This window comes from Schistocerca gregaria, chromosome 8, assembly GCF_023897955.1.
Source record: "Schistocerca gregaria isolate iqSchGreg1 chromosome 8, iqSchGreg1.2, whole genome shotgun sequence".
Taxonomy (NCBI): Eukaryota; Metazoa; Arthropoda; class Insecta; order Orthoptera; family Acrididae; genus Schistocerca; species Schistocerca gregaria.
The window spans coordinates 283,139,091-283,211,179 of record NC_064927.1 but is presented as its reverse complement, the minus strand read 5'-3'; the positions used below and the strand labels follow the sequence as shown (position 1 = coordinate 283,211,179).

Genomic DNA, 72,089 nt, shown 5'->3' with positions numbered 1-72,089 from the left:
TTCTTGCTTACATAAAGACAGCTGAGAAGGTTGGCCACGAGGGCCGACGTGTCGCTCTTTAGGTGGGTACCCCAATGTCGTATTGGGTTCACTCTAGATCGTTTACGAAAACGTAATAAACATTTATCCCTACAAACAGTGTCAAAACAATCCTTAAACTATGGACTTTACTCGTTGTACTTACTTGTTTAGTAACAGCGCTGTCATCGAGTATGCAATAAAATATCTTGAGTGAGCAAAATTAACTTCACTGACAAGAAAACATAAAATGCGATCCATCCCCGCTCAACAGTTTAACTGCACTGACGTATTTGTTGAACGACGACGGTGCTGCTACCAACCTCCTTGTCCGATGATGTATTCTGATAGCAGTTTACAGAAATAATACCAACTGGCAATCCTGTCCTAATGGCCAGTGTGCCTTGGTCTCCCCTTCAGTGTCTGCCACTTACATTACAGTGTCGTCCAGACGTGCTGACGTGTATGCAAACACTGTTTTGTCGATTGCAGCTATTGTAAATACTACGAAATTTCGTGCGTTGCAGTGCACAAGAAAAAAGAAATGGAAATTTCTGCTGTGACTTAAGTCTATTTCCTCCGCAAAAAGTATTCCTACGTTACGTAAGCTCTTTTATGAAAATTTATTTTCGTAAATTGTGTTCCTTAAACTGTTATTGATATTCCTAAACAATTGTTTTAATTTTAGTACATTACAATTTTGCATTCCGTATTTTTTCTAATAAAGCAGTTTCAAGTTTTTTTCATATTAACTTAAGTACTAATTTTTCCCAATAATGGCTAGAACGTCCGCAGCTCGTGGTCGTGCGGTAGCGTTCTCGTTTCCCACGCCCGGGTTCCTGCGTTCGATTCCAGGTGGGGTCAGGGATTTTCTCTGCCTCGTGATGACTGGGTGTTGTGTGCTGTCCTTAGGTTAGTTAGGTTCTAAGTTCTAGAGGACTGATGACCATAGATGTTAAGTCCCATAGTGCTCAGAGCCATTTGAACCATTTTTTGGATACAACGTCACATTGTATTACGGTAAGTAAAATGGGGTGGAAAAGTGGCAGAAGTATTACATGAGGGGACATAACAAAAGCAAAAATGATTGTAGAAAATCAAGAAAAATGACACAACTCAAAGATTTAATTCATAACTTCGTGACAACACCTCACATTCGAAGAGAACAGAGCTACGTATCTACATTATTGCGGAATTGAGTGTAACTTTACTATCCAAAATACTTACTTTAAATTAACGGACATTCATACAGCTTCAATATAGGTTTTAAAGAATTCTTCAAGTCAGTTTTGGAGATCCATGAATGGATTGGTAGTGAGTTAAAAATGCACTATATGATCAAGAATCCGGACACCTGGCTGAAACTGATTTAGAAGTTCGTGACGGCCTGCATCGGTAACGCTGGAATTCAATATGTTGCTGGCACACTCTTACTCTTGATGACAGCTGACGTTCAGTCAGGTGCTGGAAGGTTTTTTGGACAATGGCGGCCCATTCTTCACGAAGTGCTGCGCCGAAGAGAGGTATCGACGTCGGTCGGTGAGGCCTGCCACGAAGTCAGCGACCCAAAACATCCCCAAGGTGTTCTATAGGATTCAGGTAAGGACTCTGTGCACGCTAGTCCATTACAGGGATGTTGTTGTCGTGTAACTACCCCGTCACAGATCGTGCGTAATGAACAGGTGCGCGATCGTGTTGAAAAATTCAATCGCCATCCCCGAATTGCTCTTCAACAGTGGGAAGCAAGAAGTTGCTTAAAACACCAATGTAGGCTTGTACTGTGATAGTGCCTGCAAAACAACAAGGGATACAAGCCCTTCCATCACGACCACACCAGCGCCTCCAAACTTTACTGTTGGCACTATATACGCCGGCAGATCACGTTCACGGGGAATTCGCCATACCCACACCCTGCCATCGTATCGTCACATTATGTACCGTGATTGATCACTCCACACAAAATTTTTCCACTCTTCAATCGTCCAATGTTTACGCTCCTTACACCTAGCGAGGCGTCGTTTGGCATTCACCCTCGTCGTTTGGCATTTGCCGACGTGATGCCTGGCTGGACCATGAAATCAATGTTTCCTCACCTCCCACTTAACTGTCATATTCAGTGGAACCTGATGCAGTTTGGAACTCGATGGATTGCCTACTACATATTACGATCCTCTTCAACTGTCGGCGGTCTGTGTCAGTGAACAGACGACGTCGGCCTGTACGCTTTTGTGCTGTACGTGTCCCTTCACGTTTCCACTTCACTGTCACATCGGAAACAGAGAACCTAGGGATATTTAGGAGTGTGGAAGTCTCGCATACAGACGTATGACACAAGTGACACCCAATCACCCTACCAAGTTCGAAGTCCGTGAGTTCCGCGGAGCGTCCCGTTCTGCTCTCTCACGATGTCAAATGACTACTGAGGTCGCTGATATAGAGTTCCTGGCAGTAGGTGGCAGCACATTGCACCTAATATGAAAAAACGTATGTGTTTGGGGATGACCGGATACTTTTGACCACATAGTGAACGAGAAACAGAAATATTTGAAACTTGGTTGGTCTTTGTCCTCAACTGTCGTCTTTTATTACCGTAAACGGTAATGCTATACATAAATAAATTGTCTCAGAAAATGGAGGCATTCGAATTTATTTACATGATGACGAAAGTGCCAGTGATGCAATTATATATCCCACAGAATACATTGTTAGGAGTATTATAACCTGTCTTTTTTCACTCTCGAGTGTTGAAATTAATGGGCCATGCGTGCTGTGAGAATATACCGAGAGTGACAAGTGACAAATGGTCCTCTGCATATAGAATCTGTATTGGCTCATGAGTAAGAATGGTAATAAATAGTTTAAGAAAGAACGAGGACCAGTGTACGAAATATAATTTCAACTGTTCTTCATTGTTTCTAAGTTTCTCAGTTCCAATTTCCTCATATTCTATGGCTTTTCAATTAGTCCTTCAAGTTTCCGTCTACTGTTCAACACTATGCAACTTCAAGTCCAGTGTTACAGTTTCTCTTCAATAGCTTATCATTTTATCAACTCGGTGGTATCGTAATGCGATCACAGTCTGACGGCCGAAAGTCTAGATAAATAGCCAGAAGTCAACATAATGAAACAAGCCGGCGTGTGTGTTGTATTAATCACTAGAAGCGGTTGCAACCTGAGGATTACAGCAGCCAATAGAACATAACTGGTTTCCTGGAACCCTAGTCGACTGTCATTTAACTTTTATGATTTTCATTATATTTATCTCTGTTTCCACTGGAGATTCCTGAGCTTCACTATTCTGCCGAGTTCAGCCGCTGACGATCCGTACACGCCGCGTGACGTGATGTCTGCCCAGGGGGTCAGTTTCTCGATTATGAAGCCGCTCGCGGCGAGAACGGGTAGACGAACACGCCCAACACGGTGCTCGATCCAACTGATGGCCCTATTCTCGAAGAACTGCGAAAGATTGACTTTCACTGGCTGTGAGAGGATGAGACGTTTGCAGCACATTCAAGACAGTGTACAGCCTGAAGTGTGCATTCCTACCATTGGCTGCGTAATGTACAGTCTGAAAAAGAAGTGCTCTTTTCTTAATTTCGTTTGCAGGTGCCCAGTGTGTGGGGAGAAACATCAGTGACATTGCTATTAGATACATATACAGACAGATACAATTTTGATTGAAATACCCACGCTTGTCCAAGACCTCAATATGGTGTAAAGGCAACGCCTGTTATCACAGTTTAATGCAGTTTTCGTCGACAGTTTTCGGTCGATCCACCTGACAATATCTCCGTTAAGCCTTGGCATAGACATCTCTCGGAGATAGGTTAGGATACCTTGAAAATGATGATATTAGGAACAGTGTAGTTTTCAGTATGAGGTAATCTTCCACATCAGCGACAAACAAATCAAACATAATGTTGAAATCTGGGGTTCAGAACACCCTGGACGAATCATTGAGAATGTCGGGGAGTCTCCAAAGTTGAAGGTTTGCGGTGTCGTGTGTAAACGTAAGCTTCATGGGGCATTTCACTTTGCAGAATGAAAAGTGACGGTTCTTTCGTAATTTGACGTGCTCCAGATATGGCAGACACCCCAACTAGACAATAAGTTCATGTTCCAACAGAATGGAGGTCAACCCCACTTTTGTAATGGCGTGATAGGATGGACATCTACTACAGCACTGGACAGACCACACAGGTCCTGATGACAAAGCGTTGTTGCGATGGGCACCAAGGTCTCCAGACACGACACTGTGCAATTTTTTTTTGTGGAGCTTTGTCAAATGCTGTTCCTTTTATACCACCATTGCCTCGAGATAGGAGGGAGCTCCATTAGCTAATCAAAGAAGCCTTTGCTCTTGTTACAAGACACATGCTAATTCGAAGAAATGGACACTCAACTAGATATCTGGTGTGTCACGAATGGCGCCCGTATTTAACGCCTGTAATGTAGATTAAAAACTCTCGGTAAAAAAAAAGATTCTAATATCAGACCTTCACCTCTAACTTTAACGACAGACAACAAAAAATCATTATTCACAGTGTTGAGAATGGCTGTGATGTGGGGTCTGAGTGGGGCACAGTCAAATGGTGGATGCTCCAGGGATCAGTGTTGGGTCTATTCCTGTTCCTTATTTATATAAATGACATGCCCTCTAGTATTACAGGTGATTCTAAAATACTTCTGTTTTCTGCTGACACATGCTTGGTAGAAAGTATGTTGTGTGTAACATTGTCTCCGTTTCAAATAGTTAAATTCATAAGTCCATTTCTCGTAGAAAATAAACTAACGCTAAATCACAGTAAGATTCAGTTTTTACGATTTATAACACACAATTTAATAAAACTCCATGTTTTAATTTTACAGAATGGGCGTATGATTAGTGAAACCGAACAGTGTTCAGATAGATAGTATACTGTAATGGACAGCCCACATTCAGGATATTGTTCAGTGACGTAATGCTGCCATTTTTACTATTCGAACGGTATCTGAAGTAAGTGATCGTCCGACGCGAAACTTACTCAACTTTGCTTATTTTCATTCGCTTATGTCGTATGGTATGGAGCGTAGCCATGTATGGAAGTGAAACATGGAAGATAAATAGTTTAGACAAAAAGAGAATAGAAGCTTTCAAAATGTGGTGCTACAGAAGAATTCTGAAGATTAGTTGGGTAGATCACATAACAAATGAGGAGGTATTGAATAGAACTGGGGAGAAGAGGAGTTTGTGGCACAACTTGACGAAGGGATCGGTTGGTAGGACATGTTCTGAGGCATCAAGGGATCACCAGTTTAGTATTGGAGGACAGCGTGGAGGGTAAAAATCGTAGAGGGAGACCAAGAGATGAGTACACTAAGCAGATTCAGAAGGATGTAGGCTGCAGTAGGTACTGGGAGATGAAGAAGCTTGTACAGGATAGAGTAGCATGGAGAGCTGCATCAAACCAGTCACAGGACTGAAGACCACAACAACAACATGTCGTATGGTATTATATTTTGGGGTAACTCTTCCCATTCTCTAAGGATATTTTTGGCCCAGAAACGGGCAGTTGGGGCAATCAGTGGTGTAAGTTCGTGAGCCTTTTGTCGACCCCTTATCACTAGTCTGGGTATTTGGCATTGGCCTCTCAATTCGTATATTCCTTACTGTCGTTTCTTGTTAACAGTATGAGCTTATTCCCAAGAGTTAGCAGCTTTCACTCAGTTAATACTAGGCAGAAATCGAGTCTGCATTTGGATCGCACTTCCTTGACTCTTTGCAAAAAGGTGTGCGGTGTATTGTTGCATCCATTTTCAATAAGGTGCCACAAGAATTCAAAAATCTTAGCTGTAATCCACGAGCTTTTAAATCTAAACTAAAGAATTTCCTCATGGGTCACTCCTTCTATTCTGTCTTGGAGTTCCTTAAAAAATTAATCTGAATTCTATATTATATTGTTCCTTGCGTTTAAATGAACTTATGACTTGTCTTTTTTGGGTTCATAAACATTTTATTTTATCTGTTATTATTTTTATGTTGTAATATTATGTATTGTCACATTCCATAACCTTGGAGATTTACTCCTCAATTTGGTCCTATGGAACTAGAGGAATAAAAAAACAAAAACATCAGGCGGACAGAGACTATTTTCTTTTTCGAAGGGAATGTTCTTTTCCGGGCGTAGTCTAGTTTAGAATCTGCGGTCAGCGTAATTTCGGGCTTCAAGGCATGGAACATGTCAGAATTAGGAATCGCTCACAACTCCTTCCATTAAAGATGGGAACAGAAAAAACTAGTCTGGGTATTTGGCATTGACCTCTCAATATATATATTCTTTACTGTCGTTTCTTGTTAACAGTATCAGCCTATTCCCTAGAGTTAGCAGCTTTCGCTCAATTAATACTGTGCAGAAATCCAGTCTGCATTTGGATCGCACTTCCTTGACTCTTTGCAAAAAGGTGTGCGGTATATTGTTGTCTCCATTTTCAATAAGCTACCACAAGAATTCAAAAATCTAAGCAGAAAGCCACGCGCTTTCAAAATCCAAACTTAAGTGTTTCCTCACGGGTCACTCCTTCTATTCTGTTTTGGAGTTCCTTAAAAAATTAATCTGATTTTTATATTAATTGTCGATTGTGTTTACATGAACTTATGACTTGTCTTTTTTGAATTCATTAACATTTTATCTGTTATTACTTTCAGGTTGTAATTTCATGTACTGACACGTTCCATGACCTGGGAGATTTGCTCCTCAAAATGATCCTACGGAACTAGACCTATAAAATAAAATGAAAAGATCAGGCGGGCAGAGACTTTTTTTTTTAAGGGAACGTTCTTTTCCGGGTGCGGTCTAGTTTAGAATCTGCAGTCAGCGTAATTTTGGCCTTCAAGACTTAGAACATGTCAGAATTAGGAATCGCTCACAACTCCTTCGATTAAAGATGGAAACAGAAAGAACCCTTTTAATGAAAAACATTATTTATTGTTCGCAAAGGTTACCAGTAGTTGCTGCTTACGCTAATTAATGTATGAGCATTGTTTCAAGAAGAAGCTCGAGTACATGGCTGCCCAAACTTCGTGGTCAGAGACAGACACTGAGACTCTCCTATGGCCTACGGCAGAGAGAGATCAGTTTGGCTGATGTGGGCTGGGACAGCTGCTGTACTAGTTGCCGAAGAGCACGCCGTTCTGGAAGGCCTGGTTGAAGCCGGCGCCGAGGCCCGCGATGGCTGCAGCGAGGCGGCCCGGCAGGCCCAGGATGCCGTCCAGGATGGAGGTGAAGGATGCCGGCAGGCCCGGGGTCACCGTCACCGGGCCTCCACCGTCGGTGTCCGCGTCGTCACCCAGCTCGCTCTGGCGCGCTACGCGGGCGCCTGCGCTTCCAGCAGCCGCGAAACTGCCAACCACACCCAGCAGCAAGAAGACGGCCAAACTGCTCCAGCCCATCTGGAACGTAGATTGTCAGGTCAGGCCTACTCTCAGGCAATTATGGTAAGTGAATCCCTCGTTGCCGAATTGGGATAACATCCTGGTGGGTTTCTCGCTTCCTTGCTCCGATCTGTTGTTACTGCTTACGTTTTCATTCCAGAGACTGGTTTGATACAGCTCTCCACGCCATACTATCCTTAGCAAGTCTCTTCATCTCTACACAACTACTGAAATCTACATCTACTTGATTATGTAACTGTAGTCCCTACACTACCATTCAACAATCCCTTGACGGATCAGAGTGTGTCCTCAATAATTTTACTCATCTTTGTTACAATTTTTTTTTTTTTACAGATACGATATGAATCACCTGATCGCTGGAGTCATTTTATTTCGTCAACTCTTAAATATATCGCTGGCCGGAGTGGCCGAGCGGTTCTAGGCGCTATAGTCTGGAACCGCGCCATCACTACGGTCGCAGGTTCGAATCCTGCCTCGGGCATGGATGTGTGTGATGTCCTTAGGTTAGTTAGGTTTAAGTAGTTCTAAGTTATAGGGGACTGATGACCACAGCAGTTAAGTCCCATAGTGCTCAGAGCCATTTGAACCATTTTTGTTAAATATATCGAAACAAAATTTTCATTTTTTTGTGTTTTTCAGTGAAACGCCAAACGTCTTTTGAAGGATTCTGAACCTCTGGAAAAGACTAAAAGCATGATACAACGCTCGTTAATGTTGCACTTTTTCTAAAATTACAGCCAGCATAGACGGATAGCTATTTATCGTACGGGTACTCAACGTTATAGACAGTGCGCTGCAAGATCTGTGTTCTTCTACATCTACATCTACATTTATACTCCGCAAGCCACGCAACGGTGTGCCACTGACATTACTTCCCTTCCCTTTTCCAGTCGCGTATGGTTCGCGGGAAGAACGACTGCCGGAAAGCCTCCGTGCGCGCTCGAATCTCTCTAATTTTACATTCGTGATCTCCTCCGGAGGTAGAACTAGGGGGAAGCAATATATTCGATAGCTCATCCAGAAACACACTCTCTAGAAACCTGGACAGCAAGCTACACCGTGATTCAGATCGTCTCTCTTGCAGAGTCTGCCACTTGAGTTTGCTAAACATCTCCGTAACGCCATCATGTTTACCATATAGCCCTGTGACGAAACGCGCCGCTCTTCTTCGGATCTTCTCTATCTCCTCTGTCAACCCGACCTGATGAACAATACTCAAGTATAGCTCGAACGAGTGTTTTGTAAGCCACCTCCTTTGTTGATGGACTACATTTTCTAAGGACTCTCCCAATCAATCTCAACCTGGCACCCGCCTTACCAACAATTAATTTTATATGATCATTCCACTTGAAATCGTTCGGTACGCATACTGCCAGATATTTTACGCAAGTAACTGCTACCAGTGTTTGTTCCGCTATCATATAATCATACAATAAAGGATCCTTCTTTCTATGTATTCGCAATACATTACATTTGTCTATGTTATGGGTCAGATGACACTCACTGCCCTAAGTGCCAAGTTAGTACTGTTAGTGTCATGACTTCCCATTAGGCGCCGGTAGTGATATCAAAACAAGAGCAACAGTACCCCTGCTCTTCGCCAGTGTCGAAGCATTCAAGGAAAATGGAGATGTCCTCTTTCCTCAACGAGGTTGAAGATCATGTTTCGGCAGTTCGAATTAACTGGCGATATGGGAACTACTCCTGGTGAGTTTGGCGGTGCCACAGATTGTTGATCAAGTTACTGTTGCCATGGGCAAGAACGTTGGGCGCAATGTGAGCTCTTCAAGCAGTGCACGGGCGGTGTCAAGAAAGCTGAGCATTCCAAAGCCCACCGTTTGGAAAGTACTGCGCGCAGCTGTCCTGCAATCTCTAATGAGGTTCCAGGCTGTCGTGAATGCAGATGGTCAGCTCACAATCAGAGAGACCGAAAAGCAATCTTCTGTCGAAGGTTCGAATCCTCCCTCGGGCATGGTTGTGTGTGTTGTCCGTAGCGTAAGTTAGATTAAGTAGTGTGTAAGCTTAGGGACCAATGACCTCAGCAGTTTGGTCCCATAAGACCTTAACACAAATTTCCAAATATTCATAGAAAACACTACCAAAACAAGACAAATTGGATTACTGAAACAGAGGAGGACATTAAGGAAGCGGGCATCACACAAGACAACATGAACAATCAGGAACAGCTCAGGAGCATCATAAACATACGCTTCAACAATAACACACCGAGAAAAGAACAGGAAATAAATACTCGTAAGAACGCAACAGAGAACACGGCAAGTGTATGAAAAGAATTTGGGAAAAATTAAGGAAAAAAAAAAAATCGTAGCTACTCATGTCCAATCCCTCTCCTAAAAGGGAATAATCGAAACAAAAAACGGTTACCCTCACATGAGCAAAATAAAATGCGCTTCTTTCAATGGTTTATTCGTTACTTCTCCACGTCCTTACAAATGTTTCCACAATGTTTCATTGCCCTACGATCACTCGTTCTTCATAACGGCCCTCTCAAGTGGCGAAAGTTTAATTGTAACTACCCTGTACAAGAGAAATGGAAGCAAGTTGAAAGACAAGGTGGCCAGAATCAGCTTTTATTGTCTAAACTTCGTGACATGGGGACATAATCTAAAATTTTTCATGACAATTCGTAACCACAAATATACAATTATATTTCAGACTGTTCGTTTGCTGATCCATGTCTATTGAGACGTCTTTGCTCATCTTGTCATATAATTTCACGAACCTGTCTTCGCTAATAGTTACGAAACTTCATCTATTCCTTGCATTCTTCGGAAGATGACGACAGAAATGGTTCCCGGACGTCACCCCTTTAGGCATGTGGATGGTTGAAAGGCAAGGAATACAAAAAAGGGTACAAAAAGGCACGAAATGATCGTTAGGATTATGAACAGTACTGCCCACATAAAAGGTCGCCAAGAGGAATTCAGTAGAGCTACAAGTGGTGTTTTTCAAGGGAATTCCAAATTTATTTGAAGTCGCAGGTGTGATTTATGAAAATCATCTTTCAACTTTATTATTCATCTTTGCTTATCAACTTCTGTGAGTATTTGTTTGGGCTTCATTGTAACAGCTGCATTTCTGCAACCAATAAAAATAGAACGTGCGTTATATGGAATGTTTTTTTTTCCCAATCAGTCTATATAACCACCTCCTAAATCATTTAATACTCTCCTGAAGCTCCCTGGTAGCAGCAGAGGTATCAGTTTGCTGCTGGGTAAGTTATTTGTGGTGCTGAACTTCGCAGTTTGTCATTTTTCACGTGCACGAAGCACTGACAAGCACGAAACTTCCTCATATAAACCACCACAACCCGCTATGGATCGGAAAACCAGCCTGTATATTTACAGTCTGTCGGTAATCCACGGACCCACCAGCTTCAGAATGACAAAAAAAAAAAAAACTCTCAGCGCTGCAGGTACCTATAACAGAAAACACTGATTAGAATCGCATTCAGGGTTTCTGAAAATTGTGTTTCTCGGACCAGCCCTTTCATTCGTGTATTTTCTTTGTAGTCTTCGAAAGTTGAATCAATTTCTAGTTCTGTAGACTTTTGGACATTCACCATTCTCTCATCTGTTGGATGCATTTCCTTCAACTCATTCTCAGATATTAAAGACTTTTTGTTTTACGTTTTATATCCTCTTTCGAACTTGAACGCTTATTAATATGTTTCTCGCATTAAACTAAATTTTGTAGCAAACAATTTCCTGGAGATGTATGTGACAATCAAATACAAAAAGGGCTAATTGTTTAACTACAGAGTGTTTCAAAAATGACCGGTATATTTGAAACGGCAATAAAAACTAAACTAGCAGCGATAGAAATACACCGTTTGTTGTAATATGCTTGGGACAACAGTACATTTTCAGGCGGACAAACTTTCGAAATTACAGTAGTTACAATTTTCAACAACAGATGGCGCTGAAAGTGATGTGAAAGATATAGAAGACAACGCAGTCTGTGGGTGCGCCATTCTGTACGTCGTCTTTCTGCTGTAAGCGTGTGCTGTTCACAATGGGCAAGTGTGCTGTGGACAACATGGTTTACTCCTTAGAACAGAGGATTTTTCTGGTGTTGGAATTCCACCGTCTAGAACACAGTGTTGTTGCAACAAGACGAAGTTTTCAACGGAGGTTTAATGTAACCAAAGGACCGAAAAGTGATACAATAAAGGATCTGTTTGAAAAATTTCAACGGACTGGGAACGTGACGGATGAACGTGCTGGAAAGGTAGGGCGACCGCGTACGGCAACCACAGAGGGCAACGCGCAGCTAGTGGAGCAGGTGATCCAATAGCGGCCTCGGGTTTCCGTTCGCCGTGTTGCAGCTGCGGTCCAAATGACGCCAACATCCACGTATCGTCTCATGCGCCAGAGTTTACACCTCTATCCATACAAAATTCAAACGCGGCAACCCCTCAGCGCCGCTACCATTGCTGCACGAGAGACATTCGCTAACGATAAAGTGCACAGGATTGATGACGGCGATATGCATGTGGGCAGCAATTGGTTTACTGACGAAGCTTATTTTTACCTGGACGGCTTCGTCAATAAACAGAACTGGCGCATATCGGGAACCGAAAAGCCCCATGTTGCAGTCCCATCGTCCCTGCATCCTCAAAAAGTACTGGTCTGGGCCGCCATTTCTTCCAAAGGAATCATTGGCCCATTTTTCAGATCCGAAACGATTACTGCATCACGCTATCTGGACATTCTTCGTGAATTTGTGGCGGTACAAACTGCCTTAGACGACACTGCGAACACCTCGTGGTTTATGCAAGATGGTGACCGGCCACATCGCATGGCCGACGTCTTTAATTTCCTGAATGAATATTTCGATGATCGTGTGATTGCTTTGGGCTATCCGAAACATACAGGAGGCGGCGTGGATTGGCCTTCCTATTCGCCAGACATGAGCCCTTGTGACTTCTTTCTGTGGGGATACTTGAAAGACCAGGTGTACCGCCGGAATCCAGAAACAATTTAACCGCTGAAGCAGTACATCTCATCTGCATGTGAAGCCATTCCGCCAGACACGTTGTCAAAGGTTTCGGGTAATTTCATTCAGAGACTACGCCATATTATTGCTACGCATGGTGGATATGTGGAAAATATCGTACTATAGAGTTTCCCAGACCGCAGCGCCATCTGTTGTTGGCAATTGTAACTACTGTAATTTCCAAAGTTTGTCTGCCTGAAAATGTACTGTTGTCCCAAGCACATTGCAACAAACTGTGTATTTGTATCGCTGTTCGTTTAGTTTGTATTGCCGTTTCAAATATACCAGTCATTTTTGAAACACCCTGTATCATGAAACAGCTTTTTATTACCCATTTCTTAGATACTTGTGATGCAAATCCGTTACATTAGTTACCTCAAGAGAGTTAATTAGTTGCTAACAGAGATCCAGCATCTGTTAGTTATAGTCATACATACGAACTTCCAGCATGCTGGAGTAGCTTGGAGTCAGCAACTTCTGTTAACCAGTAGAACGAAGAACAAGTCCAAGCTGCAGATTTGTTACTTTTTATTCATTCGATGACTATCTGTATGTACTGTAAATGGTCATTGCACATTTTTGACCTCTTCGGAAATGCCATTTTCCACTTTATTATGACGACTTGAAAATGGATCTCGGCGCGACACTAGTCATCGAATGAAAGAAACTAAAAATTTTCTACATGAGCTCATTTTTCGTTCTACTAGTAATACATATTACATCTGGGGTTATAAGCTATTGTTGCTATCTGTGCTCATATAGCCATGTACTGAGGATGGCACAAGCAGAGAGGAAATGAAATACAGACTGGCGACAGGAAGAAAAGTATTTCTGAGAAAGATAAATATGTTAACATCGAATACTTACTTAAGTGCTAGGCATTCCTTTCTGTAGGTATTTGAGCGAAGTGTAGCCTTTTACGGTAATTAACAGTGGACAGTAAAAATTTTAGGTACGAAGAGAATAGCAGCTTTTGAAATGTGATGCTACCAAAGAAAGTCGAATAGCAAACGGGTACGTCGAATAACTAATGAGATAGAAGTGATTGTAGTTGGTGCACAACTTGACTAAAAGGAGGGGTCAGTTGATAGGACATAACTTGAGGAATCAAGGAATCGTGAGTTTGATAACTGAGGTGAAGACTGTGGGGGGTTACCAAGTCTTGAAAACAGTAAGCAGGTACAAATGGACATAGACTTTAACAGTTATGCAGTGTTGGAGTGGTTTGCAGGAAACAGGATGGCGTGTAGAGCTGCATCTTTGGATTTAAGACCACAACAACAGTAACAAAAGAGATTATATTTACATTTTATCTGACGTCATTTTAGTGCCTAACTGTTCTAACCAACGTAACATACTAGGTTAAATTAAACGGTCAAAGTACGAACGTATGTTTTACTCGAAGGTACTTCCAGATCTTAAATAGTGAAATTAGTCTCCACATAGAGTGTACCATGATGTTTACAGTTTATAATCTTATTGAAGACTTTGCAGAATTAGTCTTATTCGTGTATACTGCAGTCGAATCTAAGCATCCAGTTTCTCGTAGTTTTGTTCTAGATTTCTTGTAGCAGTGAGATATTGAGTCTAGACTGGACGACTCGCACAAACTTACCTTTGCAGTGCGGCAGCAGCACAGCAACTGGTTGACTTCTCTCTGAACAGATCGCTATTTATAGCATATCGCAACTGGGGCACGAACAACCCATAGCCTCAATGACCACGTAACACGCGCCTTTCCAGACATACGTCTTTTTGTATCCCACAGGTACACCAGTTCTGCACACTCTGATTTACTCATTCTTTGATTTATTTCTACGTTCTCCTGTAAGTCACAAGATAGATCATCTTCAGCCTAATGACGCCTTCATTACTTGTAATGGAGGGGAAGGAGGGCACAGTGACGTGTCATGTTAAAACTGAAACTCATTTTTTGCTGTTCACTCTTTCTGTTGAGAGGGACTCGATAACCTGCTTAAAACCAATGCCAGGCACCAACTATACGTTACTTTATAGAACCTGAGCTCCCAGTAAAAAGTTACTCTATTCTGTTAACGTTTTGTACTTCGCGAAAGAGAGGCACTCCTGACGTTAAACTTGGCAATGAAAGCAAGTTTTTTTTAAAAAAAGTAGACATATCTCCACAGTATTTGTCGATATAGAACAATAGAGACAATTTAAATGGAACAAGATTGCAATTAACAGAAGGCATAGCCTTTAGGGGAAGACGGGTATTACACAATACCTACAAGAAATAAGAGGTAAAAATAGAAACGAAGCATCAAGAGAGAAGTTCAAGAATGAGAAAAACGTAAGACAGAGTGCAGTCTCTTTCCATTCCTCTTCGACATTGTCACAATGGATCGATGGAAATAAACGAAAGATCCGGAAGTAGAATTGATATTTAAGGTGAAAGAATATCAGTAATAAGTAACGCAAGGAGAGTTACTGGACCTACTGAATGCAATGTCAATTGAACGTAGACTATGAAATTAGATTAAACCATAGAAAAACTAAAATAGTGAGCAAAAATTACACTAGCGACGTACTTCACAAACGGACGTGGGGACCATATAGCAGAAAAGTTGAAGGAATGCTGCTACTTCAGAAGCAAAATAACACTGAATGGACGAAGCGAGATGCTTACAACACATTAGTACAAGCAAGAGAGAATTCCTCAAGAAGATACGCCAACTAGTATCGAAAGTAGGCCTTAGCTTGATAATGAAGTTTCTGAGAATGTACCTTCGGAATACACCATTTTGTGTGAGTAAATATCGAGCGTAATAATACAGGAAAAAAAGAGAACAGAAGGGTGTGAAATGTGGTGTTACGAAAGGATGCTGAAACTTGATTGGGCTGATTAGATAACAATCGAAGAGGTTCCCCATGGAAGCAACGTGGACAGGAATATGTGGAAAATGTTAATTAGAAGACTGGAGAAAATTATGGGGCACGTGTTCCGTAACAGGTACGGATGAATGAATTCATGGTATACTCACGGTCGCATGTTTTTGGCGCGACCTTTCTAGGCGGTGTCTACAGAGTGATTCCGTGATGATGTTACAAACTTTCAGGGACGACGGGAAAGGGTAACACTCTTAGCAAACGGACCCAGGTCCGGAAACGCCAGAGTTGAAAGTTTATGAGAGAAAATCGTTCTGATACATCTGATAGTAAACCTCTTCTACTGCATGCTCTTTGCTTTAGACAATTTGTGAGGAGGTTGTATGGACCAAAATAGGAACAAAATTGTCCAGTAAACGTGGGCTCTAAAAGGCATTCACTTGCTGTGAGCACTTTTTCAGTTGAAGAGATGCGTTTCACACTACCGAAAACGAACGAGTGCTCATAGCTCTTAAGGTATGCGCTTTTAGGGCCCTCGTTTACGGTACTTTTTTCCTTGTTTTAGCCCTATCTCTTCCCAAAACAGTGATAGCAAAGATATTGCAATAGACGAGATTCGTTACCAGAGGTACCAGAAAGATTTTCGCGTAAATTTCGACTCGCTCGTTTCTGAACCAGGGTACCTTATCTCAGATTGATACATTACCGTTTTCCATTATCCGGGTATACATGCTATAGTTAAAGTTCGTCTCTCTATGAAATAGAATGATTCACGAGAAGGGTTTATCTGCACAGTTCATTACCGCTTCTCTAAACAAATCATCCGGCTGTAGATACTTAATGCTACTCGTGCGAAGCCGTGGTAAGTCACTAGTTCTTTCTAAACGTAATACTGTACATGCTATCGGAACGTGATTTTACTCATGTCTATCAAACGACGATCGTTTTTATGCAGGACACGCCTAACTAAATACGTGTGCTTCTCAGACTGAGTAACTTGGTATCAAAGGCGATTTGTGTGAAACGTGATAAGTAGGAAGACTGTTCTTCTGTTTTTTCCATCGAACAATAATATCACCAAATGAAATCCATCGCATGTCTACGAATATGTGTGGAGATTGTCACTGCAAGTACAGCTACACATTTCACCAAGACTGATTTATCATCTGAGCTGTTTTATAGCTGAATATATGATGTAACACATGGGTGACACAGAGGTTGTTAGGTCCGGAAAATGTCTGCAACAAGTGCCGGTAAAGCCGGTCGAAAGTAGCGACTGATATCTCTACGTGAAGACTGGGTTACCAGGTACAGTGCGCTCGGCACTATTGCAGTAACACGTTCGGTTTCGTTCTTCGTAAAGAGCGATGTTAACTGAGCTTCCCGCAATCCGAATCAAGCATTTTGGTTTTGGTGTAGTTTTTCGTGAACAGCTTTATTTTTTCATGTTTTATCAAATTAGCTTTTCATTGTAACAGAACACGTTGCTACTTTTCCTTTCTGACAAGTAATCTCCTGTATCTCAGATATATCAAATAGCAGACCCAGTTTACGCTGCCACAATCCAAAAGCTCAGTCGCGATTAGTATGCTTAAAATATCAGTTCCTTTATGTGCAGCTGAAAATTCGAAAATTCCGTATTCTTCTCCGTGACCTTCATTTACAGTTCGTAAGAAGACAGTACTGCTCTCTACTTCATAGTATTTACTTAAAATAAACTGGCATTTGAACTGACAGGAAAATAAAGGTATTCTCTGTCCATTATTACCCAGCCTGGTTCCTCAGCTTTTTTGATTCCCTTTAATTTTCCATTTGTTTTTTCTTATCCTTATAAGTATGCATAGATGAGATTATCCGCGCATATAATCGCAGGCACCCGTTCTAAGACTTACTTTGCGAATGTCTCTACCAAAGTAAATATCTGCGATAACAGCTGGTTTGCAGTTTGAAGTCAAAGTACAACGCCAGTATTACGATTTATGTTTATATATGACACATGGCAAGGGTAGTAATATAAGTTACTACCATTGACCTTGTCTGACTAAATGTTACTATATTGGTTACAGTTCCCAGTAGACGGTACAGAGGTCGGATAAATATACATAAACACCCCGAGAAATCTATGTCTGAGTATACGAGAGAGTGCTGGAAAGTATTTCCTCCCAGTTGTTTGTGTGAAAACTCTTAAACCGTTTTAAATAAAACAAACTTTATTAACGTTTTACATCTTTCTTCTTCGTGTCTACATATCTGCAGCCCTCCGACGTTAGAGGGCTCCGAATTGTAGCACGTTACATGGGAGCATATAACGCAACTATGTCGATGCGTCAGAAACGGAGTGCTGTAATCGAGTTTCGCACTCGTAGCGTTCGTCCACACATGGAGCACCGTTCGTATCAAGATAACAACGCCGCCAAACAAGAGCGCTGCGACATCTCCAACAATCCAATGCCTTGGGTTCAGCGTCATAAATCATTCCCCATATCGTCCTGACTTGGCCCCATCCGATTTTCATCTATTCCCAAAAGTTAAAGAACAACTTCGAGAACTTCACTTAATAGCGATGAAGCGGTGCAAGCGGAGGTGGGGACGTGGCTCCGCCAGCTAACTCAGTCATTCTAAGTGATGATATCAACAATGTATTGAGTTTTCTGCTTGGCATTAAAAATAAAATGATAGCTGTTAAGCTTTTATTTGTATTGGCGTCCTGCCTGCATATAAATTAAGGCATCACAAGTTAATATGCTGCACCCTTCCTGACGTAAAAAAATTAACGGTTTCCTTTTTATGCCTTCTACGCTTTGGAATTGACATTATGCGTCATATGAAGGAAATCGTTTTTATGTTGGTCTTGGTCTTCTTGATCAATGGTCATAAAATAAATTAAAATCAAGAGTCTATTGAACGACTGAAGAGGGTAAAATAGAGTGGCTGATTTATATGTATATTCTGCTCCTCTTCCTTAAATTAAATATCTTAGCCTTTGTTGTATAAACTTTTTTATTTAGTTATATTTAACCATTATTTAAATATAAAGAAAGATTCAGACAACTGAATTTTACTTTTGTTCATAGTAACATAAATGCTCAAGGACAGAAATCGAATAGAAAACTAAACGATCATTGGTCATAATCGAAGTTGTCTCCCTAATAACAGAATACATTCAGTGCTGTGGCCAGTTTCCATCCTCCTCTACTAAAGCATTTAGCTGCTGCGGAACAGAGGCAATAAGTTTTAGGATGGATCTGTTATCCTGCGACGTTTCTTCTCACTCGCCATCAACTGCTTCAGACAGGGCTCCCTTGGTGCAGGTCTTCTACTCTTGTTAATTTTCTCCATCTCTGCCCACGTGTGCTCTATAGGACCGAGGTCAACACCTTTAGGATGCCAGCGCAACAGATCCTCGTCTCCGTTCATTTCAAACCATTGTTTCTCACTAATCGCTGTGTGGACTGGGGAACAGTCATGTTAGAAAATTATTCTGTCACCCGAAAATCTCTGACGAACGGAAGGAAGCATTATGTTCTCCAGTATTTTGCGGTAATAATCGCTATAAAGCAAATTGTCCAGCTCCCATAAAATGCCGCAACAATTTGCTGATATCCATCTGTGATAGAAGTTCGGCCACACCTTTGCCTCTGATGGACATAATTGCTATCGAATCTCGCTCTGCTTGGAGTACATATATGGACAAAACTATTTGGAGCCATAGAAAATACCTTCTCGTCCGTTAATATATATTGCTCCCAGTATGAAAGCGGCTTCCTTCTAGTGCGAAGTTTAAAATGGTAGCCGTTTGTTGCTCTTTGAGCATTTCCTTAACCGCCAATTTTCGTCCATGCCTTCCTTCCTCATTGAGATGACGACGTATGGTAGACCTGCTCACGTTTAAGATAAGGATGTTACTTATATCTGTGCTGGCCCTGAAATGGTCTTCGCCGTTGCAGTTAGTATACTGGTGTATCGATCCCCCCTGCTGGTCCTTGTGCATCCAGGGCAACAACGAAGGTTGGCGTGGCCTCCATCCGCCATCCTCTTTACCCAGGGATGGATTGTAGATGTGCTATTCCTAGGTCACGGGAAATGGCACTAACACAGTACCCATATTCGTAAAGCCAATAATGCGGCCTCCATCTAATTCCTAGATCTGTGACATATCGCAGTCAAGAAGGTACCGACAAGGCAAAAGGGAAAAAAGTGCCACACGAGGTGGACATTACTTCTTTCTCCTCACCAGTCAAATTCATTCCCGATTATCGTTAACAATTTTTCTTCTTTAGGGGCAGCAGCGTAATATATGCCTGAAAACACCATCATTGTCACAGTAGACACATTAAATAGCTGCTTAAAATGAATAATCTTTATTTAAATTTACAGCAGAGTTTTTCGGCTTAATCCCCATTTTCAAGTACCTGCAATTACAATTTTGATCAGAACAGGTATGGATGCCAATATCATTCATATTAAAGTAGCTGTCTTGTACTCACGTCCAGATTGATGTGACGTCCACATTGCGCCGTTAGTGGACTGGTTTGTAACTATGATTGTTTTAATAAGATCGTAAATGTTGTTGTCAAGATGTTGAAATTAAATATTAGTTACGACGTGATAGCAGTTCGACAGTTCCACTGTTACGACGCTATAAGCTTATAAAGATTATGCAGATGAACAGCGATATTATTTTACTAACTAAAATTTGTAACATTATCTTTGGTTGTTGCATATGTTGCTTCCGATTTATCCATTTTCGTGTTCTAAAAGTTCAATAAAGTTTTTAAGGTAGTACTTGTGACTAAATTCTGTATGTTCATTTAATATTTCCTGTGGGTATTTTCTCGTGTACATATAAATTTCTGATTCCACACGAATGTTCATTGCAAAACTTTTTGGTATTCTCTGCAGAACCTGTAGTTCATTTTCGATCGTGTCAGCAGTCTGATTTTGATTTTTCAAGTGTAGAAAGACGCTCAACTGATTATATTCGCTCTCTCTAGTGTGTTCTTTATATCTCACGTAAAAATTTATTCCTGTTTGGCCAATGTAAAAGCTATTACAGCTGCCAGGTGTGATTTTATATATTGCTGGGTTATCATATTTCGATGTTCTAGTGGTGGTGGAAAGTAATTTTATTGAAAGGTTGTTATTAGTTCAAAAGGCTAGTCGAATATTTTTGTCTTTAAAAACTGCATTATTATGTAAATAAAGATTACTCATTATTAGCAGCTATCTGGTATATCTACCGCAAAAAATCACGTCGTTATCAGACACTCCCGATTACATTCCTTGAAAAATATTTCATAAACAAGTTATCGTAAACATTATTTCGAAAATCGGGTGAATATATTTTGTTTCTGAACGTCATACGGAGTAGTAACGACAACGTTTCCAATGATATTCAGGTCTTGTTGCTCCGGCCATCGTATGTTGTTAAGCAGATGTGTTACCTGACTTATTACACTACTGAAGTCGGTAACAAAACGGCGCAGAATGAAAGGATTGTATATTGCGTAGAGAGGTCAGTCTGTAGTCTATCTTTATCAAACTCGAATCCTGTTGCTTCTGCAAATTTCAATTTGTTGTAAACAAAGAACAATTGGTTTAGGAGGACGAGTCCAATTTTAGTGTTCAAAGCATTCGTAGTAGTACACTACTAGCCATTAAAATTGCTACAGCAAGAAGAAATGCAGATGATAAACGGGTATTCATTGGACAAATATATTATACTAGAACTGACATGTGATTACGTTTTCATAAAATTTGGGTGCATAGATCCTGAGAAACCAGTACCCAGAACAGTACCCTCTGGCCGTAATAACGGCCTTGATACGCCTGGGCATTGAGTCGAAAAGAGCTTGGATGGCGTGTACAGGTACAGCTGCCCACGCAGCTTCAACACGATACCGCAGTTAACAAGAGTACTGACTGGCGTATTGTGACGAGGCAGTTGCTCGGCCACCAGTGACCAGACGTTTTCACTTGGTGAGAGATCTGGAGAACGTGCTGGCTAGGGGGCAGTCGAACATTTTCTGTATCTAGAAAGGCCCATATAGGACCTGCAACATGCGGTCATGCATTATCCTGCTGAAATGTAGGGTTTCGCAGGGATCCAACGAAGGGTAGAGCCACGGGTCGTACCTCATCTGAAATGTAACGTCCACTGTTCAGAGTGCCGTCAATGCGAACAACAGGTGACCGAGACGTGTAACCAGTGGCTTCCCATACCATCACGCCGGGTGATACGCCAGTATGGCGATGACAAACACACGCTTCCAATGTGCGTTCACCGTGATGTCGCCAACCACGGATGCGAGCATCATGATGCTGTAAACAGAACCTGGTTTCATCCGAAAAAATGACGTTTTGCCATTCGTGCACCCAGGTTCATCGTTAAGTACACCATCACAGGCGCTCCTGTCTGCAGCGTCAAGGATAACCGCAGCCATGGTCTCCGAGCTGCTGCAAACGTTGTCGAACTGTTCGTTCAGATGGTTGTTGTCTTGCAAACGTCCCCATCTGTTGCCTCAGGGATCGAGACATGGCTGCACGATCCGTTACAGCCATACGGATAAGATGCCTGTCATCTCGACTGCTAGTGATACGACGCCGTTGGGATCCAGCAGGGCGTTCCGTATTACCATCCTGAACTCATCGATTCCATATTCTGCTAACAGTCATTGGATCTCGACCAACGCGAGCAGCAATGTCGCGATACCATAAACCGCAATCGCGATAGGCTACAATCCGACCTTCATGAAAGTCGGAAACGTGATGGTACGCATTTCTCCTCCTTACACGAGGCATCACAACAGGTATTGAGAAATCGGTTGGAAACTTTCCTCATGTATTATAAATACGCATCAGTTTGAGTATGAACTCAGCCTTCGGTTGGTAAATTTCGTATTTTTAGCAGTACTGAAGCATTTTGTGTTACGCTCTGTTTCAACCATTGTTTGCAACACAGCTGCAGGAATACGGCTTGTTTATCGCAGGTACAGGTATACTATTTGTAATACCTGTTAGGCAAAATACACTGACGAAAAAAAGTAGAGAAATGAAATTTCTGGAATACATTCGTTTAAACAATATATTTAAGTGATTAACACAGCGAGATGATAGGTTGATGTAAGCGCGAGATAAGCCTCTGGAAATGTGAAATGCTGGTACATTAATAACCATAATGCTAAATGCAAGCTTGCGAATGTGATGCATTGTGCTGTACAGCTGCTGTGTATCAGTTCAGTGCCTGATACGTTTGGTCAGGCAATACAGAGACGGTTAATGTTGTTTGTAGATGACGTTGGCGTTGTCGTCCGGCGATGTCCCAAATGTGTTCGGTTGGATACAGACCTGGTGATCGAGCAGGTCAAGATAACATGTCGACACTGTAGCGCTTGTTTTACGACGGAGCTACAAGGATGAGCGTTATCGCATTGAAAAACACCCCCTGAACTGCTGTTCACGAGTGACAGCACAACAGGACGAACCACCATATTGACGAACAAATTTGCAGTCAAGATGTGTTGCTGCTGTCATACGAAATCGCACACCAGACCATAACTTCAAATGTTGGTCCAGTGTGTGTAACACGCAGACAGGTTGGTTGCAGGCCTTCAACTGTCTTCCTTCTAAACAAGACATGGTCGACACTGTCACAGAGGCAAAACCAGCTTTCGCACAACACACAATAGAACTCCGCTGTGCCCTGCAGTGAGCTCTCTCTTGTCACCACTGAAGTCGCAAATGGCGGTGGTTTGTGATCAGTGGAATGCAGGCTAAAGGACCTTTGTTTCGGAGCTGACTTTGAAGTAATTGATTTCTTACAGTTAGTTGCATCACTGTGGTGCCTACAGCTGCTCAGATTACTGCTGCAGATGCAGTAAAATGCGCCATAGCAGACCGCCGAAAATAACGTTCTTCCCTCTGGGTAGAGCCACGTTGACTTCCGGGTCCTGGTTATCTTTCGATTGTACCTCCAAGTCTCACTGCAATTTCGCAGAAAAAACATGCAGCTTCTCGTAGTCCTATTTCGTGAGCTCGTACAATCTCAGAGGGATGTTGATAATGGCGTCTTTGTCGGCTTTTACCGTTCTTCACTAACATCGGGTCGCTACGTCCAGTCTCAAAGGCAGCTAGCGCTTACGATCGTTAAAGCGTGTTTTTAAAGCATACCACATTTGCATTTTCATATTATGTTGCTACCGCCACTGTTATGTGACTGGCGCGAAATTTGAATAAACTTATCTCCCAGAGGTAAAAACAGGCTTATTAACATTCGCTTACGTCGCACAACTCCTTTCTGGTGTAGCGAGTTCCTTTCCGTCAATGTACTTGGGCAGTGCTGTTAGATGCAACGATTGACCTGGCCCATATTGTGCATGCATGAGCTTTCTTTATTCGGCGACACCGCCTCTGGCGGGCCGCTTGAATGTTTCAACGCTAATTAACTAGGAAGCGCCGCCAACGTATCGATTTTTTCTTAAAAGTTATTTCTCAACACGTCCTACAACGCATAATCCTCTTTCTGACCATCTTGTATCTGCACGCCTACATCTCGCAGCTATTTCGATGGACAGACTACGTACATATTGAAGTTTTGACTGAGTCTTGTTTGGGGTAATATTAGATATTTTCGGAGCCTCACTTGCTAATTATTGAGTTGTATCTGTGTGGTTCATTCGACTGGGCTATCCTACTTTAACTGCTCTACTTCAGTTTTGGCCTGTTTACTGCTGTAACATTGAGAGCCAAGTGCCTTCGTCAAAAATGTCGCAATTCTTTGCTGGTTGTATCGAATCTAGCAGTGTTTCTCAAGAGCTATGTGATTGGTACTATGCTTTTCCTTTTAAATTATTACTTTTTTAAGAGAATATGTTCTATTATCACTACTTCTTCGTTACTGGCCTTCATTTATTGATTAGTGTTGCTATACGTAACTGTCGCTCACTTTGGTATGCTGAAGGACGGCTGTTACGTACTTGTGCCATCCGTACCACAAGGGATAATTGGATATATTCTTTTTCAGTCTCTTAAAAATTCCTCTTCTGTTTTCCATTAAGTGCGTCAGAACTTAAAAATGGTTCAAATGGCTCTGAGCACTATGGGACTTAACTTCTGAGCTCATCAGTCCCCTAGAACTTAGAACTACTTAAACCTAATTAACCTAAGGACATCACACACATCCATGCCCAAGGCAGGATTCGAACCTGCGACCGTAGTGGTCGCGTGGTACCAGACTGTAGCGCCTAGAACCGGTCGCCCACCCCGGTCGGCGTCAGAACTTAGTTATTTGTTTTCTGGACACACTTTTTGTTACTGTAAACTTAATACAAACAGTTGTGATGATCAACATATGCGTTGGTTCTTTCTTCTGCTTTGACAGCTGACCATACTTGAAGAGATCATTCAGAAATTCCACTGAATGCACATTAATTTAGCAGGGGAAAAAAAGAGGTATTGAGAAAGACGTGTTTTTTTTAGTAAACACTGTGCTAACTTTCCACAAAATCGACCTGTTAAAAACTATACAAATTTTGAACTGAAAACTGCACCTTCAGAAGTCTACAGCTTCACAAGTATTTGAGCAGCTTCATGGTAGCTTTGTGAATTATTCTCATCTAATAGTGTTTAAAATGAAAACTTTGTAATTCACATTGTTTAAACTTATACATCCATGCCTATCACCCATCAACGAATATATCTCTGGCCTTTTTACTTTTTTAAAGTGTCTTGTGATTCCAGTAGCAATACATTACATAAATGACTCATAGCCGAGCAGAAGCTACTCGAAATGGAAATCTGTGGAACCAAACAGTCGATATCTGAAACACTGTTTTCTGTGTGGAACCTATGAACAAATTCTTCAAGCAATTTTATTACAGGTGTCTCAAAAATGAAGTACTGTGGAGAAAATTTGAAGTCTTTGAAGAATTCTTCCTCTAAATACGACATTTACTTGACAGTGCTGTGATAGTTTTTGCATTAAGTCTTACGTCCTGTTCCCCTTATATAATTAATACGACTGCTTCACAAAACCATGATCGACTCTTCAAGTGAAATAGAAAGTTTTGCTTTACTTGCGCATTATCTAACATTAAAGTGAGACTACAGAAGGTTTGTGGATAAAATACATAATCAGTAATTGCCCTTTCAGATATTTAAGATAATTCTCTTTTATTGTTCCGTCGCAGCTACAAAAAAAATGGTTCAAATGGCTCTAAGCAATATGGGACTTAGCATCTGAAGTCATCAGTCCCCCAGACTTAGAACTACGTAAACCTAACTAACCTAAGGACATCACACACAACCATGCCCGAAGCAGGATTCGAACCTGCGACCGTAGCAGCCACTCGGTTCTGGACTGAAGCGCCTAGAACCGCTCGGCCACACAGGCCAGCTCGCATTTTCACGTTTTTTGAAAATTCGTTTACATGTTTCTGTCGCTCTAGATCATCTTCAGATCTAAGTAACTGTGTCATAAAACCTTCTTGACTACTCAGATCCACATCTCAGAGTAGAATATTGCTCTGAATAGACAAGGCGGGTTGCTGACGCAAGTACTTAGATCTGAAGAAGATCTAGAGTGATCCAAACATATAATCGAATTACAAAGTGTGCAACTGAGACGGAACAGTAAATGAGAATTATCTTAAATATCTACTACTGTAGTATTCAGCTCCTGAATTCTCTCAAGACGACTATGGCGACTACAGCTGTGCTCCTTTCAGTTCGTTAGTAGAGACAGATGCCATCTTCTGTACAGACAGCTTTGTGAGAGTACAGAAACTACCTGGAACCGAATATTGTTACACATCACTTGCTGCTATCTTTGTTTACTCTGTAAGATGCCGGGTCCCTCAGATCATCTCTTCGTGCTACGCTTTCTCTCCTCCTATCGGTTCAACAACGTCAGCTAATAGAGTTTTAACGCGCTGTCGCAGGAATATACCAATTCCAGCGCATCTCAGATGACTTCAGCCTGTTTGTGGTTGGTTCACTTGTCACGGACACACAGTAATAGACACGCGCACAAGTCACTAGCGCAGCATAGTGTTAATGCTGAGTTTCTATTTAATAGTAGTAAAAGTCCGTGAGTCTGCATTGTTTTCTCTGAGCGCGTAGACTACGTCAAGGAATGGGATAGCCGTGATGACCAGTGTGCTAACAATAATTCATATCCACTCGTTTTCATAATATTATCGTACCTGACTCTACTCGGATTAAGCAGTAAATTAGAATTTTCCTTTCGTTTATTTTCTGTTAGCTGCGTGAAATTCAGTGGCTTTAGTCAGTACGTGCGTGCTTCAGAAGGAATTCCTATTCGCTTCCTGATATAGGCGCTGTATTGTCTAATAATACGTCTGCACTGTTCATGACGGCGGTGTTTTATTTTTTTTTTCTGTTAGTAATAACACAGTCTATGAAGCTAGAAGAGTTTCCATTTACCAGGTTATTTAACACATTTGTCACTTTACTTTATTGGCCATATTAGTTCAGCTCTATGACTTTATGTAGACATAGAACTTGGACTCTCATTACTGTAAAATAAGCAAACGAGATAAAATATTTGTTACCCCTACGAGGCTTAAAACTAATACTGCGTAGCACCACCTAGGGCGTTTTTTAATTCAGTCAACCTATAAAATAAGCGAATTTTAAAATTTTTTGAAAAAACTATTGAAAAAATTAACGCAAATCTTTTTGCACATCATTTATCGATTCTTGGGAAACATTCTTGATTTTTTGCAGAAATGAAGTCATCATTAAGCCCCCATCCGAGGAATTAAAGTTTCCCTGACCAAAAAGAGGTGTCTCCCAATGCGGTAGTCACGCAGTTAATAAATTTTATGTGCAATTAAAACAACATTTAAGCATGCGATATTAACACAGCTTTTTGAAAGAATATGTGATTTTGTCGTGTGCTTTTGGTTATGTTTTTCGTAATAAATAATGAGTAAACCAAAACAAAAAATTACCCCATCACTTTTTGTGCACATTCTCGAGGATTAATTCAGCCAAATTTCAGGAAAACATCTTTATTAGTGTGCCCGCAAATATACTGTATCTTAGGCTGACAGAACGAATTACGGGCACAACAATAAAGAAATATATTTCTGGAATTTGGCTGAATTACCCCTTGGGCTTACCCACAAGGAACGATAAGAAAATTTTTATATTAACTTATTCATTAGTTACCGCAAAAGACGTGACCAAAAACACACACTAAACGTCCGCCATTTTCTTATCTTGTCAAATTTCAGAAACCTACGCTAATACCACTTGCTTTATATACGATAGGTTAATAAAGAAAAACTGAAATTTTTTGGATAAGATTTTCAGATTGCAAGACTTGTGTCATGGAGACACCTCATTTTGGACAGATGGTGACTTAGGGAAGGATTAATAACGTACGAAAATCACTAAATATAGTTCAGAAATCAATAAATATTCTAAATATTCTAAAAAAAGAATTTCATTGATTGCTTCATTAATTTTTCCGAAAAGAAAAACATTAAAGTCGCTCAGATTAGCGAGGAAAGCTCTCCGCAAAGCTGTTTAGATATGCAGTATCCAGCCGGCCGGAGTGACAGAGCGGTCCTAGGCGCTACAGTCTGGATCCGCGCGATCACTACGGTCCCAGGTTCGAATCCTGCCTCTGGCATGGATGTGTGTGATGTCCTTAGGTTAGTTAGGTTTAAGTAGTTCTATGGGAGTGATGACAACAGCAGTTAAGTCCCATCGTGCTCAGAGCCATTTGAACCATTTGCGATATTCAGCTGAAGCCTATCAATGATCAGATGCCATAGAGGTGGCTAATTGGCAGGGATGTTGATCGTCACCAAGAACTTATACGTGCAGCCCTGTATACACGGCCGGTGTCATATCGGAAGTCGAGATATCTTTCACAATGCAGATATGCAAGAAACGATAATGCTTAGTTACCGAAAATATTGTGACAAACATCGTGATTCATTTTCACGGTAAACTGAATAGATGATCCCAAGTTATGGTAAGAAGTGTGCGTATTAAACACTTTGCATCATCTGAAAATAAAAAGGCAATATAGCGACTTGTCGAACCACACTGTACACCTCCAGTTAGCTGGGCCTCATCTTCTGTGTTGGTCGGCACAATGAAGGTTTGTGTAACACTGTGTGCGGTAGCCCTTTGCAAGGTATTCGACACGAAACGCTCATTTCATTTTCCCTTTGCAAAATCCGCCCGTATATTGTTTCGAATGGACCTGCGTTCACGAACAGCAAATGTACGACCATCGTTCTTATGCATTGTTACATGGCTGCGAGTGGTAAACCATTCCTTATAGAAACGTTGGACTGTAGACACGCTGAACTGTCTACGTCGATACACCAACAAATACAGCAACCACAATTACACTGTAGGAAATACTGCAAACAGCCACAATATTTCTTGAAGTAATTTTTTTTATACCGTTGCTAGTTTCGGGCCTGAGTCCATCTTGAGATTGCAGCGTTGACTTCATTGCAATGTTTTACTTTTGGGTCTTCCTGCAAAGACCCCCTTCGCATATTATAGGACAGAGGTTTGATTTACCTTTACAATCCAAATTAGATGGCACTTAAGTGTGATTTGCAGAGTATCCATGTAGATGCAATCAATGAACCTGTGGCTGGTTACAGTATTTCCTACCATCAGATCTACGATAATTTCAAGAAATCTTGTGGCTGCTTGCAGTATTTCCCACAGTGTAATTTAAGAAAATACCAGCGGCGGTCTCTAAGCAAAATAGGTAAAATCTAGCAACGTTTAATGCTGCCTGCCACGAATTCCTCTCGTGCACTAACCTCGGTATTTCAGAGTAGCACTTCCACACTACATCCTCAATTATTTATTGGATGTATTCAAATCTCTGACCCTCCCCCACCCCCTCCATCTACAGATTTTATTTTACCCTCCACAGCTTCCTAAAGTGCCATAGAAGTTATTCATTGATGCCGTAACTCTCGTAGTACCATCCTCTTCCTTCTTCTCGTCAGCGTTTTTCATACGTTCCTTTCTTCACCTGTTCGGCAGAGAACTTCCTCATCCAGTCCTTCTAATTTTCAAAGCTCTTCTGCAGCACCACATCTCAAACACTTCGATTCTCTTTTGCTTCGTTTTTCTACAGTGCATGATTCACTACCATACAATGCTGCGCTTACAGCGTACATTCTCAGGATTTCCTTCCTCAAATTAAGGTCTATGTTTGATATTAGGAGTCTTCTCTTGACCAGGAACGCCCTTTTTGTCAGTGCTAGTCTGCTTTTTATGTCGTCCTTTTTCCGCCCGCCATGCGTTATTTTGCTGCCTAGGTAGCAAAATTCGTGAACTTGGTTTACTTTACGACCCCAATTCCGATGTTACGTTTCTCGCTGCTCTCATTTCTGCTAGATCTCATTACCTTTGTCTTTTTCCGGCGTACTCTCAATCTATGTTCTGTACTTATTTGATTGTTCATTCCGTCCAACAGATCTGGCAATTTTTCTTCATATTCACATGCCGATGGTCACGTCCAACACGATAACTCCCTTCTGCCATTTTGTCACGCCTCCACGACGATCAAATATTCACATGCCGATGGTCACGTCCAACACGATAACTCCCTTCTGCCATTTTGTCACGCCTCCACGACGATCATTCGTACCGCCCTGTTTCCGTAACCGACTTGCATATGCTCTTCTCTTCAGTGCTATGACATACGTCAACGGTGGAGAGTTATATGAGTGCTTGGCACAGAGCTTAAGCGATAAGTTCGCTATTTTGCAGCGTGGTTAGTATTTTTTTGTAAAGAAATTACGACGAACTATTTATTTTTACATATATAAGACGCTATGGAAATCACTATGGTGTCTCAAGACAGACTATGCCATAACTGAGTATGTCTACCACTGTCTCTACAGCAAATATTTGTACGATAAATATTAAGGAACTGCTGTCGCAACTAGCTGAAGAATAACATCGATATTACTTATGCGAAAATGTTGTTTTGGCTGCGAGTTCTGGGAATAAATAGAAACACTATAACTCGCTACTGTTGTTTCAGCGTGGCGTTCCGCAATTTTTTTAGTTTTGCACTGTTAAAAGTGAAACATGTCTAGAAAGAGACGAGGAAAAAAGTATAAACGTACTGTAAAGTGGTGGAACAAGAATCCTAATATACCTTACAGAGAGTTCAAACGGTTCAAAACAGTTGCGCACCTGCTTCCAGTAGGCAGAACGAATAGTTGACCTAGGGAATGTCAAAACTGGTATGATACTAAACAGGAGACTGCTTACCAAACAGAAAGTAGTCTTTCTATTTCTAAGCTGAAGTAACGTCTTGCATTCCGCAAGTAAGTTGGAGTGTACCAAAACGGTCTGTACATAAACGACCTCAGAGCAGCCTTTGCTAAGGGCACATCAGAGACTAGCTTTCGTCAATTTTCTTCTTAGTAATGGCATCTGACTTTCAGTGCACGCACATCATTTTCAAATCGATTATGGCGCACTTCTAAAACCAAAACATGAAAAAAGTCGACCTCCTTAAAAGGTACATTGTACAACGTTGTACCTTTGTAAGACGTTGTAGTTCATTGTATTTCACCAGAATAAAAATGTTTGCAACAAAAGAAAGCTACTTGGATATTTCTGTATTTATTACCGAATTGAAATATTAAAATATTTTATCGCAACTTTACACGAAAATATCATCCCTTATATTGAACTACTAACTTAGTCAAAATACGAGAGATCATTTTCAAATCGAGTATGGCGCACTTCTAAAACCAAAACATGAAAAAAGTCGACCTCCTTAAAAGGTACATTGTACAACGTTGTACCTTTGTAAGACGTTGTAGTTCATTGTATTTCACCAGAATAGAAATGTTTGCAACAAAAGAAAGCTACTTGGATATTTCTGTATTTATTACCGAATTGAAATGTTAAAATATTTTATCGCAACCTTACACGAAAATATCATCCCTTATATTGAACTACTAACTTAGTCAAAATACGAGATTTCGTTATGAATTAATATCTGGTAGAAAAATTACGAATAAATATAAACACACCATTAAAAACGATATTATTGATATACGTGTGTCCGATTTGTCTTGACCAATACAACAACTTTGCATCCAGAAGGAAAATAAAAGATGCACTTAGAAAATGTTGTTAAGTTAGTAGGGGGACATTAACCTGAGAGATGGTCTTTCTTGTCACTCTATTCGTTACGAAGATATGATGAGCAGAACGTCTTTTCTAAACAGCATACTAAACTATTTTTGTTCGGCAGTCCAGTCCCTCTCCTCAAAACTTGTCCAGAAACGAATAATTGTATACCATTCACGTAACGTTGTTGTCATTAAAAACGTAACAAAACTCTGACTTTGCCTCTTCTTAACTATCACACCGTGCAATTACCAAGCGTAACGCAACCCGCCTACTTGCTGGAGTCGACAGAAAACAAATGGAGAAACACGGAAAATGCACACCACTCATTTAATCAACCGTCTTCAGTTGAAGGTTTATGTGAGTACAATGTAGACGCGCTACTCAACTGTGAAGGATGTAGGTTATCAGAACAGAAATTGCGATAATGTTTTCTTATTTACTACAAGGGTACATGTAGTGCAGTACTGTCGCACTTTTAAACGGTATGTTGTGACCTGCAGAGGCAGTCATTGATTAAAAACTGAATCGCCATTACTTGACTTTTATTGAGGTTGAAGATTTTCTTATAATTTCAATTCTTAATAATTTTGAATTGACTTGCCAGCACCAATAAACAATGGATTTCATTAAAATTTTGAATCATTACTAGGACTATGTCCACTAATTTAAACATGTAAGCTGTTTATTTGTAACTATACATTATGTCTCAAATACTGAAATAGCATTCAGGAGTATAAATAATTCCAATGTTTCATAGGATACTTTACCCACATGTCTCAGCAAGCTACAGAAATACGAGAAGCTCTGCCTCGCTATATTGCTCGCAGATCCATGAAGAAGAAATAATGATCATGTTTCAATTAAAGATCGACCATCATCTGTTTATTAGTGGGAAAGAAGGTATTATACAGGCACTGAGAGATGAAAACTTTTTTATTTGTTGTATTTACAACATTATATAACCTAGGTAGCGTATATGTAACATTTCACAAGTGTCAATAAGGATTTTAATAAATTAGATGGTTACATAAATTATACAGTACATAATATTATATCACAAACAGATGTGAAGTGTATTACTTGGAGCTCTCTCTTGAGACAAATGTTTCTACAGTACTCGAGCATATCACCGTTACTGTAAATTTGTATCATGTTATAAATACAATCCAAAAAATCTGATAAGGAGCTCTAGACGCTGGAGCACTTTAGTATTACTTTAAAGTGGACTCGCACAACGGTGAGGAGAAATTGCACTACCTTTTTATTCATCCCTGTAAAGTGTGACTCAGTTGTCATATTAACGTCATTTATTCCCGCGACCACTGGAGGGATCGAAGAAAACTGTATTTAATATGATAGCAAGGAAATAGGTGACTATCTTTCTGAGTGGTCAATATTTGTGATTATTATGTTCACTGTAATATTAAAGAAACTACGATTGTTTAAATGAAGCTAGACATTTTAATAGCACTTGATGAGTATTTAAATACATTTTTGCAACTTTTTGTAGAACAAAACGTGAACTGTTAAAACGGCAAGAGCCGGGTCTCAACCGACTCTCAGACAGTCAGATGTTTGCTTCTTTACGATACTGTGCTGTACATCTTCTAGTCTAACGTTACCTACTCCCCTCCTCTTTGTGTGAAATATTTCACTGAATGTAGCAGAATCGTTATATTGTATGAAACTGCTAGCTGGACGACCCGAAGAATTATCCATCTGCCGTTGGAATTTCTAATTTCAAGCACAATGACACCTTTCCATGTCAGAATGCAAATTCTGTACCTTTACTATAAGCGATCACTAGAATGGTTATGATAGAGAGTACGAAATCCAGCATCGTGTTTGCGTTGCTGATGACGATGGGGGAGCAAAGAGAGGGCGCGAAACAACGCCTACTCCACTCGGTAAATAGTGGAACTTCTTCCCATCCAACGTACGGATCGTCTTCAAGATAAAACCCAGTGCATTGGCTCGTATTCAGATTATCAGGAATTGCCAATTTTCTTCCACCGCCAGGATAGGAACCAACTACATATGGGTCGAGATCACAGTACGTATTAGAAACTCTGTAATGTGAAGTGCCACATCGTTATACTCTGACCGTTCCAGAAGCTCTCAAATGTCATTGAAATATACAAGTATTTTCATTAAACATACAAACTTCCTTCAAGATATCGGTAAATAAAGACGAGTATCAGGCACTGTCAGAAAATAGCTCAATTTGTTGTCATAGTTTAGATATTTTCAAAAGTTCCATAAAATTTTGATATATTAACTTGTGCAATTAATCGTGTGTAACTCATCTCGAGCGCCTTAGTTATTGGTAAAAATATTTTATACTCTATATTTTGGTAACTATTAATGTACAAAAAAACTGAAGCCACAATGGTACAATATCTTGTGTTTATACATGTACTGTAAAATTACTTCGCTATAATAACATCTCATTCCTTGTCAGGGTAAATGTCCTCTAGAAACCGTCCTGGTTGGGGTGGCCACCTAGAGCCGGATGGCAGTGCTTCACGGTGCCTCTTAGGAGTACTAGCGACGTAGTAAGGCCACTCTGTGGTCGATCTATTCGGAGCACCATTAATGTGGTGACGAGATTGGTGTGTCAGAGGATGGGCCCATTGGTCTTTGCTACTGGACAGCTCTCCAGTGTACTCTGTACCAAGTGAATCACCTGGCTCCTCTCCACTTCTTGAGTAGTGTTGATATGGTCTGGCCTCTGGATCCCTAACTGGATACCTGTAGTAATCATCACTGTCGCCTGGGTACTTGTAGTCATCGTCATCATCATGGTCGTAGTCTTCATACTCCTCATCGAAAGGGACTGAAGTGGTAGATGTAGGTCTGGTTTGAGCAGCTGGAGGACGGTGGGTCTCGTAGTAATTAGGATACGGCCTCATGGTTGTTGGCTCATGGTGATAGTTGTAATCGGGGCGTGGAGGCAAAGTTGACTTCGGCGTTGTTGTCATTGTTGGCTTATTGTGGTAGTTGTGATCAAGTTGCGCAGGTCGAGTTGGTTTTGGCACTGTCATCGTTGTTGACTCATAATGATGGTTCTGGTCACTCGTCGTTGTTGACTCATGGTGATAGTTGTCGTCGGGATGCAGAGCCCAAGTTGTAGTCGTTGTCGGCTCATGATGATTATTGTAGTCGGGACGTGATGGCCAAATTGGTTTCGGGGTTGTTGTCATTTTTGATTCATTATGGTAGGTTTGTTCAGGGCGTGAAGGCCGAGTTGGTTTCGGTGTTGTCGTTGTTGTTAACTTATGATGATAAATGTGGTCAGGGTGTAGAGGCCAAGTTGGCTTCGGTGTTGGTGTCACGGTTGACTCATGCTCGTAGTTGTGGCTGGGAAGTAGAGGCACAGTTGGCTTCTGTGTTGTCGTCTTCGGTTTCAGTGTTGCCGGCTGCGTTGACGGCTTTAGAGTCTTTGTCGTGGTGGTCGTTGTTGTTGTTGTTGTCGTTGTTTTTGTCGTTGTGTGTGGCGCTGTTGACGTTTTATCTACTTTTGGCTTCGTTACCGATGGTGCTGTGCTGGTGGAATGGATAATTTCAGCAGTGGAGTACTGGCCATCGTCAGGTGATGTTGTGGAACTCTCCTCTGGTGGTGAGACGGTGAGGGTTGAGAAATACTCCTCCAGTGCCGAAACTGCTCCAGGATGCCTGTTGGCTGGCTTTATGGTAGTGGTCGTCGTCGTTGGTGGAGAGCTGGTTGCTATAAAAAACAATAAACATATTCTTGGATATTACTGTCTCACATCATTAACGATATCAGGAAGTAAATGATTAGTACGTCACATGTTCATTGTCAGCTCATTTGTGTGATATCTGATAAATTATGCTGTCCCGTTTCAAGAACTGTCAAATGCCATTGAGAGATACATTCATTAAAAATCACATTTCCGTTAACATCTGAAGCTAAGCATGTCAACAGTATCATAGAAGACTGATTTAGAAAGTGTAATCATCCAGTTATTCAGCTGAACTATAATTAATCCACTGCACATTAATACTGTACTGAGTCCCATGTGAAATGTGTACTTAAGGTTCAATCAGCTACCAGAAAGTTTAAAATAATCTTTATCATAACCATCTTGTGAAAAAGATGACCCGCCGGGGTGGCCGAGCGGTTCTAGGCGCTACAGTCTGGACCACGCGACCGCTACGGTCGCAGATTCGATTCCTGCTTCGGGCATGGATGTGTGTGATGTCCTTAGGTTAGTTAGGTTTAAGTAGTTCTCAGTTCTAGGGGACTTAAATACTTAAGTCCCATATTGCTCAGAGCCATTTTTTGAAAAGGATGATTTCCTGGTTTTCAACGATTCTATAGAGGGCAACGTGCAAGGGAGTGGTAGCACATTTAGGCAAATACAATATGTTGTGAGACTCAAAGTTTGGATTTGTGAAGCGCGGTCAGCAGTAAACAGAATTTAACCTTTTATGTTTCAGTCACTTGCAGAGTCAAATGATGACAGATCGACTCTTCTTTGATGGAAAATAAAACTGTCGTTAAGTGGACCATATTCTACATCTGCATGGACATTACAGAATTAGGGAGACGGCTGGTTCGTTTTATAACTAACACAGAGGAAGCAAAAGTTGTTTTCAGTGTTCTCAAATAGAGAACGTATTTGCATGTAGGGTTTCAAAAGACATTAATTCTAGAACGGAGTACTTAAGCCTAGAAGAGAGAGTGACACTGGGTTCTGTTCAAGGTCCACTGCTTTCCGTAATATACACACACGAAAAAAAGTTTTGCGTCACCTCAGTTCCGAGAGTTCCGGAACCTGTACAGAAAACTGGAATAGAGATCAGCATAAACATCATTTCCGCCCTTTTTGTTTCTCACGAAGACCATACAATGCATGTTGTACCACCATACAGCGAGACCTTCAGAGATGGTGGTCCATATTGCTGTACACGCCGGTACCTCTATTACCCTGTAGCAAATCCTCTTGCATTGATGCATGCCTGCATTCGTCGTGGCACACTATCCACAAGTTCATCAAGGCACTGTTGGTCATGATTATGCCACCCTTCAGCGACGATTCGCCGTAGATCGCTCAGAGTGGTTGTGTCTTCCATAAACAGGTTTTCAATCTATCCCAGGCATGTTCGATAGGGTCCACATCTGGAAAACATGCCCGGCCACTGTAGTCGAGCGAGGTCATTATCCTGAAGGAAGTCATTCACAAGATGTGCACAATGGAGGCGATAATTGTCATCCATGAAGACGTATGCTTCGCCAATATGCTGCCAATATTGTTGCACTATCCGTCGGAGGATAGCATTCATCTATCGTACAGCCGTTACGGCACTTTCCATGACCACCAGCGACGTACGTCCGCCCCACATAATGCCTCCCCAAAACAGCAGGGAACCTCCACCTTGCTGCACTCGCTGGATAGTGTGTTAAGGCGTTCAGCCTGACCGGGTTGCCTCCAAACACGTTTCCGACGGTTGTCTGGTTGAAGGCATATGCGACACTCATTGGTGAAGAGAACGTGATCCCAATCCTTAGCGGGCCATTTGGCCTGTTATGGGGGCCCATCTGTACCGCGTTGCATGGTGTCGTGGTTGCAAAGATGGGCCTCGCCATTGAGGTCGGTAGTGAAGTTGCACATCATGCAGCCTACTGTGCACAGCTCAAATGTTAAAATGTGTGTGAAATCTTATGGGACTTAACCGCTAAGGTCATCAGCCCCTAAGCTTACACACTACTTAACCTAAATTATCCTAAGGACAAACACACATACCCATGCCCGAGGAAGGACTCGAATCTCCGCCGGGACCAGCCGCACAGTCCGTGACTGCAGCGCCCTAGACTGTACTGTGCACAGTTTGAGTCGTAACACGACATCCGGTGGCTGCACGAAAAGCATTATTCAACGTGGTGGCGTTGCTGTACGGGTTCGTCCCAGACATAATCATAAGGCAGCGGTCATTCAGTGCGGTAGTAGCCTTCGGGCAGCCTGAGCGAGGAATGAAATCGACAGTTTATGTCTTTGTGTATCGCTTTGGTTCACTCCCCTTCCCTTCTTGAGAGCCCTTCCTTGGCACAAAGTAACAAAGCGGATGTGATCAAACCGCGGTGTAGACCGTCTAGGCGTGGTTGAACACAGACAACCCGAGTCGTGTACCTCTTTCCTGGTGGAATGACTGGAATTGATCGGCTGTTGGACCTCCTTCGCCTAATAGGCGCTGCTCATGCATGGTTGTTTGCATCTTTCTGCGGGTTTAGTGACATCTCTGTACAGAAAACGGGACTGTCTCTGTGATACAATATCCACAGTCAACGTCTATCCTCAGGAGTTCGTAGAACCGGGTGCTACAAAACTTTTTTTGATGTGTGTAGATCAGTGATGTGACAGGTAATATGACAGATAGTTTTCTGTCTGCAGGTGAAAAATTGTTACTGTGTGAAGCGAGAAACGTAATGTAAAGTACTCGGAAGCGGATGTGAGGGCAAAAACAACCTATGGCTCACAACAAGTAGACTGTCGCTTAAGAGAACAAAACTCCGTGCATACGGTTTGCGGCAGGGGACACTTGCGAAATTTGTCTTTTACTATTGGATGTTTGTTGAAATCCCAGTGAAGTAAAGCATTTTATATTCTTGGAACTAAAGATACATGAGAAGCTTTCTTGAATGAATTACATTCAGAATCTCGTGCAGCGTCTGAATGCTGCTGTCTTCACAACAAGAACAATCTCCGCTGTCACTCATATTACAATGCACAAACTTTTATACGTTGCTTCATTTCACTTAACATGATACTCTATTTTTGGGAAAGTCTGCGCGTTTATTACGGATGTTCTTAAGCCTGGAAAGGGTAGTTATAATGTACTGCCGTGTTAACTGACGGGCTCCGTGCATGCCGCTCGGGATTTTTAGCTCGGTCATTCGTGAACATAGATTATCGCATGAGATTTGTGGTAAGGAAAATAGATTCGTTCCAAAGACACAACAGCAGTTACTCAGCGCATATATAAGAAAAATGACTTGCACATGTGTAAACTGCCTTTACATAAATATTACTGACAACCCGTAACTTTTGATCCTAAGTTCAAAGGATTTTTGTTCTGTACAGAGTTTTCTGACAGTAGATCATTGTCAAAATCTTCATTAATTGGATTTTCTTTCGCAAATTTTGTCTTTAATGTTTAATTTTGTCTTTTCTTTCAAATTTTTAAATTTTTATTGTAATTTTGTGAATTGTGCAGTTACTTTTTGTATGGCCAGGTTGTTTCTGTCTCTCATGTTCCCCCGGAGCTTGACAAAAATAAAATACTTTAAGGGAACCTAAGTCTGAATAGAAAGAGCGTGAAAGGCGATGCAATACCGTTATCGTTGTTAGATGTAAGTCACTTTTTGGGAAGATCTTTTGAATAGGAACGAAAAACACAGCCGAGGAAATCCCTCCAGATATTCGTAGTGGACTGAAGGGACCTAGTTGTCAGCCGTTTAGTACTCTTCAAATGGCAGTTGCTCAGAATGGCAACAGATAACAGCAATAAAGTTACTTGATTCCTTTAGTTTAGGTTCTTTTTCGTGTCCTGTAGGTCATGTTTGCGATAAAGTTATCAGAAGGTTTACAAATACGATACGCTTTCTGTATGAAAGCTGGTCATTTACATAACTGATTTTTTAAGCATAACACGAAACAAAACTTCATAAATGTATCACAATCATACAGGTACTATTTATTCAGAAATTCATTTGTTCCGGAGAAGGAATTATCAAACAGAAATGCTCCTTTCTTTCCAAGAGTTAGGTTAAGTTGTCGACAGTAGTGGCTATTTTTGATACTGGTGAAATACTTATTAATGGCTCTATTATTTTCAGACAGTGCGTGATTCTTACCAACAACTTTTATAAGAGAGTAAATGTACTGTCAGGCTGTTGTTAGTACGCATAATTGTTTAAACAGTTGCCTACATAGAGTTCAAGTGTGGGCACTAGGTTTTACCGTTACAGGACGTTTCTGTGCAGTGGAGATATTGTATCTGTGTGTGGTACTGCCCCAGGAAAGAATCTTACGTGATGTGAGGAACTGGAAGTATAGAACGTTGTGTAATTTTTTAATGTTTTCACATAAAAATCACCAATTACATAGGAGAAATGTTAATTAACCTGTTTTTGGAGATGTAAGAGATTTTTCTTCATGTTTTGGGACACCCAGGAATTTTGAATAGTACGTATTTTCTTTCCTCGATATGGTATTATCGTTAATGAAGCCTTGTATAGGACTGAATGACATAATTTTTTCTATATGATGGACCATTTTCCGACAGCCAGTGAAAGCTTATGTTGCATTGACTATTGTTTCTTCCATTTTAGTAACTCTGTTGGGCTTCATTATGTTGATTTCATCATCATAAAAAAGTATTATTTCTGCTGTTCTGAATTCAACAGTACTTTTACCTTAATTTCAAAATTATTTGAGAGTAGAGAACCTTTATTAATACTTAGCCGAGTTCCGTTGCTTTACTATATTAGCGATATCTGTACGAGTAGCATTTGACTCTCTAGACCGAGAAGACTCATACTTACTGGGTCGCCTGTAGCCCGACATAATTCCGCTGGCGTAGAGCCCAGGTCTCTTGCTGAAGCTCAGCACGTAAGCGGGAGGCCTGTCAACAAAAAACAAAAAAACAAAAAAAAACTTTGTCACTGACATGTAAACTTGGAAACAACGAACTAAGGGACAAAAAAAAAGGGATCAAATGGCTCTGAGCACTATGACACTTAACTTCTGAGGTCATCAGTTCCCTAGAACTTAGAATTACTTAAACCTAACCAACCTAAGGACATCACACACATCCATGCCAGAGGCATGATTCGAACCTACGACCGTAGCGGCACCGCGGTTCCAGACTGTAGGGCCTAGAACCGCTCGACCACTCCAGCCGACGAACTAAGGGACATCAATGATCATAAGGCGGTGGTAGCACCTAGGACTAAAGGTGTCATAAGGGCTATTAAAGGAGATATTCTTGCTTAGCCAGAGTGACAAGATACAAGTTGCAGAGTATCTGAGTACTCAACACCAAATATTCAGTGCTGGCAATGAAGATGTGAAGCATAGCTGAATAAAATTGAAAGATGACTTTCAGTAAGCCTTATCAAGCTTTCAAGGGTTGGGTAAGACCCATTGTGGTTCAACAGCCATGTTATAAAACTACTACGTAAGGAGAGCTCCATCATAAATTTAAAAGAGGTCAAAATCTAGCAGACGAACGAAATCGGAAGGTAGCGAAAACGACCAGAAGGAGAGCAGTGAGAGAAGCGTTCTACGACTTTGAAAGTAAGCTTCGGCCAACTGATCTGACAAATAATTCAAAGAAATTTTGAATTAAGTAAAATCAGTAAATGTATCGAAATCACCTACTCACTCACTCAGTGATCATACTGTCAAAGAAATGGAAGATGACAGAGAGAATGTCAGAGTACTGAATTTAGTCTTAAGAAACTGTTTCACTGCCGAAGATCGTAAAACGGTCCCTCCCTTCAAACATCTTACGAATTTTGTAATGGCCATCTGCACTAGATGAGCTACATGTAACTTTCTGTGAGAAAACTTGCTCCCCTTATAGCTGCAGTTTAGGTCGCTGCAGCATGCATGAATATCTAGAAATTGGAAAAAACGCAGGAAATTTCCGTTTACAAGAAGGGTCTGAGGACAAATGCACACAATTTTGGCCCTATAACATTAATGTCACATGGAGCAAGTGTTCTGATTACGAATTATCACGTTTTTGGACAACAGGAGTCTATAAGACTCAACATGGATTTCGGAAACAAAGATGTCCGAATCAAAGCTCGCTCTGATCGTCCAGATCACCGTAGAAATCGCCAATTTGGTCGATGCCGAGTTCTTTGACGTCACGAAGGCATTTCATGCAGTATTGCGCTGTCGTTTAGCGAAAAAAAAAAAACGAGATTGTCGGGTATCAGGCAATATTTATGATCGAATTTCTCACTGCAGAACGGCATACAATTCGAAATGTAGAATATTACTTTTTTTTCGATTATGGTTCCGAGTGGATCAATGCACTGTTTACCGCAAAAACGAAGCCTCTTCACACGGTAACATGGGTCTAGGAACGCAGTCTATTTGGCACTTACTGCAAATAGGTAACTAGTCCGGGACATGTTGCTGAAAGAAGGAAAGACACTATACAGTGGATGACAGTGTTGAACTCAGAAAACATTCCCCAAAAACGATACTAGTTCGCCATTGTTGAAATCGAGGTATACTCTTTTCGCGATTAGAGTTCCTGGTGGACTCTGTTCCATAAAATAATCTGCCTGAGCGATGATTTGTATGGGAAAGTCGTTCATAGACACCTATAAAGGTTTCTCACTATTTCGTAATATAATGAGATGACTTTTTCAATTGAATATCCGCATAGTGTTACCTAAAACGAATTACTTTTTAGACTGAGCAAAGCTGTACAACCTTTGGAACATCCTTCAAAGAAATCCTTCATATCTGTACTGCCTATAAATAACAACAAAATGTTTTATGTAACCCACAGTCCCTTTTCAAGTACCACGAATAAGATTTTAATATTCTTGTTCTCGCCATGCACAAACTATCAGTGATACAGAAAAATAGAACGGGACCTTGTTGTCCGAGATTTAATTGAGATAAATTTTCAGTTGGCATACGTTTCCGCTAGAGATCATAGATTTCCAATTATTGAAGAATTATTCAAGAAAAACCAACAAACGGGACCTTCAAAAGCGTTTTTCTTGAATAAGTAGAAAACCGTGGCCTCCACCGAAAATGTATCCCAGTACAAAATTTAATTATATTAAAGTTCGTACAAAAACGTACTATTCGTTTTTCCGTAGTTTTCATGTAGCGAGCGAGAGGATATGAAGATCTCACGCGTGGTAATTGAGAAAATTGCGGATAGCACGAAGCCATCGGTAGGGACTATTGAATCGCCCATGGGGTGTCCCAAAAAAACAACCACAAACGTCACAGACATGTTCCTTACACCTAAAGAAGAAAAATTCTCTAGTGGACAAGGACTCCAAAGTGCATACTTTGAGAGAGATGTGCACTTGTTCGTCTACGATACTATGAAACCATTTCTTATACTGAAAGCTCACCGCTTTTCAAATATTTTGGAGGAGGTTCAAATGGCTCTGAGCACTATGGGACTTAACATCTTAGGTCATCAGTCCCCTATAACTTAGAACTTCTTAAACCTAACTAACCTAAGGGCACCACACACATCCATGCCCGAGGCAGGATTCGAACCTGCGACCGTAGCAGTCCCGCGGTTCCAGAGTGCAGCGCCTAGATCCGCACGGCCAACCACGGCCGGCTTTTGGAGAAGGCAGCATGGACCAAAGCAAGACGAATTGTCTAGCAAATATGGGCCGTCTAAAATGTATACCTTGACAACTATGAGCACCTGTTCAGGAAAAATGTGTTTCGCACTAGCGAAGGTGAACATGTGCTCGAAACTCATAAAGTATGGATTTTTAAACCATATTTTCTGGAGTCTTTTTCTTGTTTTGATCAATACTTCCTCCTCCCAAAATATTTAAAGCAAAGACCTTGTAGCAGAAGAGATGTGTTTCATAGTGTTGAAGATGAGTAAGTCCTCATACCTCAAAACGTAGGCCTGTGTATTTTAGAGCCCTTGTTTACTAGACATCTTTTATTTATTTCTGTATAATGAACCTGTCCCTAAAGTCATAAAATTTCATTAAGTTTGTAGGTATTTTTTGGGACATCAAAAAGTCAGTATAAATTTGTAAACTGAATAAATCACGGAATAATGTAGATAGAGAGGTACAAATTGACACACATGCTTGGAATAACATGAGGTTTTATTAGAACCAAAAAAATACAAAAGTTCCAAAAATGTCCGACAGATGGCTCTTTATCTCATCAGAATAGCAACAATTAGCATAATAAAGTAAGGCAAAGCAAAGATGATGTTCTTTACTGGAAATGCTCAATATGTCCACCATCATTCCTCAACAACAGCTGTAGTCGAGGAATAATGTTGTGAACAGCACTGTAAAGCACGTCCGGAGTTATGGCGAGGCATTGACGTCGGATGTTGTCTTTCAGCATCCCTAGAGATGTCGGTCGACCACTATACAATTGCGACTTCAGGTAGCCCCAAAGCCAATAATCACACGGACTGAGGCCTGGCAACCTGGGAGGCCAAGCATGACGAAAGTGGCTGCTGAGCACACGATCATCATCAAACGACGCGCGCAAGAGATCTTTCACGCGTCTAGCAACATGGGATGGAGCGCCATCCTGCATAAACATCGTACGTTCCATCAGGTGTTTATCAGCCAGGTTGGGGATGATGCGACTCTGTAACGTATCGGCGTACCTCTCACCCGTCACGGTAGCAGTTACAAAACAAGAATCATGCATTTCCTCGAAGAAAAAAGGCCCGATAACGGTAGATGTGGTAAATCGAACCCATACCGTGACTTTCTCGTCGTGCAATGGAGTTTCCACGACAGTTCTAGGATTTTTGGTAGCCCAAATTCTGCAGTTGTGGGCGTTGACAGACCCTCGGAGAGTGAAATGAGCTTCGTCCGTCCACAACACGTTACTCAACCAATCGTCATCTTTTGAAGCGCCCACACCGCAAATGCCCTCCGCTTCACTAAATCGCCAGGTAACAGTTCATGATGCCCATGGATTTTGTACGGGTAGCATCGGAGGGTACGCCTAAGTGCCAACCAAACAGTAGTGTATGGAATGCCGTTGCGACGTGCGACTGCACGAGCGCTGACTCCCCTGTGCATAGACGAACCCGCTACAGTATCCATTTCTTCGTGAACTGTCTCAGCAGCATTACGCCTTGTGCTCGGTCGGCCACTATGGGATCTATCGTCTAAATAACCCGTGACTTCGAACTTCGAAATCAATCTCGCCACAGCTGCATTTGCCAACGGACCTTTAACCGTTCGAATCCCTTTCCTATGACGATAGGATCGTAACGCTGAACTAGCACTTTCCCCATTCTGATAATACAGCTTCACTAAAAGCGCCTTTTCAGGTAATGTCAACATGCTGCGACTGCTGGCGCATCTGATTCTCTCTCTCATTACAGCTCCTTTTATACACGATTGTCAGGTAATCCTAATTTCACATTAATAGTGGGTGTAAGTTTTAAACGATCGGTTACTAAGTTCTAAAACAAGACTGAGGAACAAGATGGTGCACGGTCATTGAAATTTGTTTCATGAGCGTGGCAACTAAAGCACAATAATTTCTCGTACTAAAAGCCCTTTTTGTGAGTTGAAATTTAATAAAATATCAGCATTAAATAATTGCCTGAGTAACATTGGGATCATTATACAGTAATTACGGGTTATGGTATGCTTGATAAAAATACGAAGATGTCTTTATCTGATGAAAGTGACAGATCGAGTTGTAGACGAAGCAATTGACGAGAATTTAGAACGGGATATTTTCGGTCGATAAATTCTTTGTATCGTAATTAAACAGCCTGAAACCTAAATGTGCTCTCAGGATATGGGTGTAGGCTGCATCAACCCAATCAGAAGAATAATGACTAAAGACAATTCTGTACAATAGACTGACGTCAGCGATATATGCTTATACGACGGCTGTCCAGAAAGTAAGTTGTGATTAATCGCGAAATGAAAATCACAGTGAAAATCAGAAATGTTTCATTTGTAACAGTTAGCCACACCTTTCAGCTACTTCTCTACGTAGTCGCCGTTCTGACTCAGACATTCGTCGTAGCGTTGTACCAACTTTCCAATACCCTCATGATAGAAGGCAGTCGCCAGTGCTTTCCGCCAATTCTCTACGCTGGCATAAAGCTCGTTGTCTGTGCCAAAATGTTGTCTTCATAGCCAGCGGTTCGATTGAGCAGAGATGAAACTCAGTGGGAGACGATTACGGGCTGTATTGTGGGCAACCAAACATTTCCAATTGAAACGACGCAGGAACATCTTCATTGCCCCTGCAGAATGAGGCTGAGAAATGTCTTCAAGAAGAAACCGCACGACAGTTATGTAATGTTGGTTGCATAGCATCAGGGGAAAATTCTCACCAGGCCCTCGTAATTGGCGGGAGACACTATTGTCTATAACATCTTTATGCGCTCACTAAGAGTTCAGGAATTAAAAGAGCGACGTACTTCTACGTAGAGTCATACTAGAGACACTGCCCAACACATCTTTGCAAAGCTTTATCGGATTTTCATAGTCGTTTCCATTTCGCGACCTATCGTAACTTACTTTCTGGACAGCCCTCGTAGTTCACCTGTGTGATGATCCCTCTAGAAAACGGGAACGACCTGCGCTTTTTCTCTGATCGCTTGTTATTTTTCGCTATTCCGGCGGCCTACGTTTTACAGAGCTGTAAGTGCAGGGGTGCCTGGAGAAGGCTGCTGCAAGGCTCGTGACGTGTGAGAGAGGCCCGGAGCTTTGACTTACAGCAGGATGGTCCCCTGCTTGGCGGCGGGTCCTGCGCCGTTCCTGGCCAGCACGCTGCCCACGGATGGCCGGCCGTCGGGGCCGATGCCGCCCCACATCGCCGTCACACCGTCGTCGTCGTCGTGTTTGTCTGACGACAAGCAACACACACCACATAATTAGCAGACACCCGGAAACATGGACGACTTGTTTGTAATTCTTAGGATGTGAACAATACACTGACAGAACAAAAATTGCATATTTTTTTCCAAAGGAAATTCCGCGCTGACTGTATAAATGATTTTTATTAAATCGCACCACTTAACTGTGAATCCGGTCGCAGATTTAATAAAAATCATTCATACAGTCAGTGCGGAATTTCCTTTGAGAAAATGTCGAAGTTTGGCTTTGTTTGCACGCCCTACAAAACAAAAATCGCATCACCAAGAAAGAGTTGTGCGACATAAACTAAAGTTGATAGGTAGCGTTACTTAAACATCGATAGTTTACACATACGAAATCGTACTGTTATTAAAAACGATCGATGTCTCGATTAACCTTCAATTGTTTTGGGCAGGTGTTTAAAATGAAAAAATTTTTTAAGAATATTTTATTGTTTAAAATACAACATTACAAGATATGCAAAATTTGTTTTATGTAAAGTAAAAACGTTTTTATTTAGTCTGTTGCGTTTTTTATTAATTATTTCTCTTGCCTTGGAGAAAATCCTCGCCGTCTCGTGTGGCCGAGCGGTTCTAGGCGCTTCAGTCTGGAACTGCGCGACCACTGTGGTCGCTGGTTCGAATCCTGCATCGGGCATGGACGAATGTGATGTCCTTAGGTTAGTTTGGTTTAAGTAGTTACAAGTTCTAGGGGACTGATGACATCAGGAACTGAAGTCGCTAGACAGCATAAATATTTAGTGGACATAACGCGCAAATGCTATTTTTCAGAAATCTGACGTACGTTACTCTAAGAATACTTGACTAATTTAACGACACCGACATTACGCTACTGCTGATTGAGCAAAAATAGTAGATCATCCGATTTCGAACTGGTAGATGTATCAGTAGACGTATTAGCACGGTTCATAGATGGTTCTGATTCAGGTTCTGCTCTTGGTTCAAATGGTTGTTTGCTTAATGTCGCAGATTCACGATATTTGTAGTAGCTATATGTTTATCGCAAGTTGGAATTTCTTATTTCTACAGAGTCAGATATTATCTCAGGTAAAATGGTTCAAATGGCTCTGAGCACTATTTGACTTAACATCTGCGGTCATCAGTCCCCTAGAACTTAGAACTACTTAAACCTAACTAACCTAAGGACATCACACACATCCATGCCCGAGGCAGGATTCGAACCTGCGACCGTAGCGGTCACGCGGTTCCAGACTGAAGCGCCCAGAAACGCACGGCCCCAACGGCCGGCGGTTCTGCTCTTGGTGTTGATGCTATAATAGTAGCATACTCTTTCCGAAGTAGTTGTGCAGCGTTGTCAGGTCCTTGAACTGTCCTGGAACTAAGTTTTTTAAAATCTAGGATCTAATAATGTCGCAAGCGTATTAACAGTCCGTGTATCAAATGCTCTCAAGTCTTTTTGGACTGATTTGATAAAGGAATCCAGAACTCTTTGTGCTTCATTAATTGTTAAGGTGCTCTCCAAGTCTGAACACTTTGCAGAAATACCTCGTATAAGAGGTATAATTAAGGAAGCAGTGGAGTATGACTCCCCTAAGATTGTTGTTGTTGCCACTTCAGAAAGTCCATGAATACCTGATTTTGCTATGCCGTATTAATTTTTGTTCACACAGTGTTGGGCTTCGCTTTCGTTTCTCACTTACTCTGTTATCGTACCGACTTCAAATGCAGCTTTCAAATGTAACCTTTGCGGTGTGCTATAAATAACGCGCGGAGGTAACAATGTTTTGGAAAGCCCATTATAGAGACACGCACGTTCAAATGTCGCGTTTATTTGTAGTAATGAATAAGGTAATAAATGAAGCCTATTTTAACACAATTATCCAATGTTTTATTACGGATGGCATTATCCGCAAACAGAACACAAATGAGATGGCGGCTTCAGATTTCTATCGACAAGTGAGAGGAGATGGGGCGCGGGCGGGAGGAGGGTGGGGGAAGGGAAGCTACCAAGAAAAACTTTACAAGCTATACCGACTCTACTTCTCCAACACGTACCGATTACAAGAATCAACCGAAACTCAGCATGGCGTTCACAAATTAAAGAAGAAAACTTTTTAAAAATGTTACTTACATGTGTGATAGCTTTAGCGTTGAGATGACTTGCAACTTCTGTCCCTTTTATTGTGGGTGAAACTAATTTTTTGTCCATTGTAAAACGGTTAAGTCGACACCAATACGCCTTCATTTGCGTTTCTTATCCGTATGTTCTTTGTAACACTCAAAAAATGGTTTCAGTCTTTCTCGAAATATTGTTCCTTCCGCGCGTCATTTACAGCGGTCCACGCAAAATCTACACTTTGGATATGTAGTTCAAGTTTGTACGATAAGAGAGCAGCAACTGAGAAACAAAGACGAGCCCCGACACCATCTAAACCAAAATTAACACTGGATATCAAAATCAGCTAGTCATGAGGTTTCAATTACTGTGTCGTTATCGTCCGAGCAAATAAACAACGTGCTCTGGTGTGCGATTTATTCGGAAGTGCTTCCAATTCTGTTAGCAAATCGGAACAGAATTAAAGCTTCTGGTGCTTATGAAATGGCGTCAATAAAATGCATATTTTTTTGTTAAAAAAAAGGCTAATCGCATCAACTTGTAAACATAGCTCTTATGAACCAACCCAGAACACTCCTTATACAGTAATAGGAACAGTGAACAGTTAAATGAGGATTTATCTGGCAACTGCTGTCTAAGGCATGAACAGTTTTTTTCGAACCTTGATGGTCAGATGGTCTAGATGGCAGCGTATCGACAACGATCATTTGTGCATGAGGATATTGGAGCCGGCAATGGTGGTCGAGCGGTTCTAGGCGCTGCAATCTGGTACCGCGCTACCGCTGCGGTCGAAGGCTCGAATCCAGCCTCGGGCATGGATGTGTGTGATGTCCTTAGGTTAGTTAGGTTTAAGTAGTTCTAAGTTCCAGGGAACTAATGACCTCAGAAGTTAAGTCCCATAGTGCTCAGAGCCACGTCAAGATAATCAACTTCCTTTTTGACTTTTGAACTGATTACCGTGTAAATATTTTTTATAAAGTTTCTAGATTTTTTTGGTTGCATCTCTTGCACTTGATATAGCACACAAGCTATTCTCTTGCCTTTGAATTCTATTACTAATCCACGATACTCTAGCTTTTCACAACGCTTTCTTTTCAAGTGGTCTCTTGTATTGGTCGTATTCCCTGAATGTTTATATTCTGTTGGCACATTGAGGCCACCTCCTACGATACCCTGAAGAGCAAGTAGCTTTAGGGGCAGCATTTTTTTCGTGACGCTTGAAAAATTATTTATCATGTGGGAGAATGCTGTAAACTCGAAAAAATTAAAATAAAGATGAAAATAATGATGAGATAATTCATTTGCTCTACAAGTTTTAACAAGGGGTTTCAGCATTAGCGAGCAAGAGCTTTAGAAATGGATACAGGATTAGGAACTTTTGGAAAAACTTTACCGGACATTCACACTCACCTCTTGGCAAGAAGAGATTAGTTTTGTCTCACATCTATTGAAACATTCACATTTCGCCCGAATTACTTATAAATATGCATTGCAATGATATGAAAACAGATATCATGAAAACACAGCCATATCATTTAATGATTATGTCCAGTCACCATTTAAATAAACACACTCGACAGTTACCTTTTTTCTATATTCAGTTTTGCGGATGCTGATGCGTCCATGAACGAACAAGTTCCCCTAATCGAACAGAATGCAGGCAGCCAACAAATGTAACATGTTTATGGTTCTAAAAAAACAGAAGTAATAAAGGGGCGTGAGGACGGCGTCGATGTTTTGTGTTTACGAAGCGCCTCATACATTACATACATTACATACAACTGAAAACACGTGTAAGTATAGTGATGACTCAATAACAGAAGAGTACAAGAGTGAGTTTGTTTAATTAATAACGATAAAAATCGCATTTATTGTAAAATACATTATTCAATGCGATCTAAAACGCTTAGCAAATATTTTAAAGTCATTTTTTCCTCTACTAGCTGCGTTGTAATACAAGAGCTTTATTTACATTTGTATTCCGTGGTGCAAATAAGTACGCCTTCACATTTGCAGACGGCCATCTGTATAATGTATAATCATGAATCCACGTTATTTGCGTGTGTAATTTTTACCACAAGCGCCTGATCGGTGCGAGCTGTGCACGATAGTAAGTTGTCGTCACTGGAAGACAAACAAGAAAAATTCCTCTCACACGTCCCCTCCCCCACAGCGGCCAGTCTATTAACAACACACGTATGTGAACAGCGTAGACTAGCTATGGCGTCACCATATTTGATGTTGATTAAATATCTTCATGCAATCTACTTTCCTCCTGAATACTAGAGGCCTTGGTGTAATAGGCTCCGACCATTTTTCGTGCCAATTAAAGAAGAACTACGTGATAAACAATATGCCTATCGATAGTTAAATCAGACTACCGACAGTGCTGATAGTGCAAACACTATAGATTAATGTTAGATTTTCGATGTTTAAGTTAACGCTATTGATAGGTGCGTTTCTGCGTCTGATATACGACGTCTATTCAGGTCCGCGCCAGTCGCCTAAAATGGCGCTAGTATTGCCACAATCAGGATGCAAGTCACGTTTGCTTTAAATACACGCTGTAACGGCCATGAGCGTTAACTGACTTTGAGATTCGACTTGGTGAGTTGGTGTTAGTCCAGAACGCCTTTAAGGCGACAAAGACGCCATTGCCAGCACTTCACTGAGTTTGAACGAGGTCGTGTAATAGGGCTACGAGAAAATGGCTCTGAGCACTATGGGACTTAACATCTCAGGTCATCAATCCCCTAGAACTCAGAGCTAATGAAACCTAACTAACCTAAGACATCACACACATCAATTCCCGAGGCAGGATTCGGTTCCAGACTGTAGCTCCTAGAACCGCTCGGCTACTCCGGCCGGCGGCTACGAGAAGCTGGAGTTTCCTTCTGTTACACTGTAAAAAATACTTGGCTGTAATGTAGCCACTGTACATGATTGCCGGCAGTGGTGGACACGAGAATGTACGATCCTAAGAAGACCAGGCTACGGACGGCCACTGGCGTTACCTAGAGGGAAGAGCATCGTGTTCGGCGTATGTCTCTGATGCATCGTACTGCGTCTGTAGCAACAGTTTGAGCGGCATTTGGCACCACAGTGACGCAACGAACAGCTACAAATCTGTTACTTCAAGGATAGCTCCGAGCCAGATGCCCTGAAGCGTGCATTCCACCGATCCCAAAAAACCATCCATTTGTGACAACAATGTCAAGCGAGAGCTCACTGGAAGGCTGGGTGGAGGTCCGTTGTGTTTTCTGATGATAGCTGGTTCTGCCTCGGTGCCAGTGATGACCGTCTGTTGGTTAAAACGAGGCCAATTCTCGGCCTGCAACCAACCTGTCTGTATTCTGGACACACTGGACATACACCTGGAGTTATGGTCTGTAGCGCGATTTCCTGTGACATCAGGCGCGCTCTTCTGGTTGTCCCATGCACCCTGACTGCTGATTCGCACTGTTGTGATGTAATTCACCAACAGCATTCCGTAGGGTGTTTTCCGGCAGGATAACGCTCGTCCATATACCACTGTTGTAACCGAACGTACTCTACGGAGTGTCGTCATTTCGCCTTCGCTTGCTCGATTACGATATCTGCGTCCAATCGAACGCAAACTGCCATAACCGTCCCTATATTGTCCGACCATGTGCCACACACATGGAACTGCATCCCACAAACTGATATCCGGCACCTACAGAACACATTGTTTGCGGGTTTGCATATTTGCATTCAACATTCTGGCAATTGCACTGGGTCTTAATATAACACTACTTTACATCAACAGTGGCTACACTCGCGCTTACATTACCCTGTGATCTTGCTGTGTTAATCACTTAAACATGTTACCTACACAAATGTATCCCAGAAAACTCATTACTGAACATTACTTATTTTTGGTGTTGTGATTTTTTTTCTGTCAGCGTATAATGAACGAAACTGGAAGTTATATGTTAGGGCTAAAATTTTGCTTCCGCCGTTTTGCAATGGATGGCGGTGGCAGAAAATTGTGGTGAAAACGGTTAGTCTCACTGTCGTACAAAAAGCTTCGGCATTTGTAAACATAGCGCCATGAGAATATTAGTCGATTTTTGATTGCATCATAAGGTTATTCTCGATTGAATATGTCAAATTACGAACCAAATTCTCAAATTTTAATTTTCTGTTCTAACACGGAGAAATCTGGGGCTGAGACTCATAAAATACTTGGTACGATCTACAGTGAGACACCTATTAGTGAAATAACGTACAGAGAATGGTTTCAACGGTTCAAGAAGGATGCTTCTGAACGTCGAAGACGGCATGGTGGTGGAAGAGCGAAGGGGTTAGAAGGTACTAAAGCGGACGTAAACAATCACAGCAGACCGTTATCGAAAGCAGTGCCCAGAGCACTGAAAGGCAAATGGCCACAATAGAGAAGTAGAGATGGAAAGATGATTTTGTAGGATGACAATGCACGACCCCAAGTCTCAAAACCCGTCAAAACATACATGGAAACCTTGAACCCCATCCGCCGTATTCTATAGACATTACTCGCAGTACCACTTCCGGCCATATGAATAAGTGCAAAATTTGATCGATTCATGGATCACAAAAGACACATACTTCTTCCGATGCCAGTTTTGTAAGTTTTTCGCAATAAACCTCGAGCCTCCAGAAAAGTCAATGTTGTAGACCTAATCAGTCTTCTTACTTACAAATAATTTGTTCAGGATATTTAACTATTATACATACAGAGAGGGCTAGTATACGAGAATGAAACAATCAGGTAATCCTAATCGACATAGGACTGGTTTACCCTACACGGCGTATTCACAAACACAAGCATGCAAGCGTTTTAACGCATTTAATGTACAAGGAAACGTTTATTTCGGAATACCGCAAATTAGGAGTAAATTGCAAAGTCATAAACTGCGTGCGTTTGAATTTATCATCATTCCACCAGCACTGACGAACAGCGCTTCTACAACAAGTGTATGCGTAGTGGCTCGGGAGCCAGTGCCATAGGCTCCCATATCCCCGGACTTGAACGCGTTGGATTTCTTTTCCTTTTTTCTTTTGGATTTAAAAGAATTGATACATTCTACAACTGTTGATAGCGTCGACGAGGTACAGGAAAGGATTGTAGACAGTTGCCAATGCATTCGGAACACGCCTGAGATTTTTGAACGTTTGGGGGTATCAATGAGCAGACGTACTAAAGTCTGCCTTCACATGAACGGTGGTCATGTGCAACACTTGTGGTAATATGTTGTTCCTGAAACGCATGTCGGCAGGTTGGATCCTCGGAGATCCTGCTATAAGGTGTTCAAGAACTCAGTTGTAATACGTTGTACCTGGAAAACCGATGGTTTTCGGCCCTATGTTCTTAGGATTATTTGTTTGTTTCATTGACCTCTACTCGTTCGCTTCATTTGTACTTAACAATATTCAAACAGCCTCTATGTGTGTATCACTATTCCTGTTACACTGTTAGGGTCTTATAGGGTTTCCAAACGTGAGTTTGCAGATAAATTTTTGATAAGGAACCCATTTCCGAAAATATTGTTCGGTACAATCAAATTAACTTCAAAATGAAATTATCTATTTCGCCTCTCAAATCCCAGTACCTCGAACTATACCTCCAGCAGCAAAGGACGTGGTACCTCATTTACTAATGATCCACCAGAAATTTCACAAAATACATAAAAATGATAACTTGGGAAATGCACATCTCCACTATCTTCCATATCTACAAAGTCTTGAACCGTCCTATCCTCTCCTACGCAGTTGTTACTTGGATATGCGAAATAGGAAATTTGTGATAAGTTCCTGCGGGACCAAACTGCTGAGTTCATCGGTCTCTAGGCTTAAATACTACCTAATCTAACTTAAACTAACTTACACTAAGCGAGCACTCGATCCTCCGATAGGAGGAGCCGCGCGAACAGTGGCAAGGCGCCTCAGACCGCACGGCTACATCGCGCGGCCTGGTTGTGCGTATCACTGAAGTTCGTTCACTTTAAATCCTTGAACACCACGGCCTCAGCTTCGCCTTCCACATCCGTTACCTTCCTCCACATGATTATTTTAACATCTCACCACATTCCCTCACCTATTTGCCGAGGCTGGGCTGCTATCCATAAATTAGACTCCACCAGTCTGATTGTTTCCACTCTAATTTACAATACTGATACCTGCCGCACATATAACAACGTTGCACCAATACTTAACGAGTACCCTCTCCCACCGAAACTTGCAACAGACTTGCTTACCGAGACAATGGATCCTGCGGCGATTTTTATCAAATCTATCTACTTTAACTCTTCTCTCTCCATAACAAACATTCCTCCCTCTTTCGCTACTTCTCCCTGTACCTTGCCTCTTCATATCCTGGATCGCACAAGTTCACCACTTCATTTCTGTTTACTCTGATCAAATGCACCCCCCTTCCCACCCCACACCGACACTCATGATCACCACTCATCTCGACAAGACACTCCACCACATGAAAAGTCCCTTTTCTTATATCCCCAACTGCTACATTACGGAACCTCCAACTTTCTCTCTCCTAATCTTTCCCATCTGTAGTGTCGCTCGATTCCACAAAAGATGACGAATCACTGTGCATTATAACAAGATTTAGTATGTTTTAAAGTAGATGTATATGCCTTTTGCAACTACAAAAAATTGTGTTCTGTTTCTTTCTTCACCAGAAGAATACATGACGCGTCTGAAGACCGAGCTCTGCCTCCCGCTGCTCCCTAGCTGCAAAGAGGCCGAAGGCCATCGCTTCTTGGAGAGGCGTACGCAAATTGCCCTGCAAAGTTTCGTCCGTAATTTTAAGTGGAGTTATGTTACTTTCTATTATGGAAGATAGCCACATTGTTGTTTGCTTAATGTCGCAGATTCGCAGTATTTGTAGTAGCTATATGTTTATCGCAAGTTGGAATTTCTTATTTCTACAGAGTCAGATATTATCTCAGGTAAAATGGTTCAAATGGCTCTGAGCACTACGGGACTTAACTTCTGAGATCATCAGTCCCCTAGAACTTAGAAATAATTAAACCTAACTAACCTAAGGACAGCACACACATCCAGGCCCGAGACAGGATTTGAAACTGCTACCGGTTCCAGAATGTAGCGCCTAGAACCGCTCGGCCAATCTCAAGTAAATACTATCGCAGTTTTATTAATATTACGCAGGTTAGCTCCAACGACTACGCAATTTATTTTTACAAGTTACTAAGAGGAAGTCCTACACAATATTTTAAATAGAAGAGACGATTGCTTTTTTTTCGAAGAGTTGAATATATTACACGAGAGGAAAGCACGTATTTACTATGATTTTTACGTATCTCTAGTCTGTGCCGATCAGAGGCATATATTTGATTTACCGAACACAGTCCATAAATAAGTAAATAAAATGCAACACCACACAGTTCTTCTTTCTCGGATAACCTTTCTCCACCGATTTTTTTTTAATTGCTTGTTTCATTTAAGAAGTAGTGAATCAACAGCTACATATTTTAGTGCCACTTACCAAAATAACCTTGATAGTGACAATAAAACTAGCTGTTTGTGTATCAGCCATTCATCTACACTCCTGGAAATGGAAAAAAGAACACATTGACACCGGTGTGTCAGTCCCACCATACTTGCTCCGGACACTGCGAGATGGCTGTACAAGCAATGATCACACGCACGGCACAGCGGACACACCAGGAACCGCGGTGTTGGCCGTCGAATGGCGCTAGCTGCGCAGCATTTGTGCACCGCCGCCGTCAGTGTCAGCCAGTTTGCCGTGGCTTACCGAGCTCCATCGCAGTCTTTAACACTGGTAGCATGCCGAGACAGCGTGGACGTGAACTGTGTGTGCAGTTGACGGACTTTGAGCGAGGGCGTATAGTGGGCATGCGGGAGGCCGGGTGGACGTACCGCCGAATTGCTCAACACGTGGGGCGTGAGGTCTCCACAGTACATCGATGTTGTCGCCAGTGGTCGGCGGAAGGTGCACGTGCCCGTCGACATGGGACCCGACCGCAGCGACGCACGGATGCACGCCAATCCCGTAGGATCCTACGCAGTGCCGTAGGGGACCGCACCGCCACTTCCCAGCAAATTAGGGACACTGTTGCTCCTGGGGTATCGGCGAGGACCATTCGCAACCGTCTCCATGAAGCTGGGCTATGGTCCCACACACCGTTAGGCCGTCTTCCGCTCACACCCCAACATCGTGCAGCCCGCCTCCAGTGGTGTCGCGACAGGCGTGAATGGAGGGACGAATGGAGACGTGTCGACTTCAGCGATGAGAGTCGCTTCTGCCTTGGTGCCAATGATGGTCGTATGCGTGTTTGGCGCCGTGCAGGTGAGCGCCACAATCAGGACTGCATACGACCGAGGCACACAGGGCCAACACCCGGCATCATGGTGTAGGGAGCGATCTCCTACACTGGCCGTACACCTCTGGTGATCGTCGAGGGGACACTGAATAGTGCACGGTACATCCAAACCGTCATCGAACCCATCGTTCTACCATTCCTAGCCCGGCAAGGGAACTTGCTGTTCCAACAGGACAATGCACGTCCTCATGTATCCCGTGCCACCCAACGTGCTCTAGAAGGTGTAAGTCAACTACCCTGGCCAGCAAGATCTCCGGATCTGTCCCCCATTGAGAATGTTTGGGACTGGATGAAGCGTCGTCTCACGCGGTCTGCACGTCCAGCACGAACGCTGGTCCAACTGAGGCGCCAGGTGGAAATGGCATGGCAAGCCGTCCCACAGTACTACATCCAGCATCTCTACGATCGTCTCCATGGGAGAATAGCAGCCTGCATTGCTGCGAAAGGTGGATATACACTGTACTAGTGCCGACATTGTGCATGCTCTGTTGCCTGTGTCTATGTGCCTGTGGTTCTGTCAGTGTGATCATGTGATGTATCTGACCACAGGAATGTGTCAATAAAGTTTCCCCTTCCTGGGGCAATGAATTCACGGTGTTCTTATTTCAATTTCCAGGAGTGTATATCATCTCGATTTTACGTACTTTACACCATCGTTTAACGATTTTTCTGGCTATATTTGATAAATAAACTCCTCCAACTGTATATGAACCAACATTTGCAGGAACGCAACCGGTTTCGTGATATCAAGTCACATCCTCCCTAAAACATTAATCTCATAAGGTGGGAAGGTGGGGGACTCAACCTTCTCTAAATTTTTGGTAACAACATTTTATTTAGAGAAGGTTGAGCTCCCTCTTTCCCATCTTATGTGATTACTGCTATAGCGAAGAATATACACCCGAGGATGTGATTTGATATATGGAAACCGGTCATTTTCCTGTGAATAAATGTCCATATACAGCTGGAAGCTGTTTACTTGTCAGTTAAGGATTACTTCAGCTGCTGCTGCACACAGCATAAGGCCATTTGTAAGATTTTTCTGCCTTTAACCGTTACGAGTGTTTGGTATTGACATTAGTTTTTCTTGTGACTCGACGGTCTGGAATAGTGTGCGGTGTCTAGACGGTAGAAGTCACCTGGTACCGTGACACGGCAAGCAGCGGCCAGGGACCCAGAGACTCACCTCCGTAGTGAGCGGCGTACTTCTCGCCGTCGGCCAGCTTGTTGGCGATGAGGCCGCCCAGAGTCGAACCCAGGATGGGCAGCAGCACGGCCGACAGGCCCGACGCCTGCAGCAGCGCCGACACGTTGACGCCGCCGCCCTGCAGCGCCGCCCCCACCACGCCGCCCGCCAGCGAGCCCACGAGCCCTTCCAGGCCTGCACAGCACCACAGGAGTTCAGACATGTGTCTAACAGTGGCGTAGACAAATATTTGTGTATGGATAACTAGTTTCAACAAATTAAATTGCATCGGTTTACCTTCTATTCAGAAGGCTGTTGCAGGCATCGACTGTTATATCGACTTGTAAATAATAGATTTCAACTATCAGTCGTACTTTTGAAATTTTATTGGCAGATCAAGATTTCAGCTAGAAACTAGTGGTTCTCAGTGCACTATGATTTCTTATCAATGCATGTAATGCCTGTTGGTCGGGCTTCATCCGATGAACTGTGGATGAAGCCCGACCAACAGGCATTACATGCATTGATCAGAAATCATAGTGCACTGAGAATCACTAGTTTCTAGCTGAAATCTTGATCTGCCAATAAAATTTCAAAAGGACGATTGATAGCTGAAATCTATTATTTACGAATTAAATTGCTATCTTTAGATCACTTATTAAAAGGCAGTACTGCCTACATCTATCTTTGTACTCAGACATTTTGATATAACTAGTACAAATATTTGCCATCAACGAGACTACAGCACTGATAGTTATTGAACTCCTACTGCAATACCAGGCAATATTAGTTTGTGTAAGAGTTTTTTATTGGAAAATCACATTGAAGCACCGTCATCTCTGTGAAAATCATTAGTACTCCCACCAGATTTGTTCTTTACTAAAAATCATCAGGTACGCGACGTTTTTCCGTTGCAGGATATACATTGTAGTTATAATTAAAGTTAAACTTTCAAAACGCTATAGAAATAACACCACTGGTCAGAGTGACGTCAAATTGCAAAGGAATATTATCGAACAAGGGGTAAACGTAAGGAAGAAGAAAAGAAATAGCGTGAAAATTGATCAATGGATGGTGCTGTATATTTCAGCACACTTAAAGGAAAACACCTGTCATGTGCACGACCTATTGAAGTTGGTATAAACATGCCGGGTACACGACTTCCCCCCCCCCCCCCCCCCCCCCCTCCTTTCGCGTCTGCGGCGTTCGCCATGACTGTCTCAATGATGGATCGCGCTCTGCCTCTAAAGCTGTATTACAAGAATGATGACTGTGCACACGTCGGTCTGCAAAAGTTCCGGATACTGGGTCTGGAGGAAATGATTCGGAAATTCGAAAACATGGGTTATTTTACTGTGAAATCAAGGTAGAGGGAGGAAACGAACTGATTCGACATCAGTGGAAGTAGTGGCCATAGCAAGGCAGGAGGAGACGAGTGGTGGTGTACAAATGTGTAATGGACGGAGAACGTCCGAACATTGACCATACCCGTGAGCACGGACAGTAACATCCTACGGTACATCGTTCTTTGCTATCCATTCAGAATTACCTATGTGCACGAGTTGCTTCCTGTTGACCTGTCAACAAGTGGCCCTTTACGTTAGAACTTCTTGCTCCCATGGAAGTGGACAATGATTGGCCGTGGAAGATTTTGTGGACAGATGAAGCCCACTTCCATCTAACGGGATATTTCAATAGACAGAATTGTAGAATATGGGCAACGGAAAATCCACACGCAAATCAACCAGTACCACTTCATTCTGTATAGGTCACTGTGCGCTGCGGGTTTACTGCATCATTTATCATAGGGCCATATTTTTTTCGTAGAGACAGATGCTTCCGGTCCTGTTACCTATACCGTCACTTTACCAGTGAGTGTCTTTTTCGCAACCACGTCATCTCAGCTGTCTAACAGCGTGGATGTGTGGATGGTATTATTTCTATGCAAGATGGCGCACCTCCGCACATTGCAAATGCAGTTAAGCAGCTTCTGAAGCGCCATTTCGGAAATTACCAGCCGTCATTTCCCTACAGCCTGGCAGTCCCGATCACTTGATCTTAGTCCGTGTGACTTCTGGCTGTGGGGCTGTCTGAAAGATGTTGTGCTTGGTGTTCCGACTGCAAACTTAGCTGCACTGAAAGCACGCACTGCGCAACACATTCTGAACGTGACCCCCGAAACACTTCGATCAGTTGTGTAAGGTACTGTTTCTCGATTTCAACTTGTTGCTGTAAACGGTGGAGAGCATATTGAATGTTTTGCACCAGTCACAAACAAATTAATAGTCCGATTTGATTTTGATTGATAACTTTTATACGATTTTTGACCTCAGGACGATTCAAAACCGATGTGATTGATGCTTTGTATGCGGTTTTTGGTCTCGGGGCAATTAAAAACCGATTTTTCCCATCCTATGTGATGTGACCTTACCGTCGTGGATGAGCTGCATCCATGCACACTGAGTAGTACAGTTTGTTTAACGTCAAACGTACACCTTAGGCATTGTTGTATGATTCATTTGTCATTTGTAGTCGACCACTATTAAACTAAGATGGTTACAGCGCCATGTATTGCTACATTTTGTAACTATTTATTTTTCTTCTACCATACGTTCTCGCCCTTCTCTGATAACATTCGTTGCAGTTTGACGTCATTGTGACCAGTGGTGTTATTTCTACAGCGGTTTGAAAGTTTAATTATAATCACCCGTATCACACCGACGACATATATCTCGACACTCCTCTGACCACTGCATGTCACGAGAGGCGGACCAATGAATATAACAGGAAACGGGAACTCTTTGTGTTGTCATCAGCGAAGCAGTAACAGCAGAATCAGTCGGGCAGGAGAGCTAAGTGATTTCCAACGTGGACCAGTCATCGGATATCATTTGAGTAGGAAATCTATCAGTTACATTTCAACCCTTCTACAGCTGCCCATGTCGAATCTTGGTGATGTGATTGTGAGCTGGAAACAGTCAAACAAGGATTAGGCAGGCCTCGTGGACTGGAGGTCAGGAACCACCGAGCACTGCGGATAGCAGTTGTAAAAGAGTGCTTGAAATCAGGGGAAGGAATCATCCGTGAGTTCCGAAGTGCTACCAACAGTCAGCTGTCATAATGACTGTGCCAAGGGAATAAATAGGAAAGGGTCGAGCAGCTCCCTCTAAGCTACATATTTCTGTAGTCAGTGCTAAGCGCCGCTTGGTGTGGCGTAAAGATCGTCACCACTGGACAGTGCATGACTAGAAATAAGTGATTTGGAAATATGAGTTACACTTACGCCTTAGCAATTTGATCAGGGGTTTGGTTTTGGCGCATAATGCCATGACTTTCAGTTTGAAGAGGAAAAACGTCCATGTTAAATTAACTGTACATGGCACAACTATAGACTGCGTAACAAATGCAAAATTTCATTTATGGATATTGATTCTCAGATGAAGTGGTGTGAACACACAAAAGGTACTTGCAAAACAAAATGTCATCAGCATGTTATGCCCCTACTATCAGCTGTGTTTAATATGCAGTGTCTTTTAGTTACACATTATTCATTTGTACACTCAGTTCATAACTATGGCATTCTTTTTTGGGGAACAAACACACAAAATATGAACACAATTTTCAAACTCTAGAAGAGAGCCATAAGATTAATAGCCAAAAATACTAATCATGCAGTCCTAGGCGCTACAGTCTGGAACTGCGCGACCGCTACGGTCGCAGGTTCAAATCCTGCCTCGGGCACGGATGTCTGTGATGTCCCTAGGTTAGTTAGGTTTAAGTAGTTCTAAGTTCTTAACTCAGAGGTTAAGTCCCATAGTGCTCAGAACCATTTGAACCAATTTTGAACTATACGAGCTCATTTTAAAGATCTGTTCAAAACACTGGGGATTTTAACTGCTCTATGTGAATACATTTACCAGTCAGTTATACTCATCAATAATAACATTGGTAATTACTGCACAAACAGCTCTGTCCATGCCCATGCAACAAGAGATAGACTCAACTTACATTTACCAAGGAAAAATAAACTCATGACAGCATTTTAGACCAAGAAATAAAACTGTACAATAAATTACTAAAAGAGATTAAAGAAATTGCAAAAATACACTTATTTAGAAAGGCAATTAAAAAGTACCTGTTATACAATACATTTTATACATTGAAGGATTACTTAGATGAAACAGAGTAGGGGTTTGATAAAAAAAAATTGTACAAATAAATAATACTAATAATCATAATCCAACATTCCACGTAATACCTTCACTTTATGTTGTTTTTCCTTCTCTTTTCCTTTCTAGAAATACTTACCCCCAAGCTGTGCATAGCATAGTACTAACACCTCTTCCTCTTTCTGAGCTCATCATCTCACTCATTAGCGAGGGGTGCTGATTCAGTTTTTCAGGAAAGCGAATGGGAAGTTACAGTACAGAAAATGGCCAGAGATCACGCGTGTGTGTGTGTGTGTGTGTGTGTGTGTGTGTGTGTGTGTGTGTGTGTGTAGTCAGTGAAGTGTTATGAAAAAATGTGTCTGTAGTGTGTGCAGTGACTGATGGTGAGATATGAGTGAACGGCATGGCATTACATTATTTTAATAAGTTATTTGTAAAAATAAGTATTGTATACCAAAAGTAAATCTAATGATTATGTCTAACTATAAGTCTGTAAATATAAGTGTATACGAATTAGCTTATTTTAAATTGGTCTAAACTTGTAAATACTTTGACATGTCCTAAATCCTTGTATAAAGAGATCTACGGATGAATAAGGCTGCTGCTACTGCTACTACTACTAATTACTGGAGAATTTGACCTGCCATAACTTGTAGTGCCAATACTTAAGTGTAAAGCAAATAGTGTTACAGTATGGGAGCGTTTTTCCTGGTTGCTCTTTGGTCCCCTTATTGCGCTTAATACAACATAAAAAAAACGGGAGTACATAAACACCTTGTACACCTACAATAGAGGTATATTTCGGATTCACCTATTGTTTGTATCAGCATGCCAACGCAGCCTGCCATAATGGAGCACCTGTCACACGACAGCTTGTGAACATTAATATTCCTGGCATGAACTAGCTTGGACATAGTCCCGATCTCTGCCCAATAGAACACATTTCGGATGAGCTAGAACTTTGATTACGCTCTACACCTCAGCGTCCAACATCGCTACCTCTTCTAGTTTTGTCCTTGCGGAAGAATGGGGTATTCAGACACCTCATTAAAAGTAACACCAATAAGGTTGAAGCCATGGTAAAGAAAGGTGCAACACACCCCACACTAGTGTTCACCAACAGGTATCCTGATCGTTTTTGATCAGACAGTGTACACGACATTTCATATCATTCCGCATGACAACAGAAACACGAACTAAGTCAGTCGGCGTTCAGATAACTAACAGTGACGTTGTCCAACAAGTTCCGAGCCCCCTGACGTTGGATGCGGTGTTCCGTTTCTTAATTGAGCATGAGGGATACATCCGTCGGTGGCACACTCATTCTCAGTGGGTTGCAGGTAACGGAGATGACGAGTTTCAAGCCGGCAGCTGCTGTAATGCTTTTAGTTAATGGTTCCTCCACTAGATGGTAACTCTTGTCATTGAAAATAATATGTTCTTGGTAACTGTTTATAGTAGTAAAGACACAAATTGCGGCAGTCTATTCAGAAGAGAAAAATAACCTTCTGAATTGTTTTGGTGCTTGTTCATAATTTTCTTGGGAACGGTAATTGCATTTACCTCGACAACTGGTACACTAGTCTAGATTTTATTTCCATACTCAACAAGAACATTGATGTTGTCTCCACGATACTGTAAAACACAAAGGAATTCTCTGACTTCATCACTAGGCGATTACTCTCGGAAAACAGTTGATCGCGTCCTTTCCCCAACAAGGGAAATCTGCTGGACGCCCATCTCGAACATCAAAAACGACTCGTCTTATAGCAACGATTTTTCCAGATTTTTGCCAAGCTTAGGGAAGAAAAGACCAAACAGCAGCAATATGTTTTAATACATTTCACACAAAAAACTACTTGTTATTATCCGAAAATAACTTTTCTTCTTTTCTTTAATACAATCTATTCTCTCTTCGTGCATTTCCATTTTGCCCCATACTAAAAAATCAGAAATGTTCTAATGTATCGGCAAATGCTTTCGCTTGTCTGTGCTATCCACCAGGAAGGGTCACGCACACGAGAAATACCAACATAATTAGCTACTTACCTAAGTCAGTCGTGGTTGAGATATCTAAATGTTTCATTGGATGCAATGTACTATTGACCTAAGTCAGTGATAGGTCGGATATTTAACAGTGATGTTGTTCCAACAATTTTCTTGTCTTGGCGGTTGGATAGTACAAATATTTAACAATTCTGTTGTTCAACAGCCTTCGAATTTCCAGAAACTGGATGCAATGTGCTATTGATTTAAGTCACTCGAAATACACACGTCTAAATGTAATATCTTCCCAGCAACCCTCGAGTCTCCAGCAGCTGGATACAATGCAATACTGACTTAAACAGTCGTGGTTCAGACATCTGGCGTTAATGATCTACAGTTCTCCTCTAACTGGATGTAGTGTACTAGAGTCCAAAGTGAGGCGTCTTTATAACGTCTGACAGTCGTCTAGTTCCATCTGTTTTCGAGTCTCCAAAAGATGTGTGCGACATTGGGTTGGGGGTGATCTGGTGGAAGAGACCAAACGGCTAGGTCATCGGTCTCATCGGTTTAGGGATGGGGAAGGAAGTCGACCGTACCCTTTCAAAGGAACCATCCTGCCATTTGCCTGAATCGAAATCACGGAAAACCTGAATCAGGATGGCCGGACGCGGGATTGAGCCGTCGTCCTCCCGAATGCAGTCCAGTGTGCTGACCATGTGTACGTTGTACTACTGACCTAAGTCATATGACAGAGATGCCGTTATCATAGATTTTCGGCTTGCCGATATTGCTAACTGAAGACATTCATGGTGGGGATGTAAGTGTGTATGAGTCTCCCGAAGCTGAAATAGGAGTACTATTACGTTATTTCGGCACTGGATCGCCTGAACATTGTGTATAGTCTGTGTACTGAGTTATGTTACCAAGTTAACGTTTTTACGTCACGTAGCTGAGATATAATGTACATACACTCAAACACAAAAAAATAAAAGTGATGCTCCACGAGGAAATTATCCGAATGGGACGAAAATGGGTGGATACGATAGAAATGCACAAACGAAAAACTAATTACAATTCCAGAAAAATTGGATGATTTATTCAAGAGAAAGAGCTTCACAAATCAAGCGAGTCAATAACGCGTTGGGCCACCTGTGAATCCTATGCATGAAATTACTTAGCGTGGCGTTGATTGATAGAGTTGTTGGAAGTTCTCCTGAGCGATATCGTGCCAAGTTGTACCCACTTGGCGTGTTAGATCATCAAAAACTGTTGTTGGTTTGAAAGCCCTGCCCATAATGCTCCAAATGTTCTCAATTAGGAAGAGAGCCAGTGATCTTGCTTTCAAAGGTACGGTTTGCCAAACACCAAGAGAAGCAGTAGAAACTCTCGCTGTGTGCGGGCGACCGTTATCTTGCTAAACTGTAAGCCCAGGATGGCTTTCCACAAAGGGCAACAAATCGGGGCGTAGAATATCGTCGACGTACCGTTGTGCTGTAAGGCCTCCACGGATGACAACCAAAGGGGTCCTTCAATGAAAAGAAATTGCACTCCGGACCATCACTCTTGGCTGTCCGGTCGTAGGGCAGGAGACAATCAAGTTGGTAACCCACTACAGTCCTGGTCGCCTCCAGATATGTCTTCGCTGCTGACTGGGGCTCTCTTCGAAGCGGGACTCATCACTGCAGACAGTTCTATTCCAGTCAATGAGATTCCAGGCCGAAGACGTGTCGAGAGACGCTCTTGACGGTGTTGAGAATTAAATATAAACTGAATTAGAAGCAACGATGTCCACTCACTGTTCGAACAGTAATCGGAAGGTCCAATGGCAGCGACTGAGCACCATGTCATCCTCGACCGATGGGCGTCACTGGATACGGATATGGGGGAGCATGTGGTCTGCACATCGCCCTCCCGGCCTACTTCTCAATCAAGTGGCTCCTCGTTTGGCGTCACAAGGGCTGAGTGCACCCTGCTTGCCAACAGCGCTCGGAATACTAGGGTGGTCACCCAACCAAGTGCTAGCCAAGTCCAATAGCTCTTAACTTCGGTGATCTGACGGAAGCCGTTGTTACCACTACTACATGGCCGTTGGCTACTGTAGCAATAGGATAAATAAAACTGCAGTACTGTACAACCCGGTATAAATGACGATGATAAGGAAGATGAAGCACTTACAGCTCCAATTAGGATCTGATGAAAGAGAAGCAGAAAAATCAAGAAAGACTTTATCATGTTAAGAAGGATGCAAGGGAGAGCTGCGCCGGACAGAAGGAGAGAAAGAATAAATAAAACATCCACGGAAAGTAGGTGACATGATCTTCATATAGTTTTGTACAGATTTCTTTTGTGAAACCGGAAGAGAAAATAATTGAAGCTTCTGAGACGTAGTGCTAGAGAAAGAAGAAAAGAGAAGGTTTTCTGCAGATTCCACGAGGAAAACGTATGTGTAAATCTAATCAGAACAGGGGACAGCACAGTAGGGGAGTGTTAACACGAAGAAATAACCTCCATGGTAGTGCACGGGGTTATGGAGGATACTAATTATAGTGGAAGACAGAGATTGGAATAAGTACAATTAATAAATGAGTGCATTGGGTGCAAGGGCTGCTCCGAGATGAAAGAACTGGCACAGCAGATGATACCGCGGCGTACAGCGTCACACAGCTCAGAAGACTAAAACTGTTACCACAGAAAAAAAAAAGAAAAAAAATCATTGGCGTCCTCGATAGCTCTCTTCCGTAAATCTCTGATTAGCCTAGATTATGGCTGTACAAGTTCTGGATGACGCCTATCAATCATAATCTATACAGTTGGATAAGTTCATCATTTTGCAACGGCGCTGGGGTATATATCGTCGTTTTTGAAACACTAATGTTAATTTCAATAGATGCTGTCTAGCCAGTGTCTGGAATATTTTCTGTTACAAATACTTTGCTGAAGACTTCTGGTAGTCCATTGCATGTACGTGTGATTTCCCATTATTCAGACATTAATTTAAGCGTTGATTCGTTATTCAATAATCTTACAAAAAAGTATTTTAATTATTGTCAAAAACCGTTATTTTGTGAAAGAGGTAATAAAAGAAAAGTCTTAGATTATGACTATAAGGGTAATTGTTAGATGGCTATCAGAAAGGTTTTTCTGCATAGTAAAATCACTAATATGTTTTAGTAGGAAGGCGGGGAATATTTTCGAGTTTTTCTGTGGAGGGCGTAATTTTAGATGTCGATGTGTCCAGTCCCAGCTTTCACAGCGCCACAGACATCTTTAGTTGTTATTTATTTTATGTTAAAGTTTAACTGTAATTAGGCAGTCATTACTGTTGTCCCCTTTTCGTTACTTTAAAGGAAAATATATTAACCAGCAAACTGGGATGAAGTATGAGATCAGGACTAAGAAAATCTGTCTTAAAAGACGAGAAATGTTTGTTTTACTCATAAAGCTCCAGAAAAGTAGTATTTATATGCTAAAACATGGGACACAAATCGGTTTTTTTCTTTTTATTTGGTCTGGGAGGGAACTGTGTGAGCGGTAAAAGTAAGAACGATTAGTGTTTGTTTCGAAGGGTGTCCTTTTGGCTTGTAATAGCGTTATGTTTTGATGCAAAAAAAAAAAACAATAAAGGAGAGAAGATTGTACTCAGTATAATTACGAGACACGAATTATCTTTGTGTTTCGTATGATCGTCTGCTAGACGAACAGACACAGTCCGATTATTATTGCTTTCCTTTTCTTACTGCTTGATCTCTTTACTTAGGGTCATTTAGCGATTAAATCGTTGCGCGTGAATCTGGGGATTTACCTTGATAAATATTTTTATAGCCAAGATCGCACTAATATTTGTTACTAACGACAGCTTTCAACAGTTGAAACTGTTATATTCCGGTATTGAAAAAACAATTTGGATTATAAATCGTGTTCCATGATGAGTTTGTCACTGACGCCATTTCTCATTATGGTAGAGAATATACACCTCAGTATACGTAGGTTAGAAAAAGTAAAAGCAAATACGGATAAAAGGCGCCTTCTGGAAATGGGCATGTTAACATGTGTAGCACTCCACTGAGGCTTGTCAGTTCTTAGCCTCAGTGGAGTATCCCGTGCGTTAATAAATCACTTTGCACTAAGTGCTTTCTATCTATACGTGGTTTTACTTCTGACAAACTTCTGTATAAGGTGCTGAATATTCTCACCATGATGACGACATGGCACGAATGATAAACGCACAATTTACTCGATTTATAGCGAAAAAATATTTGGAAGATCGGAAGATGGCAGTTTCAGCTGTCGAAACCTGTCGTCACTAACAAATATTAAAGCAATCTTGACTATAAAAAAGCTTTTTCAAGTAAATATACTTCGCTTCTTCACCTTTCCCAACGTGAGAAACTTCAGTCCGGGGATTTAGTAAAAGACCCGTGTTGCAGGCTATCTCACCTGAACCGGAATTGAAAATTCTTTGACTGTCCAAGATCAGGAGTGTGTCAGAAATCAATAATTTTAAAAATACGTTTCGATCACAGAACGCCACAGTAGCAAATACATACACCTGACGACAGGAGAAGGGCCGCAACAACAATGAAGAAGTACGCTAGTGGTTCAAACATGGAGAATGGATCATCTATGAGTCTCAGAAAAATTTCTTGTTAGCAGTTGTTCCAGGAAACAATAAGATATGCAAATACCTCTGTCAGCTTTAGCTCGCGCAGCAAAAGTGTCGATGGCGTTTCCTTGCACATCTGCGCTGTCAGGATCTGCTGCAGTCAGAGATGCCGCTGACGTCAGAAACATGAACACAAGCTGCATCTGTGGAAGTGAAATTTTCTTAATACGAAGACAAAAGTGTTCGAAATGTAACAGCGAAAAAGACATGAAAGTCAACCTGCTCTATGATTTACGAGTCCCACTCAATGGAACCATTATGAATTTGTTTCTGCAGGTACTGAATGCAAAACGTAACAACAGGTTGCACAAAACGTGTTTCTGACAATTACTTCCGCTAACTCGTGACGTGCTAGCATACTCGACAATACAGCATTTATTTATCGACGCTTACCGGTACACGGCCAATACATTCACCAGCACAAGAAAACAATAGTAGTAGAAAACTGAGAGTTAAATGCAGCTGTGATATTGTTCCTTTAGTTTCCTCAGGGGCGGGCGAAACTGTTTCCACGAAAGCTTAAGAAAGTTTGTGGTCTTTGTGAGTCTAGATCTCCTCGTGCCGTTGGCGATTGTTATTACGGCTCCACATACGGATATCGTCTGTGTTCTGACGTAAGAAACGCTGTAATAGCACGTTCGTGTCGATACGCTTTTTCTTCACTATTAAAGCTTTTCATTGCAGAATAACCCAAAAAATCCAACATCAACCAGCTAAACAAAAGCAGTAAGGCACGAATGAAACTTTCGTGCTGTCTTACCTTCATTGTTGTTGTACACTGCACCTGAGGAAAAGCAGTTCCGCTACTGGTTGTCGACTAACTACTCGCTGAAGTCACAAGTGTGAATGAATGCGACTGAGCCGAGGTGGACATTAAGCGAACCTAGCACGTCCCGTTCCGAGGATCGTCCTTAATTGAGTTGTGCCGTTTGGCTAATTGTATAGCGGCCTGTCACAGTTTTGGATGTATAGGCGAAATTACTCGGGATCCTTTTGTTGTCCCTTTGGCGCAGTATAGTATCTCCCGCTCAGTAGGCCACGCGAACATTGCAGAAATTCCATCAGCAAACTGTACTACTTACAAGGTGTAAATTCCCACCATAAGCGCATTTTCAAATTTTGCGATGTTTTCTACACAAAATATTTTAGGAACTACCAATTCCTCTGAGTATATCATATACTCTGCGCCTGCGAGGACAATGGAATATATAATCTTGATGTATCAAAGTCGTGATCCGGAGAGAACAATAGGGTACTGGATTTCGGACCCAAGCCATGCAGTGTTAGCATAGGAAACAGACATGATTCAAATACAAGTCGTATGTTTCGCCACGTGTTTTTGTCGAATGAAAGAGAATATTACAGAGATATTCAGAGTGCACATGTGTGCCGTTGATCATCACAGATTTACTGTTAAAATTTCGAAAACGTACCTTTCAAAAAATGTTTTGAAAAGTAAGTCACACTTAGTATTTTCTACTTACCGGTTTCTCTCTTCAAGTAAACAAGAGCAACATTACAATATACACTGTACAGAATACATTCCAAAAAAAGACAGACAATGTATTAATTTCTCCCCCATGCATATCGTGAAATTATCGCAACTTGCAAATCAGAAATCGGATATCATACAGTGACTTATGGCTGTCGTTCTTACCATGCAGGATTCGCGAATGGAACAGGAATAAAGGATAAGAAAGACAGAGGACAAAGTAGAACTCAAAGTACCCTCCGCCACACATCGTGAAGGGACTTGTGAAGTGTAGATGCATGTGAAGGCTGTAGCGATTCGTCGATAAAGAGGTCGTTAGTATCATTTGTGAGCGCACACTCGGACTGGAGAGGATGGTGAAGAAACTTGACAGTGTTCTTTTCAGCGGAAAAATCCCGGCATTTGGCTTACATGGTTTAGGAAAACCACGAGGTTTTGAACCGCTACCACATCGGTAGCTCTACGAACCAGGTACATACCACATCGGTAGCTCTACGAACCAGGTACATACAAGCCCAGTTTCTACCCTGCCAGTACTCCTCTCACAATTCTTTTTATTTTAAATCATCACTCTCCTGACTGGTTTGGTGCGTTCCGTCACGAATTCCTCTCCTGTGCCAACCTCTTCATCTCAGAGTAGCACTTGCAACCTACGTCCTCAATTATTTGCTGGATGTATTCCACTCTATATCTTCCTGTACAGTCGCTGCCCTCTATACCTTTCTCTAGTACCGTGGAAGTTATTCCCTGATGTCTTAATAGATGTCTTATCATCTTGTCCTTTCTCCTTGTCAGTGTTTTCCACATATTCCTTTTCTTTCCGATTCTGCGAAAAACTTCCATCGTTTACCTGTAGCAGCACATCTCAAATGCTTCGATCCTCTTCTGTTCCGGTTTTCCCACAGCTCATATTTCACAGTCATACAGTGCTGTGTTCCAAACGTACATTCTCAGAAATTTCTTCCTCAGATTGAGGCCTATATTTGATACTAATAAGCTACTCCTGGCAAGAATGCCCTTTTTGCCTGTGCTAGTTTGCTTTCAGTGTCCTCATTGCTTCGTCCGTCATTGGTTATTTTGATGCCTGGCAGCAGAATTCTTTAACTTCATCTACTTCGTGAGCGTCAATCCCGATGTTAAGTTTCTCGCTGTTCTCATTTCTGCTACTTCTCATTACTTTCGTCTTTCTCCGATTTACTCTCAGTCCATATTCTCTTCTCATTAGACTCTTCATTCCATTCAGCAGATCATGGAATACTTCTTCACTTTCGCTCAGGATAGCAATGCCATCAGAGAATCGTATCATTGATATCCTTTCAACTTGAATTTTAATTCCACTCTTGATTATTTCTTTTATTTCCATCAATGCTTCTTCTTTGTACAGGTTGAACAGCAGCGGCAAAAGACTACATCTCGGTCTTACACCGTTATTAACCCGAACACTTCGTTCTTGGCTCTTGTGCATATTGTGTATTATCCGTCTCGCCCTATAGCTGACCCCTATTTTTCTCAGAATTTCAAACATGATCCACCATTTTACATTTCGAACGTTTCTTCCAGGTCGACAAATCCTATGAGCGTGTCTTGATTTTTATTTAGTCTTACTTCCATTATCAACTGCAACATCAGAATTGTCTCTCTAGTGCCTTTACCTTCCCCGAAGGCAAACCGATCGTCATCGAACACATCCTCAATTTTCTATTCCATTCCTCTGTATACTATTCTTGTAAGCAAGTTGGATGCATGAACTGTTAAGCTGATTGTGCGATAACTCTCGCACTTGTCAACTCTTGCAGTCTTCGGAATTGTGTGGAGCTGGCCGCTGTGGCCGAGCGGTTCTAGGCGCTACAGCCTGGAACCGCGCAACCGCTACTGTCGCAGGTTCGAATCCTGCCTCGGACATGGATGTGTGTGATGTCCTTAGGTTAGTTAGGTTTAAGTAGTTCTAAGTTGTAGGGGACTGATAACCTCAGAAGTTAAGTCCCATAGTGCTCAGAGTCATTTGAACCATTTTA

At 41.7% G+C, this 72,089-nt stretch overlaps 1 protein-coding gene across 1 annotated transcript; it reads right to left on the bottom strand.

Annotated features, from left to right (window-relative positions):
• Positions 1-32,460: 32,460 nt before the first annotated feature.
• LOC126284654 (mucin-2-like) lies at positions 32,461-57,881 on the bottom strand. Its single transcript, XM_049983759.1, has 4 exons — positions 57,765-57,881; positions 45,960-46,089; positions 40,050-40,129; positions 32,461-35,210 (listed from the first exon to the last, which is right to left on the bottom strand). The coding sequence occupies exons 2-4, from the start codon at positions 46,055-46,057 to the stop codon at positions 33,931-33,933; spliced, it is 1,458 nt and encodes a 485-aa protein (XP_049839716.1). The 5' UTR covers positions 46,058-46,089; positions 57,765-57,881; the 3' UTR covers positions 32,461-33,930.
• Between the last annotated feature and the right edge of the window lie 14,208 nt (positions 57,882-72,089).

Coding starts and splice junctions, on each gene's coding strand:
- LOC126284654 (XM_049983759.1), bottom strand. CDS start 46,057: ATGTGGGGCGGCATCGGCCCCGACGGCCGGCCATCCGTGGGCAGCGTG. Junction 40,130..45,959: donor AAGCAGGGGACCATCCTGCT/GTAAGTCAAAGC, acceptor TTTTGTTGACAG/GCCTCCCGCTTACGTGCTGA. Junction 35,211..40,049: donor GTCGGGCTACAGGCGACCCA/GTAAGTATGAGT, acceptor TGTTTTTTATAG/CAACCAGCTCTCCACCAACG.